Source organism: Harmonia axyridis, chromosome 4, assembly GCF_914767665.1.
Source record: "Harmonia axyridis chromosome 4, icHarAxyr1.1, whole genome shotgun sequence".
NCBI lineage: Eukaryota > Metazoa > Arthropoda > Insecta > Coleoptera > Coccinellidae > Harmonia > Harmonia axyridis.
Genome location: NC_059504.1, coordinates 7,045,294 through 7,117,382, shown reverse-complemented (window position 1 = coordinate 7,117,382; position 72,089 = coordinate 7,045,294). Strand labels below are relative to the sequence as shown.

The 72,089-nt window shown below is 35.7% G+C and overlaps 1 protein-coding gene across 2 annotated transcripts; it reads right to left on the bottom strand.

Moving 5' to 3' along the window:
* Window positions 1-21,827: 21,827 nt before the first annotated feature.
* Window positions 21,828-68,615, bottom strand: LOC123678348 (protein Wnt-6). Of its 2 annotated transcripts, none has more exons than XM_045615333.1 (4): window positions 68,444-68,615; window positions 30,181-30,401; window positions 27,261-27,568; window positions 21,828-23,362 (listed from the first exon to the last, which is right to left on the bottom strand). In XM_045615333.1, exons 1-4 carry the CDS (start codon window positions 68,446-68,448, stop codon window positions 22,901-22,903), a joined length of 996 nt encoding a protein of 331 aa, XP_045471289.1. In that variant the 5' UTR covers window positions 68,449-68,615; the 3' UTR covers window positions 21,828-22,900. The 2 variants fall into 2 exon arrangements, with proteins under 2 accessions (XP_045471289.1, XP_045471288.1); XM_045615332.1 differs by lacking the exon at window positions 68,444-68,615 and adding an exon at window positions 53,904-54,044.
* Window positions 68,616-72,089: the final 3,474 nt, after the last annotated feature.

The following is a 72,089-nucleotide window of genomic DNA, read 5'->3' as shown; positions in this document are numbered from 1 at the left end:
AGAAAAGAAAGTTTATTTATATTGAGAAGAATTCAGGCAGTGTCTGTGTGGGCTAGGGTAAATTTCCAAGCCTTCTACCCATGATGTCCCAAACACACTCTATGGGCAAAAGATCGGGGGATCTGGGTGGCCATGGCAAAAGATTCACATGGGTGGCTTCGAAAAAGTTTAAACTTACTCTGGCAACATGGGGTCGGGAATTATCTTGATGAAATATTGGATTCTCGAGCTGGTTAAGGTAAGGGAGAACATATAGCTCCATTATTTCTTGAAGGTAACGTAGCGCTGCAATGTTACCCCGAATAAAGATTAAAGGTGAGGTGACCTACTTGCATGTGCAATAGCATCCCATACCATAAAGCCTAGTGTCCGGTGTACATGACGCTCAACATCAAACTGAGGTGCACGTCTTTCTCCTCGACGTCGTCTAACCCTTCTTCGGCCATCATATGCACCCAAAGAAAGTCGAGATGCATCAGAAAAGACGACCTGATGCCATTCAATATTCCAATGCTAACGTTCTCTGAACCATTGTAATCGTTGCCGGCGATGCTCAACCGTCAGAAGTAACACAAGATGGCGTCGTTAATGTTGCAGTCCAAAAGACCTTATCTGGCGGTAGACCGTTCAGACAGTTACAGGATGGCCTTATTCTCCTAACCACTCATCAGCCAAAGATCTAGTTGTCGCAAATCGGTCTCTATTGGCCGTAAGTCTTGGGCGTCATTCATTTTGCCCCTTCGACGTCCAGTGCCTACTCTTCTTCGATTTTGGGCATTAACAAACAACGCTTGACAACATCTCATAACAGTAGTTGGATTTCTGTTCGTACAGTTAGTGATTTCTCGAAATGACAACCCCGCCTCCCGTAGACCAATAATTTGACCTCTTTTGAATTCACTTAGCTGGCGATAAATTCCGCGAACACGTGCTGTAGGTTTTTTAACAGCCACTAAACATCGACTTTGGATGTCCTCGAACAGCTGATTTGTTGTAAAATTTAAAAAACTTGCAAAAAACAACAACAATATTCAAGTAAAAAAATTGTACTCTTGTTTATCGTCGATTAAATGAACCGTTTTCGAAAAACAACAACAAAGGAATTAATATTTCCATTTCTTTTAAAAAGAAGCATGAATTCTAATCTTTCTTTTTGTCGGCAACAAAGTGTGATACGAAAGTTATTCAAGGAACAAAAAAGTTCTAGTTTAAGTAATTGAATCCGACAAGATTACAAAGATTCTTAACTACCAGTTTTGGCACAGAAAGGCACGCTAACAACCTAGTCCGCCCCTGGTAAACTAAAAGAGCTAATTTAAATTCAAGGGCAGTATTTTAAAAGGACCTTCCTACTGTTCATCATATCAAATATTCTTCAAATTATATTGAGTAGTTTGAAATTTATTCCAGTAGAATGGATTTCCAGTGACGATGATAGGAACTTGTAATCTTATTTTTTTATGTTTTATCCGAATCCGAGAGATTTTCCACATTTTCTCCGACACCCTGTATATGACAACAAAACAAAATCACCATAATTTGCCTTTAAAAGTGAGTTTTTTGTCGAAATCAGATTTTGTTCTAAGAAATGGTAGCGCTGGAAAGACTCCTGGATATCTACATCCACCGAGGACTAAAGTGGAATATACAAGCCCTAGGCTTAAATTAAGAAGAAGAAGAAGAAGAAGAAATGGTAGACGTATTTCTTCATTTCCTTGTCAGCATCCAGGATGCGTGTTCGTAAACGATGTAACCCGTGTAATATGTCGAAATTAGCTGATGAAGCCCATCGGAATCTGTTACCTGCTTGTGGCTAATTAGGCAACGATTAGTGTTGCACCATTAGTGAATATTCCGATGCCTAATTCACTGGAGTACCTCGCTCTCGGGCTCCTCTCTCTGGATATTCTCATCATTTGCATTCATTTGAATAGAAATATCCGAACTGACGTAGGTATAGTTCTTCAATTATGGCCAGGATTGTGACTCACGGAATCGTGTAGAAAGAAATCTGAAATGGGGAACTAATAATCTAAAAGAGTGTTATTTATTGAGGCTCCTCTATCTTGAGAATCGTAGAGTTTGGGAACTATTCATTGACTATAATATAGGCCAACAATAACAAAATGGGAAAATCAATTTGATCCAGGAAATCCAACAACTGATTTTGGTTAACATTCGGAAACGCCATCAGAGTTTTTTCTATCAGCCCTAGGTTTTGAGATACAGGTTGAGAAATAGATATATTTTTAATATCCGAAATATAAATTTCCAACTCAAAATAAGAATATAATTAGCGGCATATATACCTGGAATTGAGTCTGAAATAAAGAAAATAACCTATTATTCTGTAATAATTAGATTTAGATTTAGATTAAATTAAGGAGGTTACGTTTTACTGCGACCTAATGGTCTATTGTGCCCCCCATCAGAGCTATTCTCTCCATAACGTGATCTAAAGCTCGCCTTCCAGTTTCAGAATTCTGATGAACTCCAATATCTGGGATGGCTTCAAGGAGGCTAATTCCTCACTTCTACAAGTTTCGTGTCCAAAGCAGGTTTTGCGTTGGCTAGCGATGGCGATGCATTCTGTCACCAGGTGATCCGGAGTTTCTTCCTCCTCCCCACAGAATCTGCACTCGTCATTTTCTGTTAGACCCTTTCTCATGAGGTGTTTCCTAAGGCGGCAATGCCCTGTGAGGAAACCAGTGAGAAGGTGTAGCTTATTCTTACTAAGATCCATATACTTTTGGGTCTTGTAGAGTCAAAGTTTCAAAGATTCCGCCAGAGTTTTTCTTTTTCGGTTACCTCTTTTTCCTGACACTCTTTCTTGTGGGTGCATTTGTCTACACCACAGAAAAGTTCCGAGCCGATGAAAGGAGTTTGTGCTCTTTTTCTGGCAAGTGTGTTGGGCTCTTCATTCCCTCTGATTCCCGAGTGGCCGGGAACCCAGACTAAAAAACTCTGTTATTCTTACCCATTTCATTAAGTTTTCTTCAGCACTCCAATACCATCTTAGAACCTATGGTATGTGAGCTCAGTGCTTTAAGTACAGCCTGACTATAGGAATGTATCGCTATGTCACATTTCCGATAGTTTCTTCTGTAATAACATAAAAGGTCTCTCAGCAAAAATGGGTTTAACAAAATGCACACTACAGAATTAGGCCTTTGTATTTACAGTTCAAAACGTAGTTTGAAAAATGTTCTTCTACATAACTATAACAAATATGGTTCAATTACTATTGGTCATTCTACTACCATGAGAGAGGAATATGAAATAATTACACTTATATTGTAAAAAATCATATACGAAGAACATAAATGGGCAACTCGTATTGGTTTGAAAATGATCAACGTCCTACTTGGACAACAGTGTGGATATAGTCGGTTTTAACAACTCATAATACACTACGCCGAGCTGTTTCCGCCAAATACTGATCATAACCTTGTTGGAACCGTGAATATTCGGTTTGGCCGTCGACGAGGAAGCACGGTCGGGATATCCCCATGATTTTCTGCACTTGGGATTATCGTAATGAATCCATTTTCGTCTCCAGTCATAATGCGATGCAGAAATGCCTTCCGTCTTTACCTTGCAAACTGTTGTTCACAATCAAACAAACGTCTTTCAACATCTCTCGGCTTCCACTCGTAGGGCACCCAATTTCCTTATTTCATAATCATTCCCATTACTTTCAGGAATTTTGAAATGGCTTGTTACGTCACTCTCAATGACCCAGTAAATTCTTGTTGCGATTGACACAAGTCTTGATCAAGTAATGCCCCCAATTCTGCATCTTCGAAAACTTTCTCTCTTTCACCGCCAAATTGGTCTTGACGTCAAAATCATCGATTTTGAAACGTTGAAATCACTCTGGGCACGTTCTTCCACTAATAGCGGCTTCATCATAGGTATTGAGAGCATTCGATGAGCCTCAGCCGCAGATTTCTTCATATTAAAGCAGAAAATTGAAACGAGAATTAAGCTCGTAAGCTGACATATTCAATCGAGAACAACTTTATGATGCAGACACAAATCGACTAATATTTTGATGGCGTTATGTTTACAAATACCTAAGCTTATTGTATCACATCTACTATCTATTTTTTTCGACTACCACTTACCGCTACAGCCATCCATTGCAAAACGGCGGAAGCAAAGTTGTATACCTAATATAATTGTGCCTGTGGGACAGCAAAGCTAAAAATGAACACTTGATTAACATAAACTTTCTATAGGTAATAGATAGTAACTCGACGCTGAATTCCTCACATCGGAGAAATCCAGCATCGAACCTGGGTCCGAATGCTTTGCTGGCAAAACAATGGCTGATAAGTGCTATTCAAACTCTGGTCAATCGACAACCAAGCTAGCCTGTATTTGGTAGTTGTTTCAGAAAACACCAAAGAAAGTCAACGAAAAGTTTATGAGCGCTCAACCACCCAGCTTATTCTCCAGATTTGGCCCCTAGTGATAACTTGCTTTTTGCAGACCTCAAAAGAGGCTTGCAAAGAATCCTTTTTCAGAAGCAAATACGACTTTTTCTACAGAAAAGGTAATTTCTTATTTCAAGATCAACCTTTCAATAGACAAAGAAAGATAAATGAATTTCGACTAGCACTGTTTATCGAGATAGAAAAGACGACAAGAAAACTCCGTCTTGACCTTCGACCTTCAAACAATCAGATCAGTATTTGAAATGGTAACATTTCCTCATTCCTCCTTATCAGGCTGATCAAAATAGTCGAGAAACCGCCAATTCATCCTGGGAAAACCAAGGGATCAAAGTTAATTAGACAAATATGCTTGTTATGAACTTGGTCGAGTTACTCCAAGATCACCGTGTATTATGCCAGTCATCCGGTCATTGTTCTTGATCCGGGGGTCTTTGAGAGGCTGTCACGAGGAAACAAAGATAACATTACTCGCAATGATTCTTCATTTTATATCTGCATCTTCATTGAAATATCGATAAGGTGTTGAAGGTTGAGACCTCATGGGCTGTCTGTAATGTCTTTATTCTTGGGCTATTTTATAGAACCCACTTGAGATATTGAGATAAGTATTATTTTTAATTAAGTTGGAGTAATCTTGATCTTGGTGTATGATGAAGATTGATTGTGGAAGATTGGATACATGTAATGGTTGAAGATACGTATATCGATACCTCGGATACATTGTATCAGGTTACTCTAGAGTTCGATATAACTTCTTGTCAACTATGTTCCAACCCTTATAGTTTGTTTTACAATGCCACATAGGTTACAGGAAAGTTTGGTACGTCCTCTTTCATTTCATTTCTTAACAGATCAGTTCTTCGATTGATAAAACTATAGTAAATCATATCACGGGTCAATAAATATTATTGCATTATTCATTTGTCAAAAATATTGCAAACTGTCTTGAGAAAGCTTATATTCTGATATTCCAAAATAGACAGTATTGCAAGTAACAGTCCAATGGAAAAGTCCCCGGTCTATCATAGTAAAAAACATATTTTGGCAAAATTCGATTTTATTATTCAATATAGTTGCCTTCGAGGGCGATACAGCGATTTTATCGATCTTCCAACTTCTCGGTACCATTTTTGTAGTACGACTTGTCTTTCACTTCAAAATAGGCCTCAGTTTCGGCGATTACTCCTTCATTGGCGCAAAATTTCTTTCGAACGAGAATTCTTTGAACTCTGAAAACAGAAAAAAGTCGCTGGGGGCCAGATCTGGTGAAAATGGTGGATGCAAAAAGCAATTCAGAGCCCAATTCATGCAATTTCGCCATTGTTTTCATTGATTTATGACACGGCGGTTGTCTTGATGAAACAGCACCTTTTTTTCTTCAAATGGGGCAGTTTTTTTACGGTTTTATCATTCAAACGATACAATAAAGCTATATAATAAACGCTGTTGATGGTCTGACCCTTTCGGAGGTAATCAATGAAAATTATACCTTGCGTATCCCAGAATATTGATGCCATAACCTTGCCAGCTGATTGTTATGTTTTCCTCGCTTTGGATTAGGTTCATCGTGTGCTGACCACCCAGCTGACTTTCGATTGGACTTCGGAGTGAAATGATGGAGCCATGTTTCATCCATAGTCACATATCGATGCAAAAATTCAGGTTTATTGCACTTAATCAGCTTCAAACACAGCTCGGAATCATCAACACGTTGTTGCTTTTGGTTGATTGTGAGATCGCGCAGCACACATTTTGCACACTTTTCTCATGTACAAATATTCGTGAATGATATGATGTACACATTCAGATGATATCTTCACAATGTCTGCTATCTCGATCAACTTCAGTTTACGGTCATTCAAAATTATTTTGTGAACTTTTTCATTTTTTCGTCGGTAACAGCCTCTTTTGGGCGTCCACTACGTTCGCCGTCTTCGGTGCTCATTTACCACGTTTAAACGTAGCATACCAATCAATGATGGTTGATTTTCTTGGTGCAGACCCCGGAAACTCTTTATCAAGCCAAGATTTTGTTCAACTGTATTTTTTCCCTTCAAAAAACAATATTTTATCAGCACACGAAACCCTCTTTTCCATCTTTTTTCAAATAATAATAGTAGCTACACTCGAAACGCAATATCTCACAAAGTAATGGTTGGACTGCTGTCAAATTTTGACACGTTTCTTTCGAAGGTTGGTACTAACTAAAAATCATATGCCATATGGATTTAATACTAGCATCGCCATCTGTGCATCAGACCAGAGACTTTTCAATTAGTCTAATAACATAGAAAAAAAAACCACATCTAACTGACTAACAAGACCTCATACCATGCTTAAATTTTTCATGATTTAAGTATTTTATAACCGAAAAAAATTACTTTCTGACTTCACTATTCAATCTTAATTCAATTTCCAACTTCATATGCGGAAAATCAATTGTCGAATTCATCGACCGAAAAAACCTCGAGTTTGAAAAAAAGATTGATATTACTTTCTTCCAAACGGAAGCAATATAAAAATGATCAGTAGCTGAATACAACGATATATATACAAATCGAGTATAACCACATAAATCCTTCAAAATTTTCTAAGAGATCATTAGAGAAAGTAACAATAACGTTTCGCAGTTCTAAAACCCATCTGCTATTGTGCTAACATAAATTTCCTCGTAACATTTTCCCGTGGCCTTCTATAGTCTCTTTCCCTCGTATAAAATTTGAAATGCGACCGAATTGAAGTCGTAAACATTGCCTGAACATAACATGCCAAATGAATATGTGCATTAAGAGATATATAGCGGAGAGCGTTATCTGCAGAACACGGTGTAATTTATAAAATATTGGCAGGCTCAGTTGCATAAAAGGCATTTTAATACATTGCGGCAATGGCATTAAGCGTTGTATCTGGGTTCACGTTAAAAGATTTTGTTGGTAAGAGAAATAGCGAGCATTATTCAGTTTCAGACTGGCGAAGAGTGGTATTTTGAGGACGATCCTAGATTAGTTGAAATAGTAGAACAATTAAATAATGTTTGGACCGTAAATGTACTTCCGAAGGTATGTATATTTTTATACTATTATTTAATCCTTTATTTCAATGGAGGAAATCAATTGAATAGAAAACGAATGGTCTTTCATTTCAAAAAGAAGTAAGAATGAAAGAATCTTCAACTGATTACATGGATTCATATTAAATCAGTCAACTATACCTTCCTTCGAAGATCCTCAATACAAAGATCAGCAAAAAATTTTACAGTCATCAAATGCATCGCTGCGGCAGTTCTCACATCGATGAGTATAGTTTTGGTTACAGACCACCCCATGTGGAACTCCGTAGTAGAGTTTATTTCAAAGAAAGAAATCGATTGCTGCATAGAAAACGATTAGCCTTCTGAATTCTTCAAAGAGGTGAGAATCAAAGAGCGAGTCAACTTTCACTGATGTCCGCTATCTATCAAAAACAGAAAACTATATCAACTCTTTTCCGAATAATCCATATCATAATTCATAACATTGTAGATTTAACCGATTACTATTACATTGTTAGTCAAAAAACTACACAATAATCATATGCATTTTATAAATTAAAGTGTTTATTGTAAGGAGATTGAAAGACTACTATTTGACTTGAGATCGACCTGAAATCAAGACAAGCTCAAGTCAAGTAGCTTGAAAATCAAGTCAAGAAGTGATTCCCTAGTAGAAATTCCTAATACTTAAGAATCCAAAAGTGAGTCAACTTTCACTGATGACCGTGACCAATAAATAACAGATAACTATACTCTTCTCCAAAGAATAAATAAGATTACTCATAATATGTATGCAGATTTAACCGATCAGTATCACCGAAAAATGCTTCAATAACTATAAGCAATCTCACGCTATAAAAAGTATATTGTTGGTCAGGGAACACACCTCTGTGGAATTCCAAACTTCATCTAACAATAGAAGCAATTGTTTTTATTTCAATGAAAGAAATTAACGAGTAGCTTCTAAATTTCTAGTAGCAATTCCAAAGACGTAAGAATAGAAAAGAGAGTCAACTTTCACTGATGACCGTGACCAATCAATAACAAAAAATATAGTCTTCTCTGAAGAATAATGAAGATTACTCATAATATACGTATGTAAATTAAACCGATTATTATCATAGGAGTCACCGAAAAATTTTTCAATGATCGTTGCGGCAATTCTCACATCTATAATGAGTATATTGTTGGTTAGAGAACACACCCCTGTGGAACTCCCAAGTTCAGTTAACAATAGAAGCAATTGTTTTTCAGTTTAATGAAAGAAATCAACGAGTAGGCTTCTATATTTCTAGTATTCATTCCAAAGACGTAAGAATCGAAGTGTGAGTCAACTTTCACTGATGACCATGACCCAATAATACCAAAAAAAACTATGCTCTTCTCCGAAGAATAAATAAGACTACTCATAATATACCTATTCAGATTTAACCGATCATTATCATAGGAGTCATATGCATCGCTGCGGCAATTTTCACGCCTATAAGTATATTGGTGGTCACAAAACACACCCCTGTGGAACTCCCAAGTTCAGTTAACAATGAAAGCAATTGTTTTTTATTTCAATGAAAGGAATCAACAAGTGGGCTTCTAAATTTCGAGTAGCCATTCATAAGACGTAAGAATCAAACAGTGTGTCAACTTTCACTGCTGACCATGACCCATCAATAACAGAAAACTATACTCTTCTTTAAATAATAAGTAAAATCACTCATAATATATGTAGATTTAACAAATCGTTATCACGGGAGTCACCTAAATTTTTCCAATAATCATATGCATCGCTACGGAAATCGCTATAATATATATATTGTTGGTCAGAGAACACACCCCTGTGGAACTCCCAAGTCAAGTTTACAATAGAAGCAATTGTTTTTCATTTCAATGAAAGAAATCAACCAGTATACTCTAAAATTTCTAGTAGCCATTCCAAAGACGTAAGAGTCAAAGAAGAGTGAGTCAACTTTCACTGATGACCGTAAGCCATCAATAACAGAAAACTATACATACTCTTCTCCGGAGAATAAATAACATTACTCATAATATAGCCATGTAGATTTAACCGTTCATTATCATAGGAGTCACCAAAATTTATTTCGATAATCATATGCATCGCTACAGTAATTCTCACGCTATAAGAAATATAATGTTGGTCAGAGTACACACCCCTGTGGAACTCCCAAGTTCAGTTTACAAAAGAAGCAATTGTTTTTCAGTCCAATAAAAGAAATCAACGAGTAGGCTTCTATATTCCTAGTTGCCATTCCAAAGACGTAAGAATCAAAGAAGAGTGAGTCAACTTTCACTGCTGACCATGACCCATCAATAACAGAAAACTATACTCTTCTTCGAATAATAAATAAGACTACTCATAATATACCTATGCAGATTCAACCGATAATTATCATAGGAGTCATATGCATTGCTGCGGCAATTTTCACGCTTATAATAAGTATATTGTTGGTCAGAGAACACACCCCTGTGGAACTCCCTAGTTCAGTTTATAACAGAAGCAATTGTTTTTTATTTCAGTGGAAGAAATCAATGAGTAGACTTCTGAATTTCTAGTAGCCATTTCAAAGACGTAAGAATCAAAGAAGAGTGAGTCCACTTTCACTGATGACGACCACGACCCATCTTCCTCACTGTTACGAAATTTCGAGGTATTTTTCGAGAACCGAAGAACGACCGGGGCAATTACCAGCGTCACCTTCTGCACAGAAACGCCACTTTTTCGTTCATATTTTTCCTTGTAATTAATAACAGTCATTATTGCAATAAATTTCGCATTAGGTTCTTCCCCATAATAACTCGGAGATGGGAGAATTGAGAGTTTCCCAGAACGGTTGATTTTTTCTGGGTAAATATTTCTGTTCTCTCAGGCCAGGTACGGAAGAATGGAGAATCTGAGTGCAGGCTTCGACGGCAGACTTAACTGCGAGAGGTTGGCCAGTCGAGATCCTAATAGCCATTAATAATATACACCGCCAACGCGATGCCGTGCTAGACTTCTTAATAACCGATGATAGCGTATGTGAGTACTGCCCCTGGACAGAACCGGATTATGTTAATTTCGGGTTTCGGACCACTGCCTTTGTCCCTTCTGACCAATCTCGACGAATCGAACTCAGAAATCCTCTTCAACTATGTTTCTTTGATATTGAAAAGAATGACCTTCGAGAAATTTTGATAAAATAGCTTTTTCTTTGAGAGGATTCACCAGAAGCCGATCTTGTTTTCCTCAAACTGATAGGGGCAATTCTCGTAACACGTCATTCAATAAGTTCCAGGCCCAAGCAATAAACACCTTTTTCTCTCTCAAAAATTCGATTTATTCGTCACCATAACAAGAATGTTCAATAAGTTTTAGAAAAACACGATTTTATGGTTTGAAATACACTTTATTATTCAGTTTAGTCTCCCTGAACATCAATACAGTTGTTCCAATGACATTCCAATGTTGTATTCCATCCCTGAATAAGAGAATCTGGAAGGGTTGCAAAATAAGCTTCTACAGCTGTTATGACCTCATCATTTGATGAGAAACGTTTTCCACGCATTAATTATTTTAGGTTTGGATACAGAAATAAGTCGCTAGGTGTCAAATCTGGTGAATACGATGGATGCTCTAATAATTTGAACTTCAATTCATGAATTTCAGTCATTGCCAAATTGCTCTTGTGATACGGTGCATTGTCCTGGTGAAAAAGAATCATTTTATTCTGTAAACCGGGTGTTTTCTCACAATTTTTTTTCCTTCAGCTGGTCTTAAAAGTTACAATATATTCAGAATTTATTGTTTCACCAATTTTCATCAAATCTTCAAACAAAATTCCTTTCGCATCCAAAAAACTGATGCTAACACCTTCTTGGCCGATTTTTGGGCTCGAACTCGTTTTGGTGCCGAAGAACCAGACTCACACCACACTTTAGCCTCTTGTTTTGATTCAGGATCATGGTGATAGGCCCAAGTCTAATCCATAGTGATGAATCGATGCACAAAATTCACTTTATTCTTTCGAAATCGCTCTGAATGTTGCTGAGAAAGTCTCATTCGAAAATGTTTTTGTTGCTGGCGAATGCGGCACCCATTTTGCACACAGCTTTCTGTAACCCAATACTTCAGTTGAAATATTGCTTATACTGCGCAATAAGATACCTAAGGCTTCTACTAAATCTCTTTCATTCACCCGACGATTTTCCAATAGGATATCCTGTATTTTTTCTACTATTTCTGCTGTTGTTTCTTTTTTTGAACATCTTTGATCGTCTTCAAGGCTTGTATGGCCACGTTAAAATTCAGCAACCCATCTTTCTACTGTACTAATTGAAGGCAAAGAGTCCTTAGACTCTTTCAACATTCGGCAGTGTTATGCATTTAAGCTTCTGAGAGTTCTCACAGATTCTTAGAAGAGTCAAGGAAAAAACATTGAAATATTAACATTATTCCAGCAACCTCTATGTTATACCTGCAGGTGACTTTGGACAAAATCGAATAAGAAATTCTTTAACATCCAGATATTTTCTCGGGAACTATATAGGGTATTTCCTTGATATCTGGTTCAAGATTTGTAGACCTTCAATAATGATCAATGCATACAAAGGCTGAAATCCAAGGAAAACGGTTTGGAAAAATTCATACCTCGATAATTGAAAGCATGTTTTGCTGTGAGGCCGTGATGGTACTGAACATGAAAATTTAAACAATATGAAATTATTCAAAATGATACTTACATCACTACCTTTATATTCGTTGACATACTGTGCTCAATTTTAAATTTACAAAACTGATAATCAGACTCTGGTCACTAAAATTTTCGTCAGAACCAATAGTCTGCTTTTTGTCCAGCATTCATCCAAATAACAAAAATGATTACTGCTTGCTGTATTCCCAACAAAGTTGGTAGAAGCGGACCTGTAATAACCACTAATTTGAATCCTGTATCAGTTCTTCTTGAAGAGAAACTTACCCATCGTATCGTATCGCTGCACTTTTATCTTAACTCAGAGAAATATATCCTTCATCAAAAAGTAAAATATGAAGACATGCATTCATACAATTCACATTTTAGTCGATCACTATTACATGGAAATATCTCTGGGTCAAATTGAAATTTCACGATAAATATATGCATCACTTCGGTAGTTTCAATAAGTATAGTGTTGGTTGGAGAAGTGACCTCTGTGGAACTCCCAAGTTCGGTATACCGTGCGTACGTATTGATACACGCATGTGTATCACCATTTGAAGTTGAATTATGACTGTACAATTTCTTACAGTGGGATTTTTTATGAGACCTGCATTTTTTGATTGAGTCAAATTTAAATTTCAATGTCAACTCCCAGATCATGGTCACAAAAAGTTCAATTGATTAAAATGTCTGAAACTTCATATAATGGGATTTCCAATATATACAATATATACCATTATACAATTTAAAACGTTGAATTATTCAGTGAGTCACTTTTTTTTATTCGAAAGAGTACATTATACCATTATGTATAGAAAATAATATTATTCAAATGACCTCTACAAACAGAAATATGGTTGTATTACATCAATGTTGGTTTTTGGCATGCTCAGTTTTTGTTGGATTATCAACATAAACTTGTGATTCAACATATCCCTTGAAAAGAAATCCTTCGGTGTTTAACACACGGCTTGAGGTAATTTCAACATTTCAAACATTTTGTTTTCAATAAATTGATTGTTAAGGTGTTTGTGTGGCAGATGCCACCGTCTTATTGAAACCACATATCCTCCAGAAAACTATTATATCGTTATTATCCTTGGCGGAAGTCGCTATATGTCGACGCCGTTAAGGGAAAGGAAAATAAAATCGTGATGATCACTGACACTGAATGAGTTCTCTTCCAGCATTCAACCTTACCAAAAACCCTTGTCAACTATATAGTTTGTAAGGTATACAATACTACTAACATTTGATTCTGGGAGAAGCAGTGTATCGTGTGCGGTTGAAACTTTCAACTTTCTCGGTAGCTCATTTGGTGCAGCACTGGACTAGTGATTCGGAGATTGCGGGTTCGAGTCCCGCTCGAGGAGGTACTTTTTCGGAATCAATTCACAGACGTTTGAACCATTCATATCGTATTTTTCTCAATGTTTAAATATCAATAAACAATATTATTAATTTTTTATTGGGTAGTTCATCAAGCAGTACTTTTGAGTTCTATCATATCATCATCCACAATGGTATTTGATTGTTTCGAAGAGTTGTTCTTTCCCCACTTGTTGCATAATATACTATTTCAACATTTAGTGAATCATTGAATATCACAAATACAAACCTGAAAGTTTCTACAAAAACCCCGCAATCTGAGAGACGAAACACCTGAATAATACCGGCCTGCGTTCATGCTCTTGACACCGAACATCAGTCAGAACCGTGGCTGTATGTCTCGAGCCCGTGAACTAGAGCTCGTTGCATGTTAGGAACCTGCCCCATCATATCTTCATGATTTATAATATCGTACTAACACATATTATCAGCTCTCCCTCAATGACTTCATCTCTGATCTACGTGGTCTCTCGTACAACCGTTTATATTTCTCACAAGAACTGCTAGATGGCCGTTTCGTTTACCCATAACGCATATGTGTGACGTACGGACGGACCTCGAATGTTTTAATAGATGGGGGAATCAAGATGTAAGAAGTATGATGAATGGACGATGGCAAGAATACCTGAGTTATGATGGCTTTAGTGGATCAGAGGTTCGTCATTTTCTTCGGTATTCTGTTCTCGTTCGGATATCTTGATCATTTGAGTGACACCTGAATCAGGTGGTGGTGAGAATTGTTGGACGTTGAGGTTGGATGTGTTTATTGTTTTGCGTTCAGTCTAATTTCTTTATTCGGATGGGGTTTTATTATGTTTTTGAGGGCTGGTTCTTCGAACAGATGATTTTGTCACAATGTCTGTATTTTTCGAATTTTTTGACGGGGTCTCAAACGATAAAATTCTACTCCTTCCCGGCTATCAATGAGTACAGTGAGTTTGACATCGATCTCCTAAGTTCATTTGAAAAATCTCCTGTAAATCGAAAAAATGAAATTGCTTCGCGTAATGTAATAGACAAATTCTTGACTGAACAACGTACTGACAGTTCTTAATATATTTCAGAATGGTGAAAGAGCCACGAAAACATTTTTCTAAACTTGGCTCAAATAACCAAAGATTTTTATCAACGCCAACATCTTCAGCTCTAGTCGAAAGACACTTTTCCAGAGCTACTTTGACTGAATTAATAATATGCCTCATGTGTTTGCGATCCTGGATGGAAAAAGGGTTTCCCAATATTAAGATATAATATTTTTTCAAATATTTTTCAGTTTTTTGTGTTTTAGAGTGATTCAATTTGTGTTTTCATTTCGAAATAGTTGATATTTTTAGTTTTTTTTATACAATAAGTTTCATAAATAAAAGTGTTTTTTGCAAGTTCCTTGTTACTGCATTATTTCTTATTGATGTGCACACTACACATTGAAACTGCTAAAACTCAAGTAGCTTGATGAAATATACTTGATTTTTCAAGTGCTTGATGTAAATACTTGACTTGACACAAGAAACTACTACTTGATCAAGTCAAGTAGCTTGAAAATCAAGTTGAGCCGTGAATATCTTTTTGATACGATAGCTGTGTGTACGAAAAGAGCTAGAATATTGAAATTTTCAGGGGAAATTCAGATCTCTGATGCCGCGGTTAGTTCGTTAATGGAAAATCCAAAAAATGGCACTATTAGGGATTCATCAAGCCAAATAGCTTGACATTTAAACCAACTACTAGACTTGAAAATCAAACTCGTGAAAAATAACATACTTGAGCTTGACTTGACTTGATTTTAGATATTCATTGCTTGACTTGATATCAAGCTACTTGATATTACTTGAGCACGCGTCGCACGGCATATATTTCTGCAATCTCGTGCAACGCGCTTAGACTAAATAAGGGGATTCCTCGAGAGCCGAGAGACTGAAGCATTCGCCAGTGTGACTTTATCAGTAGTTTTCTCACATTTCTATGAAATTTATTGGTAGATTTTGGTTGTTTCAGAAATATATTTCCAAACTTGGCCAAAATGGCCAAGGATTTTTCATCAACGCCAGCATCTTCAGCTCCTGTTGAAAGACAATTTTCCAGAGCTCCTCTTACAGTAACAAAAACCCGCAATAGGTTAGGCGACAAATCAATAAGATGCCTCATGTGTCTTAGATCCTGGTTAGAAAATTATGAAATCAAACAAAGCCTGAAGGTTTATCAATATAAGAAACTTGATTTTCTAATCATTTTTAATTTTGTTATGATTTATAGTGATTCAATTATGTTACTATTTCAAAATAGTTTATATTTTCGGTTGCTTTATACAATGAGTTTGATAAATAAAAGTGTTTTTTGCAAGGTTCCTTCTCATTTCATCATTTTTTTAATGATCAATAAAACTGCTGAAAATCAAGTAGCTTGATATGATTCAAGTACTAGATAAATGAATACTTGACTTGACTTGAGATTGAAAAACTACTACTTGACTTGAGCTTGACTTGAAGTCAAGTCAATCTCAAGACAATTAGCTTGAAAACCAAGCCAGTATAAAAGATCCTTCCTTCAACGATGAGGTGAAGGAACCCTTATAGCTCTAGCTTACAGAGAAAGATAAAACTTGTTTTTGAAAGGTCTAGAGGCGTTGCAGGTTATTAATGTAATCAAATTAAGAGCAGAGTACGTTCCAAACTTTGTAGGCATCTACATACCCAGTAGGCCAATAATTTTTCAAACCATCCTCGTTCGATAACTCCTGTTGATACTTTTTCGACGGAGTATCAATCTTTTTGACTGATGCTTCAGGCTTAAGGGTGGTGAATATGGTCGCGAGCACATCGCGTGATATTGTAGCATCTCAGGCCATTCTCGTATTTACGGCTAGGTCTGGGGAGATGAGTCGCCGCCCCCCAGGAAGCAGGTTGCCTTTGGGTGGTCTGCAAGGGGCACGCACTGCCCAAAGAAGTAGAGAAGATCTAAAGGTCGCACACACCGACGGACTTGTATCTATGGTCGACTCGTTTCTAAGACGTAGTGGCGGCTTTGTATACGGTTAAGACGATGGCGTTTTTATTGGAGACTTGGAGGAAGCCGCAGATGAAGTTCTTACGCGCTTGCGATGGTCAGTTGTGGAATTTTTTAGTCGCGGAAGTGGAATGGTCGTCATTCAATGACAGTACAAACATAAAAGGATAAAAAAATATGTGTGTGAATGCGTTTTCATTGAATATTTAGTTAATTTCACGACAAACGAATTGCCAGTAGGTTAATTATCGTTTTAGATATAAAGATGAGAGTTGGTATTTCTCATAGAATAATAAACATAGATAGAGGGAATAAACGCAATTTTTACATGTCCCCAACATGGTTAGATAACGTTGTCGAATTGTGATATTTTCAAATCCATAATTTTACTATATCGTTATAAATGTATATTATATTGAATGAAATATATTTATTTGAGTGATTCTCGATTAAATATGCAAATTTGAATGTTTAGAAACCGATAGATTTCCTAATTGTCGAATCCATAATAAGCAGAATATTTATTATTTTCTGTATCTACCTGCTGAAATCCAAGGTTTGGCAACTTTTGCTCCCCTAGTGTCATCGGTTGTTTCATGTCGTTTGGCGCGCTTGAAGTTTGTTTTCTAAAGTTCTGATATATTTAGGTATTTATATCAAAATATTTTGAGTTAATATGAAACGTTGATTCACTATGGGACATAAGAAGTGCGTTCTTTGTGGAGGAACTCGCGAATTGAGTGAAATATCGTATCACTGATATGTTTTTATTTCCGCGCGCTTCATGTTAAATTTAATAGTTCATGTTGGGGACGAAATTTGCTTACTGAAAAAGACATATGCTTCCTCTGATGCTATTTTCTTTCCAAAGCTTCAGCATTTACTCTTCCCCTCTATCTGTCATTGTTCTTTTCTTGAGCTTGGAGTGTTTATAAATATTTCTACTCATTGTGGTACTTCTTGAATAATCATAAAAACTTTCATTCACGTGAAACGTATGTGAGAATTATGCTTTTTTGTGGAAAAAATGTAAAATGAATCTAATATCGTATCACAGGTTGGTTCCTGAAATATGTTTTGGTTCCGCTCTATCTGTCAAAGTTGTTGACCTTTACATCTCTTTCTTGAAGCCAAAATCACTTCAAAAGGCTACTTATTGTCATCCACAAATCAAAAAAACAACTGTTGGTCTCCAGAACGACGTGTACTATTACAGAAGTCAAGGCAGAGGCTGGGTAAATATTCGCTTACAGAAAATGACGTTTATTACTCTGAAATAAAACCCAATCTTTAATAGGAATATAACGGGTGTTTTTTTTCGAGGTATATAACTTTAACTTGGCATTACTGTTCAAGATGGCGACCGATTTAACAGCTGTCAACTGATTTATTCTCAGTTTAGTTTGGCAATTCATCATGAATAGACTCACGCCTGAGCAACGCTTGCAAATAGTGCAATTTCATTTCGAAAATAATGGTTCTGTGCGGAATACGTATCGCGCACTACGTCCATGTTATTTTGTTTAGCGATGAAGCGCACTTCTGGTTGAATGGCTACGTCAACAAACAAAACTGCCGCATTTGGAGTGAAGCTAATCCTAAAGTGTATGTCGAAACACCGTTACATCCAGAGAAACTGACTGTTTGGTGCGCTTTATGGGCTGGTGGAATCATTGGTCCGTACTTCTTCAAAAACAATGATGACCAGAACGTTACAGTCAATGGTGATCGGTATAGAGCCATGATTACTAACTTTTTCATTCCTGAATTGAACAACCATGATGTCCAGGAGCTGTGGTTTCAACAAGACGGCGCAACATGTCACACAGCTCGTGCCACAATCGATTTATTGAAAGACACGTTTGGTGACCGCCTAATTTCACGTTTTGGACCTGTGAATTGGCCTCCAAGATGTTGAGATTTAACACCGCTAGACTACTTTCTGTGGGGCTATGTAAAGTCATTGGTCTATGCGGATAAGCCACAAACTCTTGACCATTTGGAAGACAACATTCGCCGTGTTATTGCCGATATACGGACACAAATGTTGGAAAAAGTCATCGAAAATTGGACGTCCAGATTGGACTACATCCGAGCCAGCCGTAGCAGTCATATGCCAGAAATCATATTTAAAATGTAATGTTACAAGATTATCTTGCGGATAAATAAAATTCATGTCAATCGAATAATCCATCGTTGTTTTATTGCAATTTAAAGTTCTATAGCTCTAAAAAAAACACCCTTTATTACCGTCAATCCGAGACTACATACTCGTGAGATGAGAGAAATCCTTGCATGTGTGGGCCCATTCGCGAATCTCTCCTCAATATTATGCTCGAAGTTTGCAGATCGCTTACTGCTTTATAATTATCACTTACTTTGTCAATGGGATAAGTTATGGGCACATTTAAACCGGGCACAGACGGGTCCCGAACGCTATAAAACGCTATAAACATTTTTTATGATACGTAGCCCGCTCATCGGCCGCATTTGAGCCCACCGGATCGGAATACATGACAGAGTTCGATTAAAATATAACAGTTTCAGAGATCACCATGAAACCGTAGGCTGGATATTGAATGTTCGGAGAGAATATCGATTGGTTCGGCGATTTTTGAGTTTTTTTTTCGTTTTTTTTTCGTTTTTTTTGTTGAACGTTCAAATTCTTGAAAGGATTGTTTGAGATCTTTGGAAAATATTTTTTTTTTCAACTATATCTTTTCAATTTAAACATTGATTCATTGTTATTCACTGTTTACTCGCTTAAGTGATAATGAACACAAGCATCCAGTATATCTTGTCGACTTTCTTCGTTCAGCACAGACACAGACATAAGAAAGGTTCAAGGAAAGTTTACTTAGCCATTACGTCATAAGCGAACGTCAAGAGATCTATTAATGTTTTCGTACTAGATATTCGTACAAATTATATAGCAAACAATGCTATTAAAGGGTGTTTTTTTAGAGCTATAGAACTTTAAATTGCAATAAAACAACGATGGATTATTCTATTGACATGAATTTTATTTATCAGCAAGATAATCTTGTGGCATAACATTTTGAATATGATTTCTGGCATATGACCGCCACGGCTGGCTCGGATGTAGTCCAATCTGGACGTCCAATTTTCGATGACTTTTTCCAACATTTGTGGCCGTATATCGGCAATAACACGGCGAATGTTGTCTTCCAAATGGTCAAGGATTTGTGGCTTATATGCATAGACCAATGACTTTACATAGCCCCACAGAAAGTAGTCTAGCGGTGTTAAATCACAAGATCTTGGACGCCAATCAACAGGTCCAAAACGTGAAATTAGGTGGTCACCAAACGTGTCTTTCAATAAATCGATAGCTGTGTGACATGTTGCGCCGTCTTGTTGGAACCACAGCTCCTGGACATTATGGTTGTTCAATTCAGGAATGAAAAAGTTAGTAATCATGGCTCTATACCGATCACCATTGACTGTAACGTTCTGGCCATCATCGTTTTTGAAGAAGTATGGACCAATGATTCCACCAGCCCATAAAGCGCACCAAACAGTCAGTTTTTCTGGATGTAACGGTGTTTCGACAAACACTTGAGGATTAACTTCACTCCAAATGCGGCAGTTTTGTTTGTTGGCGAAGCCATTCAATCAGAAGTGCGCTTCATCGGTAAACAAAATAAAATGGACGTAGTGCGCGATAATTATTCCGCACAGAACCATTATTTTCGAAATAAAATTGCACTATTTGCAAGCGTTGTTCAGGCGTGAGTCTATTCGTGATGAATTGCCAAGCCAAACTGAAAATAAATCACTTGACAGCTGTTAAATCGGTCGCCATCTTGAACAGTAATGCCAACTTAAAGTTATATACCTTGAAAAAAAACACCCTATATTTAGCAAAAAATGACATTATTCACCTTAAAACTTAAGGAACTTCAAAGTGACCACTAGCCTAACTCTACTTTTATTAGATATATCCAAAAATCCGAAACAATCAATACAATTATTTCTTTTACTTTTCAGAGACCATTATTCAAGAAGCTGAAAGTATAAAGGGTCATTGAATCTTCAAATTTGAATCAAACAAGTTGTTCAAGGTATAATATATGCTAAACACATATCCTCTAAAGTCCTACGTTGACGATGATATCCATCAATCTAGCCCTATAAGAAGTCTAATGGTAATGAATCAAAAGATTTTGTTGGCCAGGTGGAGTTGTTAACACCAAGATTCATCAAGTTTTGTACTTCTGATTTTCACTAGGCTTCGAAATTTAACTGAAAAAGTATCTTGTATAAATTTCTGGGTTTTACTACCATAAATATGCTGTTAAAATTTGAGAGTAACATTGTGAAATTATTTCAAGTTCATCATCAGTCACATAACTTTATACTAAGTTGATGCATCAATAGAACTGTTCCATATCGAAACCAAATATTCGGTAACCTTGCGAATTTTCTTTTAATCTGTACTAATTTTTTTTTGTATTGGTGACCTTTTCAGCTTGAATGTCTTGTGTCCGCGACTCCACAATAAATAGAATAACTGAAAGCATAACTAATATGGGAAAAAAAAATTCTTCAAAACTCAGAAATCAATCAATTCATCGGACCTGCACTGTCTGATGTAAATTATAAACATTTCCTTTAATATAATTTGGAAGTCCATATATTAACATTTTTTATATTTCTATTATTGTTCTAATACCTATTGACATACCTGTATCCCCTTTTTCTTTTCATTCAATAAATGATGAAATACTGGATTCAATTAGATTTTTCAAGATAGTGAATGATTCTGAAAATTTTCGAAAATAAACAATTGTTCTGGTTGTAACGTAATAGTCGAGAAAATTAGAAGCATCTAAGTAAATTCGAAAATCTTTGGAAGTGTTATATACTTACCAAAACATGTTTCCTCCAAGTCTATCAGAAAATGTAGAGTTTTTTACAGGTTTTCAATAAAAGCATCGTTTAATGATAAAACAATTGTTTCTACATTGAAATCATAAAAGGAATGGATGGAAGAAGATTAATTGTTTTATATATTTCAGAAAAATATCATGAACATAAAAAAAATAATTAATTTTAAATGAAGCCAATATATAGAATTTTTCTAAAGCAATTAACAAGTTGAATCCAATGATTTCCCATTCGATATCATCATCAACCATTCCTATTCTATGTAACTCTTGTTATTTTTTAAGGTACTGAAAACTAGAAACAATATAGGTTATTTCAACACACCCAATAAAATAAATAATATATGTCGCTAATCGTTTATTCAGTCTAGATCGTACAAGTAATTCATATCTACAATAAGCAATTCAAATGGAAATAACGATGTGCTCGTATATTATACAATCAAGGTAACAATAAAATTATATACAATGAATTTGATCACAATCACATTTATTTCTATCGACTATTTACATTAAGAAATACTGAAGGCAAGATATGGCTTTATGCATATTAGAAGCGAGACAAGTGAGAAAGTATTCGCTGTACCTCAACAAGCTTACTTTCATAATTTTTTATACGGTGCATTGAAAACGCAATTAAGTATGATTTATTTACATTTCACTTAGATAACGCAATATATAGATCGATGTGATTGAGAAGGGCCAAAAAGAGTATTAAATGATTATGGAAAAAAGAATTATCCTGAAAAAAAAAATGAGAATGTTCACAGAAAATCTTTGAAATAGATGAAATAATGAAAATTTATCAAGCGATGCAGAGCTAAGCAATGGGAAATTGTAGATACTGGGGAAAAGCACGATGAAAACTATTAATTATTCAAACTATTTTATCTATTCCAAAATACATGAAATAGGTTTGTTCTCTAAGAATCATAGCTAGATGAGATTTTTACAATCTTAAAACAATTTCACAAATTCGAGTACCCAAATGTAGCAACACGTTATGCAATTACATTTCTTTATTTGTCTTATTCTAATACTATTCAATTTTTTTACAATTTACAAATTTCTTTAGAAAAAACTCAATCCAAATCAATTTTACGTTATGACATTTCGTTTGTTTTTCTTTTGGCTTTTATTTTCCTTTTCGAATTGAAACATTTAAATTCACATTTCTTGTCATGAATTATAGATTCGACGAAGATATTGCAACATTAACTGAGATTTTCAAGATTCTGTTTCATTTCATCTTTGAGGAATTGTTTGGTTTTATGTACAAAATGTTTTCAATTAGAGTTGCTGGATAAGTTATTTTTTAAATTTTCACTGGTGTATTTTTATCACATTTAATTTCCCCAAAGGTAATATTTTCTCACCTAAAGTTCCTGATATGGGCTCTAACCGGATTATCCAAAATCACAAACAAGTACTTATAGCTCTAGTCTCATTGCACACCTGACATTTCACTTCACAGCACCATTCAAACTTGCACTTGCAATTCTTCCTCTCTGTTTTATAGTACTTTCTGAAACCTCTTCCACAACACAAGATACCACAACCCTCTTCACCCAAGCTCTTATCGTCACAAATTCTACCTTGAGTGCCGAAAGATCCCATTGAGTTTTTGGCCTCACAGTAGTTGGGAGAGTCCTCAGAATAGACCAGATCTAGCTTCCCTGGAGGTTTGATGGTCTCGCCCTCTGGCATAAAGCTCTGGCCATCGTTGCCAGCTATAACTTTAGCTGCACCGTCAAAACGTTCTTTGAGGCGGTTGCCCACTTCTCTGAAGTTCGGCAGTTTTCTCCAACAGGTTTTTAGGGTGCAAGAGCCAGAAAGACCATGGCATTTACACTCCAAACGCATGTTGTTCTTGATAGCCTGTAAGAAAAACGAGTAAGGCATTTACAGATCATGATACTGTTAATTTCTAAGTATCATAAGGGTGAAACTTGAGTAATGTATGTGCGTTGCTGCTATGTGAAGAAATTGAGCTATGCAACCACTCTGTTATATTTGTTTGGAGCCAAATCAAACTGGAATAGAAGGAAATTGCTTTCTCTAGTCACGTGACCTCACAATTCACCGTATCATAAGTCCACTATGGGTAATAATGGTGATTAAAAAACCAGCTCATCTAGTTAGCTCACAGATTTACATACATAGCGCTTACATCAATAAAGCTGATAGATTCACACAGATAGTAAATTGAGCTGTTAACTCAACTGAGATGGTAAAATAGAACTGATAGATCCAAATATAATCTAGGTCCACAAAAGTAAATGTAATCCCGCAATTGAAAATATCGAATGAATATAAAGGGTTTTCCAATAGAAAGTTTCATTTTGAATTGGCTACTATCTTTTTTCAACTTCTGGTTTTTCACCAAAGGGATTATTCAGTCAGGTGTCGCCTGTGAAGCTGTCATCTTTTGACATTGTATTGTTTTCAATAGCCGATTGCTAAATAAAGTTTATTATTATTATTATTTTACAAGTAAAAACTACGTCATAACTGTGAATGGGATGATACACGTTTCAACAACGCATTGAAATTGTTGAAATTCACTACAAAAATGATGAAAATTTTGTAGGCACAGTTTTCAAAACAAGAGCATATTTGGGTCTTCGTGAAGCATCTTCTTGGACGGCAACAGTGCTCACTCATAAAAAGATTGTGATATACACTATGTCCGTAAAGTATGGAACAAATTCATTTTTAGCTAAACAGACCATTTTAAGAAATTATCCTGAAACATGTCGATTTTTGATTTTAATTTACCCTATTTTAAAATAATTATCTAATATACAGGGTGAATCACTTTCGAGTAATGACTTCACTGTCATTTTTTTTTAATGGAACACCCCATTTTGTCTCAATTTTTCGATTACTCTAGCTGAGCTGATTCCAAAAATGTATCACATGTTGATTCCAATTGGTACAGGGTGGACAAAAATACAATAGTTTTGTGTGTGCTCATAAAGTAACGCGTAACATTCTTTATTAATTAAATTAACAATATTATCAAAAATACTTATTGTCTAGCGGCAATTGGTTTGAATGTAACACCCTGTAGTAGTTTGTTACATTTTTGGATTAATAAAAATGAGCTGTTTCCAAACATGTTTGGTACTTGTAGTCTAGCAGACAGAATACGAAAGAAATTATTTCTTATCAATTTAAAAACATTTAATGAATGTAACACACTACAGGGTGTTACATTCAAAATTCAAACCAATTACCGCTAGACAATAAGTATTTTTGATAATATTGTTAATTTAACTAATAAAGAATGGTATGCGTTACTTTATGAGCACACACAAAACTATTGTATTTTTTTCCACCCTGTACCAATTGGAATCAACATGTGATACATTTTTGGAATCAGTTCAGCTAGAGTAATCGGAAAATTGAGACAAAATGTGGGTGTTCCATTTAAAAAAAATGACGATGACGTCATTTCTCGAAAGTAATTCACCCTGTATATTAGATTATTATTTTAAAAGACGGTAAATTAAAATTAAAAATCGACGTGTTTCATGATTATTTCTTAAAATGTCTGTTTAGCTAAAAATGAATTTGTTCCATACTTTACGAACACTGTGTATAAGGTTGTTACATATAATGGATATTCCTCCTGAGGGGGGGGACTTCTTATGAAATACTGAATACCCAATATCGAATAGTAACAAGCAATTCTAAAAAAGACATCCAATTGAATTTTTTAGAATGAGTGAATGGAATTATTACATGCTTACAATAAGAAAACGTGACGTCTTTATGGACCAAGAGTGTCTAACTTCTTAACAGCTTCCCGTTCAATACAACGCCAATTAGGCTAATAGTTAATACGAGTATACCAACCAAAGGAAAACAGGTGACGTTCTTCTATGCAAATAAAATTAATACTGTGCAAATTGTTATACCGCTCACTATTTCATTGGTGGCAGTTATATTACTTATTCTGCTTTTATTGCTATTTTATAACGCTATTTTACGCTAGATTGTGCGCTCACTGTAAAAAGTGTTGCCAATCTGAAATTGCTCTAGTAATGGATGGCGGACATATGTCATAAAAGGTATTAACGTCGTTTTATTATTCAATGGCTGGTGTATTGATTGTCGATAAAGGTAGGTTTTCCGTACGAACTGGGACAAGTGGATTGAAGAAATCGAAAAATATTCCACCGTTTCAGAATGAAAATTACCGTTTGAATAGCTACTATTCCAAAAATGGTGATTTTCTGTAGGTAATCATTTTGAGTGACGGCATGACGACAAGTCTAGTTTTAAATCTCAATATTTCAGGTTTTATCTGAAATGGTATAGATTGTGTTATGCAATAAGAGGTTCCATTTTGATATTGAAAAAAAAACGATTATCTTTCAAGAGAAAACAATGAAAGCATATTTCAATGAGAAGAGGAAGGTATGTCATAAAACGATGGAAGACGATTGCAGCCAAGGGACTTCTATGACCAATTCGCTCATTCGTGGCTGGAGGTATGTCCTCGATAAATTCACGAATTCCATTTTTTAGGTCTTGATTATGGATCATTGGCATAGACCTGATCTTTCACGAAGTCATAAAGAAAAAAGTCTGAAGGTAATAAATCACAAGATCTCGGTGGCCAATTGTGATCACATCTACGAGAAATAATACGGCCAGGAAACTTTCCTTGCAAAATTGCAATTATGTAGTTGCTTGTGTCGAAAAATTCTCGTAAAATTATATTTTTTTTTATGGAAATTCAATTTTTTCTCTAATTTCGAGTTCCAATTTCCAAAAAAAACTGTGAGGTCTACGGTCTACGCAAAATCAGTGAGCAATGCCAGAATTGACGATCCCTGATTAGTCGAATTTCGATCTCACCTGAAAAATTTTTTTTCGAAAAATTTTCGTAAAATTTTCCATACCTAACCATTAGGAAATCGAAACAAATTAAAAGTTCCTGGGACTATTGTACCATTTTATTGAATTGTTCGACTATGTAGATCACGAAAATGCTTGCAGTTTGGCGATTAGTACATTATTTCAGAAATTATAGGTGAAAATCTGAAATTTTCGGAAAAAAAAATTGATGAAATTCCCGAGGCTGCAACTTCTCCTGGACGTAAGCTACGCCCTTGAAACCTCAATATGTTTCAGATCAGAACCCGATGCTCAAAAAACGTTTTTATTTCAGGGGTCTATGACGATAAATTTACGAGATATAATGATTTTTTGATGAAAATTCAATTTTTTCTGAAATTTCGACTTCCAATTTCCTCAAAACTGTGATCATACTTGGAAACGTTAAAATGGGAAGTCCTACCCCACCCACCGAATTCTCCAGACGTTGCTCCCTCGGAATATCACTTGTTTCGATCAATGGCACACGGCCTGGCTGACCAGCACTTCCGGTCTTATTAAGAAGTGAAAAACTGGATCGCTTTAAAAGATGACCAGTTTTTTCAAAGCGGGATTCGTACGCTACCCGAAGGATGGCAGAAAGTAGTGGCTAGCGATGGACAATACTTCGAATCATAAATTTATAAGTCTGTCACAATAAAGTCTCGAATTTAAGAAAAAACGGCAGAAGCAACGTTGTACGCCTATATGTATTATGCCCAAAGGCCATCATAGCTTGGTAACAAATAACAAACTGGCATGGCAAAAATGATTTCTGCAATGCAATTCTGGTAATTGTTGAGAGAATTCAACATCATTCTCAAGTCCCTGTAAGTCCAGGGTTGGACCAGGCGATTACCTGGAGACGAAAAAATTCCAACAGACTTACCAATCTTCCAGCCGCATAATTGTGCAACTTCACAAGGGTCTTCATATCACTCCTCCTCCGATACCTCGTATCCAGATAGTCTTTACACTTCTTCACCCCAAAATCAACATTCTCACCCCCACATCCCTCCCACTCCCAATCTCCATCGGGCATGGGATCGTGTTTCTGTTTTTTCCTGTGTTTTTTGTGTCTCTTCATCTTTCTGTCGCACGAGCAACCAATCAGGTCTCCCGTCGTGCAAGCTCTTGTTATTTGGTATGTCACCCCCGCAGCAATGAGTGCGTTGACGAAGCCGGTTTCCCTGGTGTCTGAAAAAAAAATGTTGGCATTGAAATAAATCACAATACTTCGAGATTTTATCGTTTATGAATATTCATAATTCGCTGTTCGAAGCAATAATAAAAATTGTGGCAAGTTTATATCGTAAAAGTCAACTTAAGATCGGTTGACACGAACGTTCTGAAGAATGTTACATACACACATCGTCAGAAGTCTTGGCCACCCTAGGTTTCTCAAGAAATAAACAATATATGTTCTGGAAATGAGATGAATATTTTCCTCTAACTCAACTGAGATATATTTGATAGAAAATCTTTGTTTGTTGATTATAGTTTTTCCACAACTGAATCCAAATTCAATAGTCCGTATTTCCACCTCTTCTTTCAATCAACTGCCCAATACGCCTAGGCATCCCACGAAGCAAGTCATTACTGAAATTTTCAGGCATATCGTTCCATTCTTCCTGAAGGGTTAAACTCAATTCCTGAAAAGTTGAAGGTGGGTTTCGGCAATTGGATATTGCTCTCCCTGAGTAATCCCATACGTGTTCAATTGGATTCATGTCTGGTGAGTTTGCTGGCCAGTATATTCTCTGAATATTGTTCTCTTTAAGAATGTTTTGAACCCTTCGGAGGGAGTTATTATCCTGATAAATGAAATTATCACCAAATTCGTTTCGCAATGATTGGTTCAATGATGTTTTACATGTATATGGCACCAGCCATTTTTCGTCCAATGATAATAAGAGGGGTACGGTGACCGAACAATATACCCCCCAGCAGATTATTGATCCGCCTTGAAAGGTCACAACTTCCTGGGCGAAATTGAGTGGCTCAAGTCTGCCTGAACCTCTCCAAACCCTTCCTCATCGACTATCACTTTGTGAACTGATTCGTGACTCGTCCGAAAAGAGCACGTTGCGCCATTGTGGTAAAAGTCAGTCTTGGTAGTGTTCTGCACATTGTTACGTGTAGCTTTATACCCAGGTGATAGCCGAGGTACTCTTAAAGGTCTTCTTGCCCTTACTTTTGAAGAATGCAACCGTCTTCTTATGGTACTGGTTGAAACTACCCGTTTAGAGGTCCTTAAAAATGACTTCGAAGTGCTGTTACAGATACCGTTCGATTCCTTCGACTTAAATTTGCGATATAATGGTCTTCCCTTGCAGATGTTACTTTGGATCGACCAAGCACCGTTCTCTTGGCAACGCTGCCAGTTTCCAGGAAAAGGGCCACTATGCTCCTTACTGAAGTCCGTGGAATATTCAAACGTTGCGCAATCTGGTGGTTCGACAAAGCTTCTTGATGTGGGGCTACTATTCTTACCCGGTCAAACTGAGAACTTGGATGTCTCGGCATTTTCCACGGAATATTTTCAATATTACAACTCTCGTTATTCGCTGAAAACTGATTAACTTCGAATACACCTGTATTCTCCCAAACAAGAAACATTTTTTGGTAGTTTTTTGTTTTCATTTAAGTGATAAGATAGTGAAGATTTCAAACACAAAAAATTGTTTGTTACATTCAACAAATTGAGAGTTGATAGGGGGGGGCCAAGACTTTTGACGATGTGTGTATTTATGCAGGTTGCTGCTGAAGCACAAAAATAGTGGTTTACGAAAAAATAGAGAGAAAAGCAACATTTGCAAAGTGATTTTCATAAAACTGAAATGGACCTAGAATTACAGAACCGATACACAAGATCTAAGTCAGGTTTTTTCCAATTCATAATAAAGATATCGGGAAGTGCCTTGACAATCATACAGATATTTCTGACAATCTTCGATTCCCCAAAAATTCCGCATTTATAAATTCAATCTGAAGTGTTCCCATATTGTTCCCTCAAGATATATATAATTCTCATTAATTTTTGCAGACAATTTTACGATGCAAATGATTGGGTGGTAAAAGTGCAATGACTAGCACATCAGCCAGCCTCAGATATTGCTGATGCTATGCCGATAACACAGGCAATTGCAATTCAGGACCGGCTATGGATGATAGGAATCAGCGCATAACTTAACAGTTGAAGGTCCATAAAACGACTGGAAGTTTCTTGATCATCAGTTAATATTTCACATACGGTGAAAGACTGATAGAAAAAATCCTTTTTTGGTTGGCTACTATTCTGATTGAAAAATGATATATACGTAAAAAGTAGGGTGATTGCATTTCTTTAGAAGTTAGAAGTATTCAAGACAGTCCAAGAAGTATTTTAGGAAATGATAAAAGAAGAAACCAAAACTGAAGCATATACAAAAAAAAAAGAGGTAATCATTGAATTATATACGTAAAAGACAAGAACTCCTCTATCAAATAAGAAAGGAAAAGAAAATCCCCGATTTGAGATGAAACAAATCTCGAACAAACCAAATACTCCAGCTGCTTAGTAGGATTAGAGTCAATGGAAATTAAAAAATTCAAGGTTAATAAAGAAATTGCTTCCTATATTCAATGAAATCAATCGAATTATTCGAATTAATCTAAAACCTCTTAAGTTACCATATTATTTCATAATTTATCAATTGGTAAGGTCAAAAAAAGAGGAATACCAATTAGGTCATTGAGTTGAATTCGATGAACACATTTTACAAAAAAATTAAATCTTCAATGATGACTATAATGGAGTTGATACTAACCTGACATTAAAACCTTTCTGATACTCTTTTTGGCTGACGTGCAATTCCACCTCCTAAACCTAAACTGATATTGACATTCACTTTGACCTAAACCTATGCCTACTGCTATCTGCTTCAATAAACCTGGTTTATTGTTACAGATATCAGCCAACTTTCCTTTTAACCTCCTCGTCTTCTTACAAATTTGATATGGATCCATTACCAACTGGCTTCCAGCAGCCCTGAAACAAAATAAAACCATCATTAATAAATAAATAAAGAAAACAAATTAATCAATTTGTCAGACAAGATCAAGGTCACCAAGATTTCAATGATTTCATAATATGCATACCCAGAGGAATCATAGAGCCGAGCATAGAACACCTAGCCTTCCTATCCCCCCCCAAAAAAAATGCCCCAATAATGACCCTTGAAGAATCCCAGCATACTGTGTTGTAACTGTTAAGTAAGAAGTTCCAGTTCCAGTGAATCTTATTTGAAACCATGATATTTTTAATATTGCGCATAATAATTCGTGATTTTAGGTATAATCATAATCTGTATAAGTATTCAATAAAGGAAATATGAATCAGGTTGATTTTCCTCATTTCATTGGAAAATTTAGTGTTCATTGGTATGACGTTGTTTTCTTTTTTCTTCGAAATCAATTAAGAAACACTGTTTTTATATCTCTACGTAGAACAATTAGTTCGTGAATAACAGTAGGAAGTTAGTTAGTACAATTAAGCTATTTGGTTCAATTTATTTCAATCATAAAATTTTCCTGAATTGTGGGTGAGGCGACCTTCAATTTGAAATCTGATTTTTCCGAGAATTGACAATTAAACGAGGATGAAGTAGCAAACAATGGAGTTATTTCGTTACAATACATTGCTCGAATGAGCTTTGGAAAGCCGATGGAATCAAAGATGATGATTTAATGATTAGTTGCATTAATATTTGACACAAGATATCATCCGCTGCTCTGTTCGAAAAATTAAATCTTCCTACGAGAGAATTTGATAGAATTGGATCTGTGTCCATTCACTTTATGGAAGATTTTGCGGAAGGATCTTGGTTTGTGTGCTTACAAAATCCAACTCGTGCAAGAATTGAAGCCAAACGATCATCAAGTAAGGCGTAGATTCGTCGAATGGGCCCAAAATGAGATGCCGTTGTTCCCGATTTTCATAAGCGAATTTTGTTTAGCGATGAAGCGCACATCCTCAAGTGTATGTCGAAACACCGTTACATCCAGAAAAACTGACTGTTTGGTACGCTTTATGGGCTGGTGGAATCATTGGTCCGTACTTCTTCCAAAAATGATGATAGCTAGAACGTTACAGTCAACGGTGATCGGTATAGAGCCATGATTACTAACTTTTTCATTCCTGAATTGAACAATCATGATGTCCAGGAGCTGTGGTTCCAACAAGACGGCGCAACATGTCACACAGCTCAGGCCACAATCGATTTATTGAAAGACACGTTTGGTGACTGCCTAATTTCACGTTTTGGACCTGTGGATTGGCCTCCAAGATCTTGTGATTTAACACCGCTAGACTACTTTCTGTGATGCTGTGTAAAGTCATTGGTCTATGCGGATAAGCCACAAACCCTTGACCATTTGGAAGATAACATTCGCCGCGTTATTGCCGATATACGGCCACAAATGTTGAAAAAAGTAATCGAAAATCCAGATTGGACTACATCCGAGCCAGTTGTGGCGGTCATATGCCAGAAATCATATTTGAAATGTAATGCCACAAGATTGTCTTGCGGATAAATAAAATTCATGTCGATCGAATAATCCATCGTTGTTTCATTGCAATTTAATGTTTTATAGCTCTAAAAAAAAACACCCTTTAGTATGACCTAGACCTTGGAAAAAAATTTTTGACTTAAAAATAAACGTTCCTACATGAGAAGTCGATAGAATTCTATTAATTGATTCGATAACGTAGATTACCAAAATGCTCGCAGGCAAGATACGGACTTAAAATTCCGATATGTTTTAGATCAAAGCACGATCTACAAAAGACGATTTACTTCAAATGAGCTGTGGTAGAAGATATATATTGGTCCTTTGTGCCAAAACTTTTTGAGACATAGGTACGTTACGCCATCACTATCAAGCGTTGAGAAAAGATTCCTCATCTAATGTCATCAAAGAATTTCCTGCAGAAATCACATTTTTTTATTGCTCCTTCAAACCATACCCACTTCCTTTATCGAATAAATCAAACTTTCCACGTCCTGGTATCGACTTATCAAGACTGAAAAACCTCAACGAACCTTAATCCCTTATCAATCGCACGATTTTCCCATAACGAAACTGTAAAACACATCCTGAAATGAGCTCAGGCCGGTATAAAAACAGTTCCCGTATAGATTCACACCTGAGTGCTAAATCATCCTAGGATACAGTCAGCTCTAGTTTATGACCAGTGACTCCAGTTTATTTGCGTCTGGGTAAGGCGATGGCGCGAAAGAAGATGTCCAGGATCGGGTCGACATTTTGTTTATAAACACGGAGGTTTATGTCGATCCGCCACGGATTAGTTAATAGGCTCATTAGATACGGATTTAGAAGCACTTAAACGTTCATTCGTTTCAGGGAATCGTCTCGTTACAACGCGGGGTATTTTCGAAACGGAACTAGCGCGTAGTAAGGACTCGTATGGTGCGTATGAATCCATCAGGAATGTATATATATTGGTGTATAAGTGACGTATATTTCGAGGTCTCTTCGGAAGTTAATCGAACTGGGTTTTTTCAAACTACGGTTGTTAAGTTCAAATTTCAGGGTTAGGGCCATTGAAATCAAGGACTATTATTTGGAATAAACCAACGTCTCGTCTATATACAGGGAGGTCCAAATTTTATTTCAATAACTTTAGCGTCGGATAGAACAACTCTTTTCATGAAAAAGAGTTCATATAAACATAAATCCTAACAAGCTTCGTTTTCGAGATGAAGGGTGTTGAAGTTCAAAAAAAAAGTTTTACATATAACTCTAGTATTATTACATTCATTATTTTAATTATTAGGTATTGAAGTCTAAATAATTTAATGTTTCGAATTAGTTAAGTGTCTCCGGCCAAAATTATCTGGTTGCGTAGATATTTCGAGGAAATTATTTCATTTCTGAGATCGACAAAGCTTCACTAAAAAAAGGTGTTTTGATTTTTTTTCGTAGAATGTACCATTTTCGATAAGTACAAAAATACAAACTGTATTCTTCCTGAGTTCAATTGTATTCTATTCTGAAATGACAATTTCAGCGTTTTATGGGTGACTTTGCTGGACTAGCAAAAACTTATAATATAGTAACCAACCTCTCAAGAAATTGTATAAATATTCGATATCACAAATGAATATGAAGACAACTCATTCTTGTACTTCCAGATTCCTTAAAATAGATTTGTATTCTAGATCTTCTTCCTTATAATAAACATAACTGAAATTCAAATTTTGTACCAGATGGTCCAACTAAGCGGGTCATTGAATGTTGTGATCAATTAAAAATTGAAAAGTGATGATTAAGAAGCAATTTAACGTTCATTCGTTTCAGGGAATCGTTTCGTTACAACGTGGGGTATTTTCGAAACGGAACTAGCGAGTAGTAAGGACTCGTATGGTGCGTATGAATCCATCAGGAATGTATATATTGGTGTATAAGTGACATATATTTCGAGGTCTGTTAGGAAGTAACTCGAACTGCGTTTTTTCAAACTACGGTTGTAAAGTTCAAATTTCAGGGTTAGGGCCACTGAAATCAAGGACTATTTTTTGGACTAAACCAACGACTCGTCTATATACAGGGAGGTCCAAATTTTATTTCAATAACTTAAGCGTCGAATAGAACAACTCTTTTCATGAAAAAAAGTTCCTATAAACATAAATCCTAACAAGCTTCGTTTTCGAGATAAAGGGTGCTAAAGTTCAAAAAAAAAGTTTTTACCTAAAACTCTAGTATTATTACATTCATTATTTTAATTTGAAGGTATTGAAGTCTAGATAATTTGATGTTTCGAATTAGTTAAGTGTCTCCGGCCAGAATTATCTGGTGGGTAGATATTTCGAAAAAATTACTTCATTTCTGAAATCAACAAAGCTTCACTAAAAAAAGGTGTTTTGAATTTTTTTCGTAGAATGTATCATTTTCGATAAATACAAACATACAAACTATTTTCTTTCTTAGTTCAATTCTATTCTATTCTGAAATTACAATTTCAGTGTGTTATGGGTGACTTTGCTGGATCAGCAAAGACTTATAATATAGTAAATGTGTGAATATTTGATATTACAGATGAATATGAATAAAAATCATGTTTGTACTTCCAGGTTACTTAAAGATCTCTGTATCATAGATCTTCTTCCTTATAACAAACTGAAAATTGAATTGTTGTACAAGTTGGTTCACGTAGGAGAGTAACTATGGATTTCGTGATTAATTAAAAACTGAAAAATTACGCATCAATTTGATAATATTTTTGACGGGCTACCCAAATATGTTATCGGAAAAAATATTCATTGGACCTGCATCAGAACCGTTAAAATATTCCATTTTTTGTATTATCATTGCATAATTCACCCTTCTAAAACGCATTGACTAGTACATAATTTTCAACGCAAGGTTCAATGTATAACCCGCCAACCCATATTAGAAAACTTTATTCTGTTTTGAAATTGAACACTTGATAACTCATAACATCAGCACCAACCTAACATACATACTGCATATACATATACATTCGACGTAGTGTATCATAAACGGAAACTGCCGTTGACAAGAAATCAAATCAATTCTCCTTATTCTTCATTAACGCATTCGAGTTTTCAACTCAATCCGAGCGTAGTTATTCGCTAGAACAGGAAACACCTGGTATCGTGAGAATATAACCTTATACGGAACAGAAATGTGTGATATTTTCATATATGTCAAACAAACATCCAGACACTAATACCTTCTTTCAACAGCTATTAAGTAACGGATATGCGTTAAACTGCTTAATTAACGCTTAGTCTTTTTTCCAGTTATTGGTATGAAGTGTGAATTCAGAAGACGAATGCCGTCATATGTGACCAGTAAGATATTCCTTTTTTTATTGCACGTACACTTTACTGCTGCACTGTAGGTGAGACTCAGTGGCGGTTCAGAAGAATCGAACCGTTGTTGAAAAATATTTCTAAAATCAACTTGAACTGGTTTTGTCATCAGAATGAAATGATTCATCGATATTTTTTCTTGATAGCAACATCTTGATGAATTTTGGAAGAATATGCTAAACTCAGATATAATATATCTAAAGGGTGTTTTTTTTCAAAACTATAGAACTTTAAATTGCAATGAAACAACGATGGATCATTCGATTGACATGAATTTTATTTATCCGCAAGATAATCTTGTGGCATTACATTTTAAATATGATTTCTGGCATATGACCGCCACGGCTGGCTCGGATGTGGTCCAATCTGGACGTCCAATTTTCGATTACTTTTTCCAATATTTGTGGCCGTATATCGGCAATAACACGGCGAATGTTGTCTTCCAAATGGTCAAGGGTTTGTGGCTTATCCGCATAGACTAATGACTTTACATAGCCCCACAGAAAGTAGTCTAGCTGTGTTAAATCACAAGATCTTGGAGGCCAATTTACAAGGTCCAAAACGTGAAATTAGGCGGTCACCAAACGTGTCTTTCAATAAATCGGTTGTGGCACGAGCTGTGTGACATGTTGCGCCGTCTTGTTGGAACCACAGCTCCTGGACATCATGGTTGTTCAATTCAGGAATGAAAAAGTTAGTAATCATGGCTCTATACCGATCACCATTGACTGTAACGTTCTGGCCAGCATCGTTTTTGAAGAAGTACGGACCAATGATTCCACCAGTCCATAAAGCTCACCAAACAGTCAGTTTTTCTGGATGTAACGGTGTTTTGACATACACATGAGGATTAGCTTCACTCGAAATGAGGCAGTTTTGTTTGTTGACGTAGCCATTCAACCAGAAGTGCGCTTCATCGCTAAACAAAAGTCGCTCATGATACGTATTCCGCACAGAACCATCATTTTCGAAATAAAATTGCACTATTTGCAAGCGTTGTTCAGGCGTGAGTCTATTCATGATGAAATGCCAAACCACACTGAGAATAAATCACTTGACTTCTGTTAAATCGGTCGCCATCTCGAACTGTTATGCCAACTTAAAGTTATATACCTCGAAAAAAAACACCCTTTAGTAATTCACCTGAATCAATTACTGGTACTAAAGAATTCATATGATATTTCATTTATTCCATGAATATTCATAGTGAACATATAATAGTGATAAATATAAGATCTAGCTCTACTAGTTTATAATTTAAGTTGATAATTCTGATCAAATAATGCTCAAATCACGATACATAATTTCATGATTTCAACATATAACTGGATTCTTCACTTTAATGATCAACCTTTAATTGTGCATTAGCTCTCATTCATGATCCTACACATAACACAGGGATTTGAATTCTCCTGCAGGCTCTTAACGTTTTAACTGGACCTTGTGACCCATAATTATGAGTATGTTCATTTCCAACTGTTTTGACATTTACTTCAAGGTTTTGAAGTTGATCTTGTGAGTTATTTAGCTCTTTCTCATTGATATCAGTGATATCAAGCTCAAGAATCATTATGTTGTCTGGCATGCATACACCCTGATAATGATAATGGTCTCATTCATCAAAATATATCATTGTTGTTCACTTCAAGAAATTCTTCATTTTGATGTACAAGATATAAGAAAATAAGATAACCTTTTTTTGGAATAGAAGTCAGTTATTCATAGTCAGAAATACTACTACAGCTAGATCCTTATTTATAGAGCCATCATGGGAATCAAATTCGATTTAACATTTTTGGTCTTTCAATTAAAATGACAGCTGGACAAACGACCTATTTCTAGAAATTTTACTGTTATATCAAAAAAAGGACTGATGCTATAACACACGTAATCTATTGTTTACTGTCTTCTCACAAATGATGACCTTATCGCTGAGATCAACATACTAAACATGGAATCCAATACAGGTATCATCCAAAAAAAGGTGATAATTGAGTTGTTCTAGCCGACTGAGATCAACTGTTTCGAGTTAAATCTCTCTAATGTTCGCCATCTTCCAACATCATCAGGAATAATAAAAAGAGATGGATACCAAATAAGCGTTCAAATAGTTCTCTGAAAGAATTGTTAATGTTTTTTTTACTGTTCGACATATTAACAATTCCCGTATGTTTTTGAATATTAACTACTTTGAACCGTTCTACAACATCCACATACTCATCTGAATTGATATTGTAAGTTCCTAAACAATTTTATCGATCTCTGAAAACTTGCAATCAAAAGCGAAAAATAAGAATATATGTAAAATTAAACATAAATAACCTTGCCCAATTGATATTACCAAAATATAACGTATACAGGGTGTTTCATTGGTAAACTAAAAAATTAGAACAGTGAATAGAGGACACCGAGGTGGTTCTAAATATACCCCATTTATTGGGTGTGATTGCCTTGGTTACCAAGAGACAAAGTGATGAATTTAACTCATTTCCTTCTGAGGTAGGGATTCACGGCTTGGCTTGATTTTCAAGCTACTTGACTTGAGCTTGACTTGATTTCGAGTCAAGCTCAAGTCAAGAAGTAGTTTTTCTATCTCAAGACAAGTTGTAGTGTCACATCAATAAAAAAAAAGTATGAAATGAGAAGGAACTTCACAGAAAATACTATTTATTGAACTTGTTGTATAAAAGAACAAAAATATGGACCTTTTTTGAAATAGAAACATAAATTAAATCACTATAGATCATAAAAAAACAAAAAATAATGAAAAAATAAAGTTTCGTAATGTTGAGAAACCTACTGGCTTTATTTGATTTCATATCATAGTTTTCTATCCAGGATCTGAGACATATGAGGAATCTTACAGATTTGTCGCCTAACCTATTGCGGGTTTTTGTAACTGTAAGAGCAGCTCTGGAAAATTGTCTTTCAACAGGCGCTGAACCTGCTGGCGTTCATAAAAAATCCTTGGACATTTTGTCCAAGTTTGGAAAGATATTTCTGGAACTACCAAATCTAGCAATAGATTTCATAGAAATGTGAGAAAACTACTAAAAAAGTTACACTGGAGAATGCTTCAGTCTCTCGACGCTCGAGGAATCCCCTTATTTAGACTAAGCGCGCACGAGATTGCAGAAATATATACCGAGCGACGCGTGTATATCAAACTCAAGTAATTTCAAGTAGCTTGATATCAAGTCAAGCAATATCTATCTAAATTCAAGTCAAGTGAAGCTCAAGTATGTAATTTTTCACGAGCTAGATTTTCAAGTCAAGTAGTTGGTTAAAATGTCAAGCTATTTGGCTTGATGAATCCCTAACCACAAGAAAAAACCAGGTCCGGATTAACAAAAAATCATGAAACGATTGTATCCTTGAAAAAACAACCTGTATATCGAAATTTTGAAAAAACAGAACGAAGTCGCGTAAACTCCTGTTTTCCTATCTAGAATACGTCAATAACCATAATTCATTAACTTCTGGATGTCCTTTAACGATAACAAGAATATGCAAAATCACTTGCAGTTCCCCTTCAGCTGACAAAATCTCAAGGTCCATAAGTGGTGAAAAATCAGGTGTCATAAAATTAAATGTACGAGTTGTGTCGAAACATCTTATCACCCGACACAACCATTAAACACGAATGCAAAAAGGCTAGTAGTCCAACGTTGATCGCAATCTGTATAATATCCAGTCGGTCAATCGTTCAACAATATCAATCAAGATCAGGTAGAGCTCCATTTCGGAAATAATCTTGTTCCATGAAAAACGGAATGACAGATAAAGTAAATACCACGTGAATTCTAAATAGAAGCGATGAGATATCACATTCCAGGATATATGAAAAATTGAAAGAGAAGTTCCTCGTGAGATGAGTGATGCCCATCGAAGAGCAGAGTGGATATTTCATTAACATGCGGAAAACCTGGTTTTTTCTTGATTGAAAATATCGTATAACTCGCTGTGCGATGACATAAAAGGGTTATTCATCTTTTTTTAACCTCAATTGAGTTTAATTTGAGTTAATATTCAAATTTCGTCACAATTTCTGTATTTTTCGAACTTTGAGCCGAGAATGGTCTCAAAAGATAAGTTTCTACTCTAAAAACGCCTGAAAAACTGCGTTGAAAAATATAAGATGTCCAACTTAAAAAAACACTAACATTCCTTTATATCTCTGGAACTGTAATTGATATCTATAAGTATCTTATAAACCATAAAAATTACTGAAAAAAACGTTGTAGAATTTTTCGAATATCTCCAACAGAAACCAAAATATATCGAAATTTATCATTTTTCAAAAACAACCTGTAACTTGAGAACGAATCAGTATATCTATGAATTGCTTTCGGATAACTTATCATTTCGAAAAAAGAGATCGGGGTTTCTTGAAGATTTTTTCTCTTAGTCTTATAGTTCTCGAGATGCTTTCAGTAAGAATCGAATTTATGCACCCTGTACTCATTCTGCGCGTAGGGATTCATCAAGCCGAGTAGCTTGACATTTTAACCAACTACTTGACTTAAAAATCAAGATATATAATAATAATATAATAATAATTTTTTTTTAACCCCGCCTAGTACAAAAAATATAAAATCAACACAACAATAATATAATCATTCATATTTCTCTGGAGTTACCATTCAATCTTCCGCAGAATGCACCCAAAGATGGTGCTGTCTTAATTTCCTCTACGAGACCATTATACAAACGAACACCCTCATAGAACAAGGACTTCTGTAAAGAAGTTGTTCTCACTGTGCAGATATTGAAGTTTTTTGCTGACCTAATATTGGAGTCATAAAAATTTACTCTTCTTTCTGAGAAATCTTTCAGATATCGTGGTACAAGATCATGCTCTATCTTGTAAATTAGGATTAGATTGACCTTCTTGATATTTTTTTCCACAGGTAACCAGTTCAATTCATTATGCATGAGTACTACAGCTGTGAGCTTACTACATCTTAGGATTATTCTCATGGATTTATTCTGTTGAACTTGAAGTCTACTTATATCTCCTTGTGTACATGATATCAGCAGTGCAGAACAATAATTAAAATGGGGCATAATGATTGTAGTGAAGACCTGTCTCCTGGTAGTGATCGTGACAAATTACATACTTGAGCTTGACTCGACTTGATTTTGGATATTTATTGCTTGACTTGATATCAAGCAACTTGATATTACTTGAGCTTGATATGCACGCGTCGCACGGCATATATTTCTGCAATCTCGTGCGCGTTTAGACTAAAAAAAGGGGATTCCTCGAGCACCGAGAGACTGAAGCATTCGCCAGTATGACTTTATAAGTAGTTTTCTCACATTTCTATGAAATCTATTGGTAGATTTTGCTAGTTTCAGAAATTTCTATCGAAACTTGGCCAAAATGGCCAAGGATTTTTTATCAACGCCAGCATCTTTAGCTCATTTCGAAAGACAATTTTCCAGAGCTGCTCTTACAATTACAGAAACCCGCAATAGGTTAGGCGACAAATCTATAAAATGCCTCGTGTATCTTAGATCCTGGATGAAAAATTATGAAATCAAACATAGCCTGGAGGTTTCTCAATATTAAGAAATTTAATTTTTTTAATGTTTTTTATTTTGTTATGATTTATAGTGATTTAATTTATGTTTCTATTTCAAAAAAGTTGATATTTTCGGTTCTTTTATACAATAAGTTTGATAAATAAAAGTTGTTTTTGCAAGGTTTCTCCTTTTTTCATCATTTTTTCATTGATGTGACACTACACAATAAAACTACTACGAAACAAGTAGCTTAATATGATTCAAGTACTCAATAAATAAATACTTGACTTTACTTGAGATCGAAAAACTATTAGCTTCAAGTAGCTTGAAAATCAAGCCAAGCCGTGAATCCCTAATTGTGCGTATTTATTTCATTCCAAATAAGAAGAACTGGTTTTTCTTTTTTCGATTTAATTTTTTTTTGTCTAATTTGGTTTTCTAAAGTGTAAAAGAATTGTTTTGACATCATCCTTCAATCATTGACGTCATGCCATCGCCAAGATAAATGATCTCTAATAAGTATATTACATAGTGACGTAGTATAAACTCAAGCAATTAAACACATAGGTCAATAAAAAAAAAATCCCACATACGCGAAACAAAGAACGTCATCGCCAAAAAATCGCACCTGTCTATAAGAAATAGTTATTATCCCCCCAAGTACCAACGATTGGCCATAGTCATTAAATCCAATCTAAAAATAGAACGATATTACCATCATGTCCGCTTTTTTCTCGATCTACCGCTTCGAGAAATTAAACATTTTTTTTTTCTACCAGTTTGTCCTTCGGAATATTGAACCGGCCAGAACTCCCACGAACTAGAAACTCAGATTGGTCACGGTGAACAAAATCACTGTACGGACAGTACTGGTACGGTAATCAAGGAGCGACCAATGGGTACTCGGTATGGTTCCTCCCGCGCACCGCTATTGGACAAACAAGAAGATATTAATACCTTTACACCTTGGTTTCAATGACCTTCCCAAGAGAGCAGGCGGCCGGCCACGGGTGGGTATGTTTGTTTATTCAAATGGGCATTTGACATCTCACGAATGGGTTCACGGTCCAAGTGAACGTGGATCACTTGATGGGTACCATACACTGGCGCTGCGAGAGGGGGCAAGCTTTGAGGCTGCAACATCCCCCAAACATAATTACATTTGTATTTTTATGTCAATGTTCATTTTCAGACATTGAAGAGACATTTCTGAATAATTCATGAAGATTATATAAAGGATGTTTTTTTAGAGCTATAGAACTTTAAATTGCAATCAAACAACGATGGATTATTCGATTGACATGAATTTTATTTATCCGCAAGATAATCTTGTGGCATTACATTTTAAATATGATTTCTGGCATATGACCGCCACGGCTGGCTCGGATGTAGTCCAATCTAGACGTCCAACTTTCGATTACTTTTTCCAACATTATGGCCGTATATCGGCAATAACACGGCGAATGTTGTCTTCCAAATGGTCAAGGGTTTGTGGCTTATCCGCATAGACCAATGACTTTACATAGCCCCACAGAAAGTAGTCTAGCGGTGTTAAATCACAAGATCTTGGAGGCCAATTAGCAGGTCCAAAACGTGAAATTAGGCGGTCACCAAACGTGTCTTTCAATAAATCGATTGTGGCACGAGCTGTGTCACACTGTGTGTGAAAAGTGACTCATTGTGACTTAAAATTGGTGTGGAGAAAGAGTTGAAAGCGCACTCTTGTAAAAAAAAGCAATTTTTTGGCACAAGTGCGGGAAAGTTACAATTTCCGAAACAACCACAGTGCGGAAAGTAGTTATTCAGGCACGGTTGTGGAAATTTATCAATAGAGGGTTTTTTTTTTCGAGGTAGGTATATAACTTTAAGTTGGCATTACTGTTCGAGATGGCGACTAATTTAACAGCTGTCAAGTGATTTATTCTCAGTTTGGTTTGGCAATTTATCATAAATAGACTCACGCATGAACAACGCTTGCAAATAGTACAATTTTATTTCGAAAATAATGATTCTGTGCGGAATACATAACGCGCACTTCGTCCATTTTATTTTGTTTAGCGATGAAGCGCACTTCTGGTTGAATGGCTACGTCAACAAACAAAACTGCCGCATTTGGAGTGAAGCTAATCCTCAAGTGTATGTCGAAACACCGTTACATCCAGAAAAACTGACTTTTGGTGCGCTTTATGGGCTGAAGAAATCATTGGTCCGTACTTCTTCAAAAACGATGATGGACAGAACGTTACAGTCAATGGTGATCGGTATGGAGCCATGATTAACTAACTTTTTCATTCCTGAATTGAACAACCATGATGTCCAGGAGCTGTGGTTCCAACAAGACGGCGCAACATGTCACACAGCTCGTGCCACAATCGATTTATTGAAAGAAACGTTTGGTAACCGCCTAATTTCACGTTTTGGACCTGTGAATCGGCCTTCAAGATCTTGCGATTTAACACCGCTAGACTACTTTCTGTGGGGCTATGTAAAGTCATTGGTCTATGCGGATAAGCCACAAACCCTTGACCATTTGAAGGACAACATTCGCCGTGTTATTACCGATTTACGGCCACAAATGTTGGAAAAAGTCATCGAAAATTGAACGTCCAGATTGGACTACATTCGAGCCAGCCGTGGCGGTCATATGCCAGAAATCATATCTAAAATTAAATGCCACAAGATTATCTTGCGGTTAAATGAAATTCATGTCAATCGAATAATCCATCGTTGTTTTATTGCAATTTAAAGTTCTATAGCTCTAAAGAAAACACCCTCTAGAAGCAACTTCGATAAGACTGTTCAAAACAATACGAAAATTCTGGTTCCCCGCAACTCAACAAATCTGACCAGAATCCGATTCGGCCAAGTGTCAAACACCAATGAACTCATCCGCCTCTATCTGTTACTCAACAAGCGATCAAATTATTTAAGACACACCGAGCAACATCGTCCAATTAGCGATGTAGTCCGGATTAATTTCTCGATCTTAATGAAAAATCAAGTGAAGGTCGTCATATAATTGCACAAGCTGTTCCGTCAATTAGTGCAAAGGAATCCGCAATACGTTTTTTGCGCCACTATCGCCCCAGCTGATTGAATATAACACATATCGAATGTGTCGATGTGATTATCGATCCTTTTTTCGTCGTTGCTCTCTTATTGGATTAATCCCATTAGATCGAAGGCTCCAGATGTGATTTATATATGAACGGTGCTCGCTGATACCTTACTCTGGAATAATTATATTGGATAATGCCAACATCCTTATTATGGGAAAGGTACTGGCTTCAGATGCTTGGAATACGTGATTATTAATAATATAAATAAGGATAACGGTGAACACCAATTCAAAAATGCAGATTGAATTTAGCGCGAAGAAAATGAAAATTTAATAAATAAAAAGCAATACATTTATCGAAATGGTATAGTTACAACCAGTCATCAAAGAATTCCAGAAAATCCCTTAATTCACTGATTATATAACTCATATTCAAATAAAAACCGTGACTTTTGAGTAGTTATTTGTATGTGGATATTCCCTCGACGATCTTGTATGATCGTTTTGGCGTTTCTTCTCCTGTCAAAATGTGAATACACTGCGCAAAAGAATTAACGCGCATTATGGAAATCTCAATTTTATTCTACAACTGAAGGTGTTCTCGATGATAATTATTTTTATCAGAATTATGCATGCATATGTTATCCACTTTCAACGTTTTTCTTCAATACAGATGTTTTTTCCCAGCAGAAATAAAAAAAGATGAGATTATCAGATTTTGAATGTATTGGCTCCATTCTGAAATCAGTTGTTCTCGATCAATTCTAGTGATCAATAGTTTTTCTTTCGTTTGATTTTCTACAGTCGATCGCTATGCAACGCGAAACACGCAATTTGACTCAAGAGGAATGTGCCCAAGCGGTAGTTTTGCGAGAAGCAGGGTGGACATACACAAGAATTGCAGAAAGGTTTGGAGTTTCCCATATAAGTGTGTTCAGAATGTTGCAGGGATTCAGGGGGACAGGTATGAATGTCCGAAGACCAGGACAGGGTAGACCACGGGTAACAACTGCCATTCAAGAACGTTACTTGAGAAATTCTTCTTTGAGTCATCAAAATATGCTTGAGCAAACACATAGGGTGCAAATTGGCACTCAGACAATAAGAAATTGCCTCATAGAATATGATTTAAGGCCTCGTGTCGCGGCAAGAGGCCCAGCTCTTACCCCAGCCCATCGAAGGGCGCGTTTGGATTTTGAGAGAGAGCATATCCTTTGGGAAGAGGCAGATTGGGAAAGAGTGCACTAAGCATATCTTTCATGTGGACGTCTGTATACAAGGGAACGTCGATCACAATGGTAGAGGCAGAATCTAGACTCATCTATGAAGAGAACTCTCTCCCAATCAGCATCTTCCCAATGGATATGCTCTCTTGCAAAATCCAAACGCTCCCTTCGATGGGCTGGGGTAAGAGCTGGGCCTCTTGCCGCGACACGAGGCCTTAAATCATATTCTCTGAGGCAATTTCTTATTGTCTGAGTGCTAATTTGCACCCCATGAGTTTGCTCAAGCAGATTTTGAAGGAGGCGAGCGGTTGCAAACCGTTGTCTCAACGAAGAAACTCTCAAGTACCGTTCTTGAATGACAGTTGTTACCCGTGGTCTACCCTGTCCTGGTCTTCGGACATTCATACCTGTCTCCCTGAATCGCTGCAACATTCTGGACACACTTATATGGGAAACTCCAAACCTTTCTGCAATTCTTGTGTATGTCCACCCTTCTTCTCGCAAAACTACCGCTTGGGCACATTCCTCTTGAGTCAAATTGCGTGTTTCGAGTTGCATAGCGATCGATTGTAGAAAATCAAACGAAAGAAAAACTATTGATCACTAGAATTGATCGAGAACAACTGATTTCAGAATGGAGCCAATACATTCAAAATCTGATAATCTCATCTTTTTTCATTCCTGCTAGGAAAAAACATCTGTATTGAAGAAAAACGTTGAAAGTGGATAACATGTGCATGCATAATTCTGATAAAAATGATTATCATTGAGAACACCTTCAGTTGAAGAATAAATTTGAGATTTCCATAATGTGCGTTAATTCTTTTGCGCAGTGTATTTTCAGAGACGTTTCTTTGACGTTCGCCAAAATCATTAGAAATATCTTATTGCAATTATTGGATCAATCCCATTAGATCGAAGGCTCAAGATATGATTTATAAGAACGATGCTCGCTGATATCTTACTGGAATAATCATAATAGATGAAGCCAACATCTTTATTATGGGAAAGGTACTTGCTTCAGATACAGTGGAATACGTGATCATTAATAATATAAATAAATATGAAATAATCAAACGATCAATATAATATAATATCTATTAGTAATCAAAATCTCACAAGATTCTCACTCGTTGCAATTCACTGCGATGTGAATGTGTGAAGGCATGTTCTCTCCAGTTACACGATTGTATTCGATAAGCACCATATAAATCATCGGAAAAGTATGTTTCCACATACCATCCAACATATGTTGCTTCCTCATTAAAGCACATTTACTGCACGCTTTACGAAGTTAATTTCAAAGATAATCATTTACGTATATGACATCCTGTAGAACACCTTATATATAAATCACATGTCATTTATACGATCTAATGAGATTATCGCGATGAGAATAAAGGCGAACATTCAATACGAGCTGATACGTTTATATGTCATACTTTCAAATCAATATAAGAAATACATTTCAAATTCCTTCGTTTTAATTGACAGTTCTTGCGGATATTTTATATAGCTTCTTTTCAGTACTTGATCATCAGATCGATAGAATAAAAGCTTCGAGAGAATTGTTAATTGGGATGTTAGATGAATTTTCTGCTTGATCTAGAATTCATATATATTTTTTGCGCCTTTTATTTTCATTTTGCTTGAAGGACCAGGCAGCAGTCTGAAGAAAAAATTGTCACTGGTTAATTTTTCTGAATTGTTCGTATGTTGTAGAATATTAGGCCAATTGAAAAGTCCACGGTCTAATGCAAAGATGGTGATGCTAGTATTAAATCCATATGATTTTTAGTTAGTACCAACCTTCAAACGATAGATGTCGAAATTTGACAGCAGTCCGACCATTAGTTTCTGAGTTATTGCGTTGTGAGTGTAGCTACTTTTGTTATTTGAAAAAATATGGAAAAAAAAGAATATCATGTGCTGATGAAATATTGTTTATGAAGGAAAAAATACAGTTGAAGCCAAATCTTGACTTGATAAAGAGTTTCCAGGGTCTACACCAGGAAAATCAACCATCATTGATTGGTATCCTAAGTTTAAACGTGGTAAAATGAGCATCGAAGACGGCGAACGCAGTGGACTCCCAAAAGAGGCTATCACCGACGAAAAGATCAAAAAAGTTTACAAAATAATTTTGAATAACCGTCAAATGAAGTTGATCTAGATAACAGACATTTTAAAGATATCATCTGAACGTGTACATCATATAATTCAGGAATATTTGCACATGTGGAAGCTGTGTGCAAAATGGGTGCCGCGCGAGCTCACAATCGATCAAAAGCAACAACGTGTTAATGATTCTGAACAGTGAAGCTGTTTAAGTGCAAGTTTTGCGTCGATATGTGACAATGGATGAAACATGGTTCCATCATTTCACTCCGGAGTCCAATTGATAGTCATCTGAGTGGACTACACACGATGAACCGAATCCAAAGCGAATAAAAACACCACAGTCAGCTGGCAAGGTTATGGAATCAGTATTATGCGATTCGCAAGGTATCATATTCATTAATTACCTTCAAAAATCCAGACCATCAACAGCGATTATTATATAGCAATATTGGATCGTTTAAAATTTAAAGGATGAAATCGTTAAAAAACGACCCCATTTAAAGAAAAAAAAGGTGCTATTTCATCAGACAATGCGCCGTGTCACAAATCAATGAAAACAATAGCAAAATTGTTGCTATAATCGCTGTATGGCCCTCGAAGGCAACTATGTTGAATAATAAAATCGAATTTTTCCAAAAAAATATGTTTTACTATGGTAGACCGGGGACTTTCCAATTGGCCTCTTATGTTCTCCTTGAACAAGAAAGTCCATGGGTCCAACTGAATCCATAGACTAGTTTTCGAGATACAGGGTGCCAAAGTAGGAAAATAGCTTTTCTTTAAAATAACTTTTCTGGTAGGAAAACATTTTGAATGAAACACTTTTGCGCGACAAATATTGCTTACCCATAAGATATTAATATTAGACTGGTTTCTAATAAAAATCTTTGTTAGATACAGGGTGGGTGGGTGGTTCAAACATTATTCGAAATGAAATTCGCTCTGTAATTGAAAAAGTCGTCCGTGGAATTTTGCAATTTTTTGTCATTACTCTTAGCTAGAGTAAAAAATAAAATTTAGTTTGATCTGCTGATTTTAGCGAATTCGTCCTCAAATTTTCAATACAACTACCCTCTTGTGATGAGAATTCCTTCAGTATACATTTCTCTCGAAAGGCGCATTAAAATCACTCACAATTTATTTTTCAACCTTATAAAACAATGAAGCGGAGCAGCTTAAAATAGTACAAATAAACATTAGATATTCACTTCAAAGATCTGACAATAGTTGGAATAATACGAGTGTATTTCATTAAGAAACAACCAAAGGATATTTGTATACTTGACTTGATAGTTACAGATGTTTGTCTTCGCAAAAGTGATTTGATGTTATAAAATTTTCAAATACGTCAAATCGTTTGGTGGTGTTAGATTGGAAGATGGCAAGCTTTCCTTCCAGTACACAAACATATTTTCGTTCTATTTTTAGCTTTTATTTGCTCTTTACAAGGGACCGGTTCTTTATATAGAAAAATATTTCCGTATTTTACAATGACCGTTTCTCCATAATCAAGGATAAATGAAGATTCGGGTTTTTTCGATAGTTTGAATATTTATTTCATTGAATTCGACCATAATTAGATATTTATCTCATTCGTGTTCTAAGAACAAAGCTTATTTTTTAAATCCCTCATTTTTCCCTTCTAAGTCAGAAATAAGGGCAATGTTTAAGAGGAAGTGGAGTTTATGGTTTGTACATGTTCGAATATGCTGTATTATTTCATAAAAACAAATAGAGATGCATTCGTATCATGCAAGATATTAGGCTAATTGAAAAGTCCCCGGCTGATGCACAGATGGCGTTGCTTCTATTAAATCCATATGATTTTTAGTTAGTACCAACCTTCAATCGATACGCGTCAAAATTTGACAGCAGTCCGGCCATTTATTTGTGAGATATTGCGTTGTAAATGTAGTTACTTTTGTTATTTGAAAAAAGATGAAAAAAAATAATTTCGTGTTCTGATAAAATAATTCTTTTTGAAAGGAAAAAATACAGATGAAGCAAAATCTTGACTTGATGAAGAGTTTCCGGGGTCTGTACCAGGAAAATCAACCTCAACCTTCATTGAATTGTATGCTAAGTTTAGACGAGGTGAAATGAGCACCGAAGAAATATTTGCGTCATTATCATTTTTAAAATCCGACCAAATACCAATAAGTCGATATTTGCAAAAAAAAATCAATTCAAAAGCATAATCCAGATGCCTAGTAATAAAAGTCAGACTATATACAACTGTTCCACACGAAAGCGTGAAAATCGTCCCCACTAAAATCTAAATTTGACCATCAATTCAATAACAATCTAATAGCGATCTATCAGAAAGCTGAGTAAAATACTGATCACATAAATCATCAGTCCTCTGCAGAAAGTATTGAGACGTGTTTCAACGATAGTTTATTGTAATTACAAGCTGAATTATAAAAGATCACATTATTCATAATTCATTAAGAATGAAAACTCACAGTGGCCTATAAGTTATCCCAAGAATAATTTATGATCGTAGTATAATATTCCCATAAATAAACGCTACCACCTGAATGTGGATTCGGCCGTGATCATGAATGAATTCCTTTGCAGCGCTCCACCTGATCGATAGAACACTGAAAAGCTCTGCAAATTATACGCAGGAGATTATTATTTAATTCATGTCAAGTAATATCAGAATCACTTCTGAAGAAAACAATTGAAGAAATTGGAGAACACATAACTGTATAGGTATATCAGTGGTCTCCAAGGGTACAATTGTGGAAATGAATGGCGAGCGCTCAAACGCTCAGTGTTTTGTTTTTCGATATTATTCTTCAATTTTTTAAGATTCAGTATACGTTATCCAAACCCAATTCTGCACTCGAAGCTGATGGAAATTCATTCTTTATAGAAACGCAAAATCTCAACCCAAACAGATATGTAACCTCGAAAATATTGGGTTTCTTCTTTTTCTATTTTCTTCTTGAATTTTCTATATTTCTGATTTTGTGATCCAGGATATTCTTCTTAAATTCATTATGATTCGATTGATATTGTAATTCGTCATCCAAATACAAATTTCCGTATCGGTGGAATAGCTGCATTGAAAATGCTGACCTACCCTGCACATTTCAGGTCTCTAGGTCTTTCCATTTCAGAGTTATCGTATTTACAGCCTGTCGGACATAATCGTATTTGAGGACATATACGTCATCAGTGACGTCATTAGTAATCTTAAAGTTCAAGATAATCAAGGCTCAAAAATCTAAAAATACACATTTTGTAACGAAATAACAAACTGCCTGTATAACGAACAGATCGTCTCAAAAAAATCTGTTTTTCTCGATCCATTTCAAGCATTTATCATTGGAAATGATAAACCAAACCTTGATAGCAATATATGATTATTTCGAATAGAAAAAATCACTTCAAGTTATCATAACAAAATTTTATTTTACTACTAATGAATCTGCTAATTATACGTTCTAATACTCCACTAATGAAGAGATGAAAGCTTCCGTTTCAATTTCCCATAGAAAGAGAACATGCAGGTTGTGTATGTTTTAATGTTTTCTATAATCCATGAGACCTCTTAGAAATTTAATAGCTAGTAGAAACCACAAGGAAATCAATATCATTCATATATGAATGATATATGTTTCATTTTGAATAGCCCGCTATCTGGAGAGCTGTCGCTTTTGATACTGTCATTTTTTGACATTTGACAAGTAAAAATAATGCCATTACTAAAAATAGAACGACACACGCATCAACAATTGAAATTGTTGAAATTCACTACAAAAATAATGAAAAGGGCTGGTGCATCTGTAACGTCATATCGATTGCGCTATCGAGCAATGAATGATTATTTTTATGGCCGGAATTGAAAGATGTGGAAGTGTTTTTTCCAACAAGACGGCGCTACGTATCATACAAGCAACGGAACAATCGCAATTTTTTGCAAGAAATGGTTCCTGGCCGTGTTAAAAATTGCCACCATGATCTCGTGATTTACGAACGGACGAACAGAATTGAATTTGATAACGGATTCGTCATCAGTGAGTCAAACCTTATCGTTTGAGACTTCGGAGTAATAAACATAGATAGAGAAAGCATATGTCATTTCCAGTGAGCAAATTTCGTCCCCAACATGAACTATCAAATTTGACATGAAGCGCGCGGAAATGATCAGATCAGATCAGCGATACTATATTTCACTCAATTCGCGAGTTTCTCCACAAAGAACGCACTTCTTATGTCCCATAGTGAAACAACGTTTCATATTAACTCGAAATATATTGGAATAAATACCTAAATATATCAGAAATTCAGAAAACAAACTTCAAGCGCGCCAAACGACGTGAAACAACCTATGACACTAGGAGAGCTAAAATTGCCAAACTTTGGATTGCAGGAGGTAGATACAGAAACTAATAAATATTCTGCTTATTATAAATTCGACAATAAGAAGAAATATCGGATTCTAAATACTTAAATTTGCATATTTAATCGGGAATCATTCAAATGAATATATTTCATTCAATATAATATACATTCGTAACGATATAGTAAAATTGTGGATTTGAAAATATATCACAATCCGACAACATAATCTAACCATGTTGGGGACATGTAAAAATTGCGTATACTCCCTCTATCTATGTTTGAGACCATCCCTAGCTCTGAATTCGACATTAACAAACGCGACAAAATTATAAAAAGATCTGTTCACCGTTAAAAAAACAAAAAACCCCATAATATATCCAGTTAGATCTTCCGCTTTCAATCGAAATATTTTAGTGCTCATATAAATGAAGATTTACAATTTGAATCGTCCGGAGCTATTCCAGAACAATCTTTCATTAATCGAATATACAAAACAACGATAAAAATTCATACATACCTACCGATTTTTGTTGTTCAGTTCGAAATTATGTTGCATCAAGCTAATCGTCCATATCCCGTTGATTGGACAATTATAAATAAGTATGTCTGTTCTAATTAGACGATCACGACATATGTTACTGGAGAAGTACACCGATAATTATATATATACTTGAAGTGAAGACACACGGAAGTCAATTTATTTACAACTCTTAAGACCACATAGTGGTTACCAATGTCATTGTCTTAAGCTCCTAAGTGAGGTCCTTATCTTTTATCATCTGTTTATTCTTGCATACCATCTCTATTATCTACCCGTTAATCAAAACACCGAGAGGAGAAAAGTGAAGTTCATTTCACCTGTGCTCGAGCTTTTAACATGAAAACACCAATATAATACATTCTACTAAGAAAGTACCAGTAATCAAAAATCCAGCCGCAAATCATTTTGGAGCTACATCTTACAGTATCCCATTTTTGTCAGTTTATTTCAAGTGTGCTCCAAAATTTTAACAATGGATAAGGAAACAGAAAACAGAATATGACTTTTCATTAAGAATGGCAATTCGTATCTTAAAGTGCATTATATTTTTTATGATTTTACACAACGATTACGCAGCATAACAACTTTCTGACAAAAAACTCAACAAATCTTTAGGAACAATCACTGTATTCCCCTGATATGGCAGAAATTACGAATTCTAGGCAACTGCATTTAGTAAAAAGTAGACAGAAATAAAATTTCAACTGAATTCCTGAAAATGCTTTCGAAAAATGTTAGATTTTCATTGGCCTTATTATATCTATTATTTCCGAAAATATCTACTTTGAAGGTTATACAATAAATTTGGATGAATAATACATATTTCTCTATAAAATGCAAATAATTCCATACTTAATAAAGGTTATCCAATATAAATATCGAACTTTATCATACATTTATTAGTTGTTTTCTTGAATTATATAGTTTTGGATAATTTTGTTTTTCTTTTGATTAATAAGATTATCTTTTGAAATTGTTAACATTGAATTTTCAGGTGAATGGATACGAATATGTAGGACTGTGACAGGATGTGTTCCAAAGTGAATATTTTAGTGTAATAATTTGATATTCAAACATAATACGTTATGTTTTTCCTGGTCCTATTTTAATTCATTGATAACCTAAAAATTGTTTGCAATAGTTTTCAACTATATCATTATTTATTTCACTCTTTTTGATTGAAAATTGTCAATATAACAAAGTCAATATTTATTCGAAAAAAACCATTCTCTCTAGAAAAAACGCAAGAAATTTCTTTGAGTTTCATGAGATATGCTAAAAAAATTTTCAACTATAAGTCGTTTATAATTATAATTAAACTTCAATTAAAACTATCTATTAGTTGTTCAACAAATTCATTCTTCCATTCAATGCGGTAGGTTATATTTGATGAAATTGAAAAATCAAAGGTAAAACGCAATTAATACACTTATAAAGTGAATGTACAGATCAATCTATCAAACAATAACGTAGTGTTTCGATTGAGTTTGATCTAAATTTATGTTATAGATCCTTTCATTCAATTAAACTGTTGATTCTTTGAAAAGGACAGAAGTTTGAAGAGAAAAACTGATTCAAATCGAAAAATCGACCTAAACTGACAATGAAAAACCATAGAATATTTGAAAAATCGTTAAACCATCGAAGTTTGACATGCCGATTTCTTCTTCTTCAAATGACCACCTCATACAACCAACTAAAAACCGTTTTACATAATTTAGACACAGGGGAACCAAAAATCTAACCCAATTTCTTAAAAATTTCGAAATAAAAAGAGTATAAAGAGTAGGGTCGGACTCACCACCAGGACATCGAGATGGGGGTGACGAGCAGCAGGCATACGGACACGAGCACTACGTGCATGACAGAGCACTCACTCACTTAAGCGAGCCCCATGACTGGCCGTCGCGGATGCTGGCACCGTCGGTGGCAGAGCGGCATCGAGAAGTAAGCTGGTGCGACGGGTTCGGGTGGACCACGCTTGCGCGCCCAAGGTGGTTCACCAGGTGGATGGGGTTCCTGAAGGAGCAGGAATTGCGGATGGGACTTCGGGTGAGCTGTTGCCGCGAGGTTTTGGTGAAGGTGAACATTGCGAATTTTGATATTTAATCTTAGTGTGTTATTTGTTATTTTGCACTGTTCAAAAAATTGAGAAAAAAATTTAATTTGGTTGTTCGCCCCACGGACAGGCTTAGCCTCTGTGGAAATTTTGTTTTTTTGTAGATTGTATAATATTTCTACAAATAAATTTATTATCATTATTATTATTTTTGCAACATCAAATAACGAATAGGAGGCTAGACTTGGTGGGGTTGGAAGGATTTAGCTTTTGATATTAGGTACAACTTATTCTAATTTCCTCTTTTTCATAATGTGAATAACAGTTCTTTCGCTATACTCCAGATACTTCAATTATCTTATATTTTGAATAAAAATTATTTAAAATGTAAGACAGCGTTTCCCAACTTTGGGGCACATTCCCATGATTGGTAAGGTGCAAAACGGATTGATAATAAAAATATAAATATGAAGTGCTGAAGAGAGATTCAAAAAAAAAATGTTTATTGAAATTTTATTTGAAAATTACAAAGAAACATTTTAAGAGAAAACACCACCATCTGGCTGCTCAATTTGAAACGAAATTAGAGATATTTTTTCTGACTATGTAGATCACGAAAATGCTTGCAGTTTGGCGATTAGTACATTATTTCAGATATTATAGGTAAAAATCTGAAATTTCCAAAAAAAATGGATGAAATTCCCGAGGCTGCAACTTCTCCTGGACGTAAGCTATGCCCTTGAAACCTCACTATGTTTCAGATCAGAATTCTATGTTCAAAAACGTTTCTATTTGAGGGGTCTGTGACGAATAGTTCAGGAGATATACAGATTTTTAGGGGGAAATTCAAGTTTTTCCCATATTTCGAGTTCAAATTTCCTCAAAACTGTGAGCTCTACGAAAAATCGGCGAGTGGAGCCATAAGTGACGATCTCTGATAAGCCGAATTTCGATTTCACCTGAAAATTTTTTTGTCGAAAAATTTCCGTGAAATTTTCCATACCTAACCCTTTGAAAATTGAAAAAAAATGAAGGTTCCTTTATGTGACTATTGTACCATTTAATTTATTGATTCGACTATGTTTATCACGAAAATGCTTACAATTTGGCGATTAATACATTATTTCAGAAATTATAGGTAAAAATCTGAAATTTTCGAAAAAAAAATGAATGAAATTCCCAAAGCTGCAACTTCTCCTGGACGTAAGCTACGCCCTTGAAACCTCACTATTTTTCAGATCAGGAACCGATGTTCGAGAAACGTTTTCATTCGACGTGTCTGTGACGAATAATTTAGGAGGTGTAACGATTTTTGTATGGAAATTTTTTCCCAAATTTTTCGACAAAAAATTTTCGTAAAATTTTCCATACCTAACCCTTAAAAAATTGAAAAAAAAAATAAAAGTTCCTTCATTGGAATATTGCCCCATTTTATTGATTGATTCGACTATGTAGATCACGAAAATGCTTGCAATTTGGCGATTAGTACATTATTTCAGAAATAATAGGTAAAAATCTGAAATTTTCGAAAAAAAAATTTAAGAAATTCCCGGACTGCAACTCTTCCTGGAAGTAAGCTACGCCCTTTAAACCTCACTATGTTTCAGATCAGAACCCGATGTTTAAAAAACATCTTTATTTGAGGGGCTATGACGAATAATTTAGGAGATAAAAAAAAAATTTGGGATTAACCCAATATGAAGAAACAGAGATCGGAATGACTTAATTGGTATGTCCCTCATCACGGTTATATTCACCTTCGAGATTCGTTCTAGAGGACCACCTGAATTAGCAGCATCTGTCCCAACGTATGCGAGAATCCTCCCATTCATAAAGATTTTCAAAGCACTTCGCCTCATCCAAACAACAAAACTAACAAAGTAACAAAATAACAAATAAGGTTCTTAACATTTCAGCATTAAATGTATCCGCCTTATTATTGCACAGATTAAAGAAGAGATTTGAAAAGGCCCATAATAACAGACATTGACGGTCCTACCAACACAAAAGGATATCGGCTTACAGATTCTTTGTAGCAGTTTGTTACCAACTTACGAACAACACTTAACCTGAAGAGTTTCCAGATCATTCACTTATTTCTGATATTGGGGTATTTAGGCCTAACCCTAGGTAATAATATACAGAGGAAGTAGGACCTCTGCTTGGGATTTTTGTTGAAATGAATCCTTTTGCTTGTTTTGCCTACCATTCAAGTAACTAACTGCATTAGATGGAAATTTTATTTTTGTGAGAAAATATTACGTGTATAAAATTATTTTCATTCACAAAGGAGAATAAGGGATTCCTTGGATAATTCTAAAAAAAAAAATACATCAAACGTATTATTTTCGAGATACAGGGTGTTTCTTGTAGTCCTACTGTTTTGTGATGATTATACCAGTTTGTCGAATCTTTATTGATATTCGCTACAGATATACTCAATAATTATCAAAACTTTTAATCGATTTATTCATCACAGCTTACTTACAAGATCTTTATAATAATTTGGATTTTTCTGAGGAATACTATAGAATTGCTTGAAGTTTTCTTCTCGAAATCGGTTACAACAAAACTTCAATAAAACAAAAAGTATTGTACTGGCCAAAGTTTCTTTCTACATCTTACTAAACTACCAGTGGTCTGTTCTCAAGAAAAAAATCAGGCACTGTTCCAGAAATCAGAGTATGGCAAGTCAGCATCTCCCATTAAGTTTGTGATTTTATAAATAAGAGAAAATATCACCCTGTAGATTTGCTTTCAAAATTTAATGATTGAAACATAAATTATAATATATGTATTTGTCAAATTTAGGTTAATTATCTTGTGAAAAGAAGGTGCTATGAGAAACGCACTTAAAAAAACACTCTGTATCTTGAAAACAAACCATTTGTGGACCCATGGTTATGAGACTTTTTTTTCTAAAATGATCCGAGGAAGTTAACAAATAAAGGGTGTTTATTTAGACCTATAGAACTTTAAATTGCAATAAAACAACGATGGATTAATCGATTGACATGAATTTTATTTATCCGCAAGATAATCTTGTGGCATTACATTTTAAATATGATTTCTGGCATATGACCTCCACGGCTGGCTCGGATGTAGTCCAATCTGGACGTCCAATTTTCGATGACTTTTTCCAACATTTGTGGCCGTATATCGGCAATAACACGGCGAATGTTGTCTTCCAAATGGTCAAGGGTTTGTGGCTTATCCGCATAGACCAATGATTTTACATAGCCCCACAGAAAGAAGTCTAGCGGTGTTAAATCACAAGATCTTGGAGGCCAATTCACAGGTCCAAAACGTGAAATTAGACGGTCACCAAACGTGTCTTTGAATAAATCGATTGTGGCACGAGCTGTGTGACATGTTGCGCCGTCTTGTTGGAACCACAGCTCCTGGACATCATGGTTGTTCAATTCAGGAATGAAAAAGTTAGTAATCTCTATACCGATCACCATTGACTGTAACGTTCTGGCCATCATCGTTTTTGAAGAAGTACGGACCAATGATTCTAACAGCCCATAAAGCGCACCAAACAGTCAGTTTTTCTGGATGTAACGGTGTTTCGACATACACTTGAGGATTAGCTTCACTCCAAATGCGGCAGTTTTGTTTGTTGACGTAGCCATTCAACCAGAAGCGCGCTTCATCGCTAAACAAAATAAAATGGACGTGGTGCGCGATACGTATTCCGCACAGAACCATCATTTTCGAAATAAAATTGCACTATTTGCAAGCGTTGTTCAGGCGTGAGTCTATTCATGATGAATTGCCAAACCAAACTGAGGATAAATCACTTGACAGCTGTTAAATCGGTCGCCATCTTGAACAGTAATGCCAACTTAAAGTTATATAACTCGAAAAAAAACACCCGTTAGAAGAGACCAAAAAGTTTAATGCTAGATCAAAGAATTCTTTTACATTTCTTTAAACTTCACAAGTTGTCCACAAAAAAAAATTTTGGATTCAAAGAGCAGGCACTCCAAAATTCGAAAAACACAACCATAATGACGAAATCATACTTGTGATGCTCTGCTCGAGGAACGTGCGCTCAAAAACACCAAAGAAAATCAACAAATGCATAAAACATCGTATCATAAAGTCTTCATAATCAAAATCCCTCAAAGGTAGATCATGCGATAAGATAGAGTCTCACTCTAAGCAATACCCAATCCATCAGCAGATCATCGTCCTACTCAACACCGATACCTCGAAGGAGACGAAGAAGTGACAAATCAGCAAGTAATCTACCCCATGACATTCCCCCTTTAGCGGTGATCCATTCCATCTTCCTTTATCGGTAGCAAATCTCCTGGCCAGACAACCATCTCCTATAAAGTTCAAGAAAGAAGAACAATGGGTCACAGAGAGTTATAATGCCTGCGCTTCATTATCTCGCTATGCGTTCGATTAGCATAACCTTAGTTAGCATACGCTCTTGGGTGCAAGTACTGAACCCGTACACAGATCACAGAATAAACGCAGATGCAGATCTGTCCTGTCAATAGCCAGCACCATTAAATCGTTTGGCCGTTGTCAGCCAAGTCCGGTCAGATAGTACTCGAGATACACTATTATTTTAACCAGGAGATGGTCTGAATTAACCTTGACAGGAAAATAAAATAGCCGCGATGGTTTTTTTTTGCATTTTGGCTGCCTGCGACTGACAGCAAAATGCGACTGTCTGAAATAAGCAGAAAAGGCTCAAACAGAGGCACAAGTTAGACCATCGAGGAATTCGCAATCACTGAATGCTTGCTATGTCAACCCATCAGCAGGGTCGTATCTGGAAATTCAGTCCACGACGAAGGATATGAAATGGGGAATTGACCTCACAATTCTTATCTATTACAGTTCATTTTCTCATTCATTCCATTGAATATAAAGTTATCATCAAAAAGAATTAAAAATATTGAGATAAAAGAGTTTTTGATGTGTATTACTAGGGATTCATCAAGCCAAGTAGCTTGACATTTTAACCAACTACTTGACTTGAAAATCAAGCTCGTGAAAAATTACATACTTGAGCTTGCCTTGACTTGATTTCAGTTATTTATTGCTTCACTTGATATCGAACAACTTGATATTACTTGAGCTTGATATGCACGCGTCGCACGGCATTTATTTCTGCAATCTTGGACAAAATAAAAGGATGCCTCGAGCGAGGAGGTACTGAAGCATTCGCCAGTGTGACTTTATCAGTAGTTATCTCACATTTCTATGGAAGATTTTGGTAGTATCAGAAATATCTCTCCAAACTTGGGCAAACTGGCTAAAGATTTTCATCAACGCCAGCATGTTCCGCTTCTGTTGAAAGACAATTATCCAGAGCTGCTTTTACAGATACAAAAAACCGAAATAGGTTAGGCGACTAATCTAAAAGATGGCTCATGTGTCTCAGATCATGTATGGAAAATTATGAAATCAAACAAAGCCTGGAGGTTCCTCAATATTGAGAAACTTTATTTTCTTATTATTTTTCATTTTGATTAATAGTGATTCAATTTTTGTTTCTATTTCAAAAAAGTTGATATTCACGGTTCTTTCATACAATGAGTTAAATAAATAAAAGTGTCTTTAGAAAGGTTCCTTCTCATTTCATCATTTTTTCATTGATGTGACAAATAAAACTGCTAAAAATCAAGTAGCTTGACTTGACATCAAGTCAAGCTCAAACCAAGAAGCTTGAAAATTAAGCCAAACCATGAATCCCATAATATAGCATTATTAACTAAGGAAAGAGACATTCGATCTCATGAAGCTTGAAAACCGATTTCTTCCAATATAATCATCATCTAGTGTCATGAACAGTGACAACTGGTCTCTAAGAAATACCGGGTATTCCTAAATTGGAGATTCAAAGGAAAATGAGAGATTCACCATTATTTTAACCAGGAGATGGTCTGAAGAAACCTTGACAGCAAAAAAAAAATAGACTTGATGGTTTTTTTGCATTTTGGATGCCTGCTTCTGACAGCAAAATGTGACTGTCTGAAATAAGCAGATAAGGCTCAAATAAAGGCACAAGTTGGACCTTCGAGGAATTCGCTAGCTATGTCAAACCATCAGCAGGGTCTTATCTGGAAATTCAGTCACCTTGTAAGTCAGCTTCTGAGATGCTGAATCTAGCTAGGAGTGGTGGAAATTATGCAATAGACCAAAAAGACTATCATACTTTTACTATACGTCATAGCCTCGAAAAGTTTAAGCATATATATAAATATCGCTGAGCCAATCGCATTCGCCATTTAGTAATTAGAGAAATTGATAGCATTATGCATGTTCTACAGTTATAAATAAATCATTTGCACGACACATATATAATAAGGTATTTAATTCCCTCAAAAGCATGAGTCTTCAACTCCCTTGGGTAAAAAAGCATAGCCAACTCAATTCAAGTTATTTTATCATATTTATTAAATATTAGTATTCACATAAATATTTTTTCTACAGTTAATACTGAACAAAGATGATAGTGAATTAATTTCATTTTTTGGTGAATCAATATTTACTCCTTTCAACTAGCTGGAAGATGAAGATTAGTTTTCTTTTTCAGAATGTTTCCCCACAATAATTTTCTCAGCGATCACTTTCTTATTTGTCGATAAATTGCCAACATAACTCTCTGCAAGACTGCTAGATTTCCAGCCAACAAGGCATTTCATAAAACTAATATCAGCATCAGTATCAGCCAAGAAGTTGATGAGATAAATCTGTTAATCTATTCATCTATTTTGGTTGGTAATCTTCAAAAATTGTGTTTACTTACTGGCTGCGTTAATAAATTTGTTATTTCTATTACACATTTAAAATGTTTTGGTTCTGTTTTCTTCTTTTGTGCAGAACTATGTAGTTTTCACAAATTGCGACAAAATCAAACAGTTTCTTTAGAGGCCATCATAAACGCTCTATTCACATAATTGTTTGTGAAAGTCTTGAAATGGTTCCTCTTCTCGTCAAGAAAGAGTAGTAACACACTCTCGCTATGAATTCTATTCAATTGTTTCAGCAGACACCAGGGACAAAATTCTTTGAAGCACATTTCCTAAATTATCCAGAATTTTTGTGGAAAATAAATAAATCCTTCACAATTTTTGCAGCAGCATCTTAAATAAGTTCATCTTATCAGTTTCGTGAAATTTATTTGAAAAAACTAGGAATACAGCTTAGGAAATGATTATCGTTATTCACCAGTCATCATGGTCATCAAATTTAGTTTTGCATGAAAAAATACGAAATAAAAAAAAAAATTTTAAGAAATATTTGTTCACGAAACAATAATTCTGGTAGAATCAAAAACAATAAGTGTGAAATACTTATCCAAAACCCCTCACATCAAAATCGCCTGACATTCAAAATTCCTCCGTACGCCAATGACCTTTGAAGCCGTCCCTGCAATACCTTCCTCGATGGACGGTTCTCAAGAGTTCCATACGATCGAGAACGGCTTGGGAACGTACCCCAGTGGTGCTTCGCAACCGTCGAATCGTCGAAATAAGAAATTGGCCCACCTTTCTTTCTCACGCGGAAAATACCCAGACTGTAAATCATTACTTTGAAATTTTAGGAATGGCGAATTCCTCTCGCGAGGAACGTGGTCTCTATATTGCTCGCTATAGTGATCATCAAGATTAATCTCCGTTAACTTGGACTACTTACTAGAATTCTTCCGAAATATCCGACATTTCGATCATGTGATTCTACTACTTAATTAAATTACTGCCGATATATTATTTTTGAACGCTCTGCGAAGTGTATTATTTCGTCACAATGTCTTTAATTTTCGAATTTTAAGGTTATTCGAACAGTTCAAACTCATAGGATTTAAAAAAAAACTGCCAACAAAAAGATATAATTTGCATAGGATTTGCCGTGAAAAGTTTCGCCATGATCATAATATTATTAAAGTCAATCGAAACGTTCAAACGTAATCGCAGAAAATGTATAATTGAAAATCTAACCTAACCTAACCTATCCATATCTCCATTTCCATAAAAATTAGAATTAAATTAGCAAAAAGTAAGGGAATCGCTCAAATAAATATATTTCATTCGATATAATATACAGGGTGTGGCGTAATTAATGGATAATCCTGTACTGGCGAATAGGAGAGGTCATGGCCGATTAGAAAATGTAAAGTTATGGTCAGTAAAAATATCATAGTTTTCGACATATCGGACAAATTCATTTTTTTCTAAAAAGTGCACCAAATTCACTAATTTCAATGATATGATCACAAATCTTGGTATTTCTTTGGGCATTGTATTTTATTTTACTCTCAGATAGCTGTACTATGAGATGAACTAACAAATTCCTACTATCTTGCTTAATTTAGAAAAAAAAATGTTACCATATAAAAGGAAAAACAAGGAAATCAATTCTCTCTCTCACATTAATATTCCCATCACCATGTGAAAAAATGGTGCAAAGTAGTTTCGATTTATATCAATTATGAAAAAGCATGTGTAGAACAGAATGTATTCAATGATTTTCAGATACATAAACAATGCTTACACGTTTTTTGTACTCGCCATATCATTCTACTGCATGACAATGCAATATGCTGTTCATCAGGGAGCAGTAGGTACCCAACGAAAATGATTATTATCTAATTAATAACATTAATGTTCATCGATCAGTTGAGAGGCTGAAATTGTGTTGTATCATCTCCTTCGAACGAAGAAAAACTCAATTATAAACTTCACAATATGGCAGTTAGATGAAAAAAGAAGGAAGAGTAGTTTCTTCTAATAACATAGGGTTTTGTACTGTTTTGTTATAAAATTCAATTAAAAACAAATAATAAAAGTTCTCACAATATGTGTTTTGGAATCTGTTATTTTCAAAAGCAACATGTTTATTAGTAATAGTAGTAATAATCATAGATGGGGGAGCTTGCTCCACTTTGAGTATGCGAATTTTGTCCGCAACATGAACTATCAAATGTGACATGAAGCGCGCGAAAATGAACACATATCAGTGATACGATATTTCATTCAATTTGCGTGTTTCTCCACAAAGAACGCACTTCTTATGTCCCATAGTCCTCAAAATATATTGGATTGCCTAAAAATATCATAACACTTTCAAACCACATGAAGGTGCCATAAGCGTACAACATCGCTTTTTTTTTGTTTCACAAATTCGAGGCTTTATTTATACTATATACAGGGTGGCCATTTGAAAACGAAACAGACGAGATCACAGACGAAATAAAGTTTTTCGATAGAAATGCTCGGACAGGTCGATTTCTGTTTCGAGGGGGACAACTTAAGATGTAGGTTACGGACGCATAGCGCTTCAACCCTTGCTGCTACAACCCCCACCCCCAATTTTTGAATAGGGAAGATGGGGTGAGTGATACCTCAATTTGAAGGTATTTTTATACTGATTTCAGCACAGTAATTGTTTTTTCATTTTATGCATTAGTTCTCGAAATATTCATGCGTTAGTTAGTTAGGAAGGAAGCCACAGTCATGGTTGTTTTGAAGCTCAAAATGTCGATTTTTCACAAAACACTACAAGTGCCATGAAAACACCAATCATTTTCAAATACTTAGTTAAGAATATTTCGAGAACTAATGCATAAAATGAAAAAACAATTACTTTGCTGAAATCAGTATAAAAATACCTTTCAAATGAGGTATCACTCACCCCATCTTCCCTATTCAAAATTTGGGGGTGAGGGTTGTAGTAGCAAGGGTTGAAGCGCTATGCGTCCGTAACCTACATCTTAAGTTGTCCCCCTCGAAACAGAATTCGACCTGTCCGAGCATTTCTATCGAAAAACTTTATTTCGTCTGTAATCTCGTCTGTTTCGTTTTCAAATGGCCACCCTGTATATATTTGAAACGTTGTACTTTTATGATTCAATGTATTGTCCATCGCTGGCCACTATTTCCTCCCATCTTTTTTTCGGGCAGCGTTGAAAAAACTCGTCATCTTTTAAAGCGATCCACGAATCGATCCAATTTTTTTCTTCTTCATAAACTGGAAGTGCTGGTCAGCCAAGCCGCGTTCCATTGATCGAAACAAGTAATAGTCCGAGGGAGCAAAGTCTGGATAATACGGCGGGTGGGGTAGGTCTTCCCATTTCAACGTTTCCAAGAATGTATTGACCACTTTAGCAACTTGGGATACAGCATTGTCATGCTGTAAAATCATTTTATCACGTCTCCCGTTGTATTGCGGCCGTTTGTCTTCAAATACTTGGGTCGAACGCATTAATTGCGTTCGATAAACACAGCCTGTGATTGTTTCAGTCGGTTTTAACAACTCATAATAACTCGGCACTAGGCCGAGATGGCAGGGGGTAGCAGATGACATAAGTGTCCGGCATTGTATATATAACAAGTTTTCTTAAGTTATCCCGAAGAAAAAATACAAAAATTCAGCTTTATACATTAACGAATTCATACGCCTTCACTACCTGTTACCTACCAAAGTTAACACAACCAACTCTATAGTCGCTCATCGTATCTACCTGTGTAGGGGACATGCGCAGAAATACTTGCAGCTCTTATAAAATAACAAAGGTCTTGCCGTCGTGGGTCTTGCTCTACTAGTAAAATGTGAGATTTGCTCTGTGTGGACGTATTCAAATTCGATCAACGTATCGGCTGTCTTATACCCGATTCAAGGATATCGATACGAAATTGCGCTAGTATTCCTCTTGACATTCGTTTTCATGACTCAAGGCAAATATTTCAATGCCTTACCTCTCGCAACTATTCACGTGTACACGACTCCTTGCGTCTATACATGTGTCACTCAAATCGCAACAGACTGAAAAAAAAATGGCCGAGAAGACTGAGCACCGACAACTTGATGAGTTGAGTTAATGGAAGCACTGAAAGCAATCCACCATTGTGTCTGGATTCGCTTATAAATCAGTCTTTTTCAGTCAATCGTCCGTTAGGCAGATAGATTATCGTTGCCATCAGGAAGAGAAGCTGCCGTATGTAAATCCGATCTCTCAGTTTTCGTGTTCAGCTCTTCTGCGGAGATGGGAAATTTGTCAGGGGTAATTGATAAACACTCGGCATGGAAAACGTGAAAGATGGAGACGTCTCGGATTGGTTTATATCGTGGAAGAAACGGCAAAATGTTGTCATACGATCGTGGTTAGTGACAGATTCATAAAATTTTCATATAAAGGTGATTGAATTAATCCATAGATTAATAAACATAGATAGAAGGAGTATACGCAATGTTTTCGTGACCACAACATGCTTATTATTGGATTATGATATATTTTAAAATTCATAATTTTACTATATTATTACTTTGCTCCGCTGTTTTGCAATAGATGGCTGAAGTGGTAAGTGGTAGTCGGAATAAATAGATCGTAGATGTCATACAATAAGCTTAGGTATTTGTCAACATAAAGCCATCGAAATATTAATCGATTTGTGTCTGCATCATAAAGTTATTCTCGATTAAACATGTCAGTTTACGAGCCAAATTTTCGTTATTTGCAGGAGATTTTAATGTTTTGCTTTAATATGGAAAAATCTGCGGCTTAGGCTCATCGAATGCTCTCAAATACCGATGGTTAGACCACTATTAGTGAAAGAACGTACCGAAAGTGGTTTCAACGCTTCAAGAACGGTGATTTTGACGTCGAAGACCAGCATGGCGGTGAAAGACAGAAGGTTTTCGAAGATGCAGGATTGGAGACATTACTTGATGAAGACTCGTGTCAAACACAACAAGAATTGGCAGGAACATTGGGAGTGACGCAGCAAGCCATTTCAAAATGCCTGAAAGTCATGGGAAAGATTCAGAAACAAGGAATTTGGGTGCCGTATGAGTTGAAGCCGAGAAATGTTGAAGGGCGTTAGTTTGCTTGTGAACTGCTGCTTTCAAGGCAAAGACGGAAGGGTTTTCTGCATCGTATTGTGACCTGAGACGAAAAATGGGTTCATTACGATAATCCCAAGAGCAGAAAATCATAGGGATATCCCGGTCATGCTTCCACGTCGACGGCCAAAGCGAATATTCACGGTTCCAAGGACATGCTCAATATTTGGTGGGACCAGCTCTGCGTAGTGTATTATGAGTTGTTAAAACCGACTGAAACAATCAGAGGCGATCGTTATCGAACACAATCAATCCGTTTGAGCCGAGCATTGAAAGACAAACGGCCACAATACAACAAGCGACATGATAAACTAATTTTACAGCATGAAAATGCTCGACCACATGTTGCTGAAGTGGTCAAAACATACTTGGAAACGTTGAAATGGGAAGTCCTACCCCACCCGCCGTATACACCAGACGTTGCTCCCTCGGACTATCCATTGTTTCGATCAATGGCACACGGCCTGGCTGACCAGCACTTCCGGTGTTATGAAAAAGTAACAAATTGGGTCGATTCGTGGATAGCCTCAAAAGATGTCCAGTTTTTTCAACGCGGGATTGGTACGCTGCCCGAAAGATGGAAGAAAGTAGTGGCCAGCGATGGACAATACTTTGAATCATGAATATATAACCAGTTCTTAAAAATAAAGCCTCGAATTTCGGAAAAAACGGCGGAAGCAAAGTTGTACGTCTATGTATAATATTTCCATCCAAACTCAACTGCTTCGGTTCGAATATTTCTCAAAGAAGTATACTTTATAATTTACGTCTAAAAAATTCCCAACTGATTTTTCTTGCATTTTTCTCTACTTACATCATACATTAACTGACCATTAAGACTACGCATGAAATATGGCCGAAAAAATTTCATTGTTTTCTGTCACAATAAACAATCGGTCATTCGAAAAATACATACTCAACTCACTCGGAATTTTCACACACTTGGGCAATATCTAAAGGCACATATTTCATGGGTTTCCCATTGTGAAATAAGACGGGCTGTAATGTAGCACTTGAAATTGGCAGCTTTCAGTTATAATTGATGGCTGCTTCAGAGAAGTGCGTGCAAAATACTCCTTTTATTGTTTGGAACGGAATAAACAAGTCAATGATATTTAGAGACAGTTGTTGAGCTCAAAGTTATCGAAGAAGTTCACTGAATTTCGTTCTAGACTTCTAGACGAGCAGGTCTTAAATCTTTCGGTATTGAAATTTGATCCTTTTTCATTGTCAAAAGTTAAGTTACATCCTCAGAGTAATAAACATAGATAGAGGGAGCATATGTCATTTTCAGTAGGCAAATTTCGTCCCCAACATGAACTATTAAATTTGACAAGAAGCGCGCGGAAATAAAAACATATCAGTGATACGATATTTCACTCAATTCGCGAGTTTCTCCACAAAGAAGGCACTTTTTATGTCCGATAGTGAATCAACGTTTCATATCAACTCAAAAATATTGAAATGAATACCTAAATATATCAGAACTTCAGAAAACAAACTTCAAGCGCGCAAAACGACGTGAAACAACCGATGACACTAGGAGTGCAAAAGTTATCAAACCTTGGATTTCAGCAGGTAGATACAGATAATAATCAATATTCTGCTTATTATAAATTCGACAATTAGAAAAAATATCGGATTCCAAATATTCAAATTTGCATATTTAATCGGGAATCACTCAAACGAATATATTTCATTCAATATAATATACATTCATAACGATATAGTAAAATCGTGGATTTGAAAATATATCACAATCCGACAACGTATACTAACCATGTTGGGGGCATGTAAAAATTGCATACACTCCCTCTATCTAGGTTTATTACTCTATGGTGTTTTCAGATGTTTGTATGTGTCATATCGCTGTCTTTTATTTTTTCATAACTCAACTAAGATGCTTGAAGAAAACAAGACTGTCAGTTTCGTTATAAAATGAATCGGCAGAATTATCAATAAAATTCAATTACTTCTGGTATTATCTAGTTCGCGCATTCACCATTTGGTAACAAATACATTTCAATTTTGAAATGTTATAGTAAACAATTCAAAGGAAATTTATTGATAAAACACAAAATAAATATGCTTCATCTTGATTTTGTGTCGGCTTCAAGAAAGCTCACGAAATAATATATTTACACAATCATCATCACATTCTCAGAAATTAACTACAGTTATCGCCCCAAATTCTTTTCATTTGTCATGTCGAATGAAAATTATTATTTCCAATTTTAGCGAATATAAACGAGATCAAGCTTCAAAAATTTCCACCAGTGGCGAAGGGTATTAAACAAATTTTCATAAAGTGAATCCTAATTTCTGAGATGTTCGTTTGTTTTTGGATCGATAATTCTTTTCTTCAAATTAAAAAAGGAAATCCTATGAAAGCAACTAACGAAGTATGTACTCACCACATCAGAGAAAAATATAAGCTTTAATGATGTGATCCATTCTAGACACTAATATTTCATTTCATAAATTAGTAGGCTAGTGTCCATTATTCAAATTTTCCATATTTCTTTCGAGAATCGTGCTTGGTTTTAGACAGATAGATCTCCTTTTTTTCAATCGTATCGTTCGTAGAATCTCATTCTTGAAGACAATTCATCAAAATTTCAATCAGTACACTATTCGAAATGCAAATGACGTTTCTACAATTGCATCGAATTATGACAATCGATTCGGATCACAGAGAGTATTTTATTATCTATGTTAGTAAGGGTAAATTCATCAATTCATATCAATTGATGAAATGAAATACAGATAAAATGAAGATTGTTTTGTTAAAAAGCATACATTTTGTGGACAAATATAAATTAACAATTATTGATTTTGATTTTGTTGCAGTCGTCGAAAATATCTTATTTCATATGTGAGTGAATTATTATCTATGACTTATATGATATTTCTCACACGGCAAATTAACCTAGTGCCTTTCTATAATAATCTGTGAACTTCAGATAACTTCAGATGTGTGAAAATGAAACTTTTGATGATTGTTGTAGTTTGATAAGAAATTTTTATCATATATTATATTTCATCTCCTTGAATACCTTCCAATACATTCTCAATCTTCTCGCGAAGAATCTCGGGTTCGTAGTATCATATAATTTTATTTTTTAGATATCATTAAATTTTATTTAGGTAGTTACTTTTGAATAGAAATTTGGTTTATCGTTGATTAAATTATATTTCCGTTTAATTAGTATGAACTGAAATATGTAAATAATTTTTACTTGTTGCTTGCTTTGATTCTAATATGTTCCATTTAGTTCAAGATGAGTTAGTTGATTTTCTTATCAAAATGTATTGCATGTTGTTAATTAAACTAAAAGTACCTGAATGTTATACAGATTCGACCCAAAGAAATTTGGATAAGGGTCAAAATCACCTGGAAATCAACTTTGAATGACATCGTATGATATATCGTTCACTTCAGCGTTAAAAGTTATTTAGAAAAGTGTCATAAAATATGCAGGTCCGTATTGAAAATAATGAGGTTGAGGGTGGCCCAGGGAGTACGAAACGTTGGATACGAAATCTGATTACGTCAAATTGAGGATAATTTACTGTCGAATAAAAAATTTCTGAAACATTTTTTGATAATATTTGAAATAAAGTGGGAAAAAAAGAAAAATCAAAATGACAGAATTTACTTTTCCTATGATATCTCAATAACCGGCCCTGATAATCTCGATTTGTTTGAACTGCTTGACAATGCTTCTATGAATGCAACTTTTTCTCCATTTGACCGACCTTCTAACTCTTATGGTTTAAAAGTTACCAATACAATCCCATTGAAAAAGTGGCCACCCTGTATAAAAAAATTTGCAAATTTTCCCGATTGGGTAAAACCAAACCATCGCACGCATTAGGTATATGTATTTCGACAAAGAACCAACCCGTGAAGGAGCGTTCGCTATAAAAAGTCGGGCATGGTATTTGGTGTCGAATTAGAGGTTAATGAGCACCTTAATGACTATATTGGAAGTAAATGGAAGGCACAAGAAGGCATACATTAGGTCCGGCCGACTCGGTCCCGGGGCATATATGAGAGAACCGGGCCTTTCTGGGAGGCCGCCCAAGACGGCTATTTGATTACAGGCTGCCTGATAGCTTCATTATCTTCACGATGTCCTTCCTAGTCCCTCTTTTCTTCTTTCCATCGAGATTTTTGCTATAAGTATATCGAACTGACGCGATGCATTCGGAGAAATTCAGGACCGGAATTGGGATCATCGATATGGTTTTACAGATCATTATTATAAAGTTAACACTATACAGGGTGGGCCACGGTCGATAGACTTTCACAAAGAACGGTAGTTTTAAATTTCTGTGAAAGTAATAAACTTTTGAATTATACCAAAAAGGGGGTTTTTCTTTGTGGAAATAAGGACTAGCACTGAAGAACTTTTAAAATATATTCAGCGACGTTTCGCAGATTTTCATCTGCTTCATCGGCCCTCTATAAATTTAAGTTCTTTCAACAGATTTCCAACATAATTAAAAGCTAACATCAGTCATCAATTTTAAAATCCTATAATATCTACGAACATCAAAACATAACGATCAAGCAACATCATTTCTATGTCATTTCATGGATATCTAAAACAAGTGTAGCTCAATTGCCATTGGGATGGAAACTTTCTTTTAATTATTAGGTGTATAACTTTGCTTCCGCCGTATTGCAATAGATGGTTTATATCTAGAAAGAAACGGCAAAATGTTGGCATACGATCATGCATGGTTAGTGACAGATTCATAAAATTTTCATAAAGGTGATTGAATTAATCCAAAGTATAATAAACATAGATAGGGGGGTATACGCAACATGCTTATTATTGGATTATGATATATTTTCAAATTCTACTAGATATATCATTACAATATTAGGTGGACAACTTTTCTTCCGCCGTATTGCAATAGATGGTTGTAGCGTCAAGTGGTAGTCGAAATGAATAGATCGTAGATGTCATACAATATACTTAGGTATTTGTAGACATAACGTCATCGAAATATTAGTCGATTTGTCTCTGCATCATAAAGTTATTCTCGATTAAACATGTCAACTTACGAGCCAAATTCTCGTCATTTGTGGGAGGTTTCAATTTTCTGCTTCAATATGAATAAATCTGTGACTGTTTCTCATCGAATGCTCTCAAATACTTATGTAGAGGCCGCTACTAGAGCAAGAACGAGCCGAGAGTGGTTTCAATGCTTCAAGAACGCTGATTTTCACGTCGAAGACCAGCATGATGTTGGAAGAGAGAAGGTTTTTGAAGAGGCATTACTTGATCAAGACTCTTGTCAAACACAACAAGAATTGGCAGGAACATTGGGACTGACGCAACAAACCATTCCAAAATTCCTGGAAGTCATGGGAATGATTCAGAAACAAGGAAATTGGGTGCCTTACGAGTTGAAGCCGAGAGATGTTGAACAGCGTTTGTTTGCTTCTGAACAGCTGCTTCCAAGACAGAAGCGGAAGGTATTTCTGCATCGCATGGTGACTGAAGACTAAAAATGGGTTCATTATGATAATCCCAAGCGCTGAAAATCATGGGCACATCCCTACCATGCTTCCGAGTCGATGGTCAAACCGAATATTCACGGTTCCAAGGTCATGCTCAGTATTTCGTGGGACCAGCTCGGCGTAGTGTATTATGTTAAAACCGACTAAAACAATCACATCCGATCGTTATCGAATGCAATTAATGCGTTTGCGTCGAGCATTGAAAGACAAACGGCCGCAATACAACGAGAGATATGATAAAGTGATTTTGAAGCATGGCAATGCTCGACCCGATGTTGCGAAAGTGGTCAAGACTTACTTGGAAACATTGAAAATAGGAAGTCCTACCCCACCCGCCGTATTCCCCAGACGTTGCTCCCTCGGACTATGGCTTGTTTCGATCAATAGCACACGGCCTGGCTGACCAGCACTTTCGGTCTTATGAAGTAAAAAATTGGATCGATGATGACCAGTTTTTCAACGCGTGATTCATACGCAACCCGAAAGATGGTAGAAAATAGTGGCCAGCGATGGACCATACTTTG

Bases quoted from the DNA above. Each gene is read 5' to 3' on its own strand.
- LOC123678348 (XM_045615332.1), bottom strand. From the start codon at position 53,965: ATGCACGTAGTGCTCGTGTCCGTATGCCTGCTGCTCGTCACCCCCATC. The intron at 30,402-53,903 runs GTGAGTCCGACC...ATTTTGTTTCAG, and splicing joins CCCATCTCGATGTCCTGGTG to GGCTGCTGGAAGCCAGTTGG. The intron at 27,569-30,180 runs GTTAGTATCAAC...TTTTTTTTTCAG, and splicing joins CAGAAAGGTTTTAATGTCAG to ACACCAGGGAAACCGGCTTC.